At 35.3% G+C, this 72,089-nt stretch overlaps 1 long non-coding RNA gene across 1 annotated transcript; it reads right to left on the reverse strand.

Moving 5' to 3' along the window:
- Positions 1-45,041: 45,041 nt before the first annotated feature.
- On the reverse strand, positions 45,042-48,038 carry LOC130456532 (uncharacterized). The gene is made up of 2 exons (XR_008915544.1): positions 47,781-48,038; positions 45,042-47,680 (listed from the first exon to the last, which is right to left on the reverse strand). It is a non-coding gene; the product is annotated as an uncharacterized LOC130456532 (long non-coding RNA).
- Between the last annotated feature and the right edge of the window lie 24,051 nt (positions 48,039-72,089).

Below are 72,089 nucleotides of genomic sequence, written 5' to 3' on the forward strand. Positions count from 1 at the left end.
TAAAAGAAATAGAGGGATAATAGATGTATACATACATGAAATACAACAATAGTTGTGTGTGTGAGTATATCTATAAATCTACCTGTACCCATATTTATCTCTCCCCTTTCTCCCCCCCTTCTCATAATTCCACATATCCCTCCTTATCCACACTTCAGTTACCTGAGGTCATTCCAGGGAAAGAAGGGAAGAAGGAAGGGGACTGCAGGCAGAAAAGGGAACAGAGCACATGGTTCAAAGGGTTAAGGTTAGTTCTGCTTTCACTTGGGGAGTTTTTTAAAAGAGGTATTTTAAGGTAGGGATTGGAGTGGAGAGTGGAGGAGGAGACTATAGAGTGCCAACATGAGGGGCAGAAGCAGAGAAAGAGAGGGAGAGTGACAGACAGACAGACAGACAGAGACAGAGAGAGACAGAGAGAGAGAGAGGGAAAGAAAGGGAGGGAGAAAGAGAGAGAGAGAGAGAGGGAAAGAAAGGGAGGGAGAAGAGAGAGAGAGAGAGAGAGAGAGAGAGAGAGAGAGAGAGAGAGAGAGAGAGAGAGAGAGAGAGAGAGAGAGAGAGAGAGAGAGAGAGAGAGAGAGAGAGAGCTTTACTACAGTAAAGTTAATGTAGGTTTTAAAAGTTAAGTGAGAACTTTTTGAGATTTCAGCAGCCACTGGGAATATTGGAATGAATGTATTCTTTATAGATAAGGGGAACTACTGTATAGTATTATGTAATAATGTAAAGTGCATTTGATTTCTACAATATTCCATGTTGATGAAGTCTTACTGTGTGTTTAATTTATCATCTAAATTTTATTACACATATGTATGTATAAGACAATCATCTTATTTTGGGGGTCAGCAAGTATTCACTTATATCTACTGTTTCAACCATCCATAGGTCTTGGAATGTGTCTCCCACAGACATGAGGTGTTATTATAAACATGCCTACATGCATGTTTACTATATATTTATATACATGTATGCATATATGAATAGATGTTATTCTTTGTATTAACCTGCATTTTCAGTTGTATCTAGCTTAGCATTTTTCTTTGTGTCAAGATGCAAAATGTATTCTTATTTTCATTAGTGACAAGGGAACCAGTTTTAAGTGACTTTTAATTCAAGATGATGAATGACCTAAATGAATTCTTTTCTTCCATAAGATAATGGTGCTGAAAAACAGTGAATGAGAGAATGAATAAGAGTCTATATCCTAAACCAGCACTGGCAAATGTTTTTGAAATTGTGTACCCAAATTGTACTTGCAAGTTGCCTGTGAGCCCCGTGCAATACCCCAGAGAGCAGAGGGAGGAAGTGCTTGCTTTTGGCTACTGGGCAGAGGGGTGTGGGGTGTGAAAAGTGTCTTCATGTGCTGTGGGGAAGGGGAAGAAGCAGTCTCGCCCCCCCTTCTCCCTCCCCAGGCACCCCTGCCACAGCTTAGCCAACATGGTCCTAAAGGAACTGACAGTTTAGTAGGGGATAGAAGATAGGCAGAAACATACTGCTTATTTGAGAACTTCCTTATTCACTTATATACCTATATAGATACTATATATGTAACATATCAAAAAGACACTAGAATAGTTGAAATGATATAGAATTAATTTCTTCTTAGGATAATTGGAGAAGGCTTCATGAAAGTGGTAGCATTTAAGTAGGCATTAAAATAAAAGTAGGAATTCTTTTAAAGGAAAGTAGAGAAAGAGAGGGTTGGAGGGTTTTCTAGGTATAGGGGCCAGTATGAGCAAAGCATTGGTGTACTTGAAGAACAGCAAGTAGTTCAATTTGACTGGGTTGAAGGGCATGTTCTGTGGAATCAAGGAAGATAATGCTGGAAATAAATATTTTGCCTTTAATGGAAAGAGATTTGTGTGGCAATTTCAGGAGTCATAGTATTTTTGGTGAGAGATGAAAATGGACAACTTTTTAGAAGAGGACTAATATAATAATGATATATTATTTCACTGAAGCATCAGTATGGCATTTCAGGGTTTATAGAAACAATTCGTGGGAACAGTTGGATGGTTCAGTGGGTTTTTAGAGCCAGGTCTAGAGTTAGAAGGTCCAGGGTTCAAATCTTTTTTCTCAGTCACTATAGGTGCATGACTCTGGGCAAGTAACTTTATCCCTATTGGCTTACCCTTACTATTAATTTTAATTGGAACCCATACATGTTATAAATTCTAAGATGGAAGGCAAGGTTTTTTTTTTAATTTAAAGAAAACATTCCTTACAATAACCTTGTGATGTAGGTAGACAACTTTATCAGCTTTGCATGTAAATAAAGTAGTCAGGGGATTATTACAATACTAAAGGTGTGAAGCAATAATTTTAATTAGAGAAACTAAATCCAATGTAGTTGTTAATTGTAATTATTGCTAAAGAGTTATTAAAGAAACTGCTTTCCTATGCAAATTTTAAAACATACTTAAGGGCTGGCTTTGTAATATAAACTTTTAAACAGAAAAAATGGAATTCAGTCTCTGTAAAATCTCTGAGATTATCTTTCTAATTATTCTCAATATAGAGATTCCCTATGTGACTTCTCATTTCCATTTATAATGTGTGAAAAAAGGAAAGGATGCTAGAGTCTTCATGCTAGAAAAAATAAATTAAGGTCTTTTCTATTAATAATAAGATATTGTTATAGGAAGATTATTTTTCCAAAGAAGAGTAGACCTACTGGAAGCAGAGGCAAGGTGCCTGTAGAATTTTTTTAACAAGTTGTTCTAATGCCTCAGAATTATATAGATAACAGAAAATATTTGAAAGTTAAGTCTAAAAATTCTAGATATTAAGAAGGATCATTCTAATGAGTGTCTATATGTATCTACATAAAATTACTGTTAGAATATATTAATATTAGGTCCAACATTTTATCTATTAGTGTATCTTTCTTTAAAAATCCTGTAATTTTATTAAAATCAATTCAGTAATAAAAGACTAAATTAACTGTCTTCTGTGTTGTTTTAATTCAGCTGAATTAATAAAGAGTTGTAATTATAGAAATAAGGTTGAAAAATTCACCATTTGCCTTTCAGTAAAAGGCATGTACTTTGAAGCTTATACCTTGTGACCAAGGCTTTATCTCACCCTTTGGTAGCAAAATATCTTACTTGACCTGCAGATTAAGTGGGAGCATAGTTTTATTAGCATGATTATTCTCTGCTAATGAAAATTTCAATAATTCTATATATTTTAGATCATTATTTCTTCCTCCCTTCACTTTCTACCACCCTTATTTTGTTGTGGATTTTTATTTCTCTCAGTACATTTAACTAGGAGAATTGTACTTTATTATTTCAACTGTGCCTGAAAAAAAATCAACCCTTTAGTGATTAACCTCCATTCACTTATGCTGATCCTTGCATGATAGAGACTTAATTCACTGAAGAACCTATAATGTGAGGTTTTTTTATAGGTAAAACATACCAAGACTCTGAGAACCCAATTGTTGTTTACATATAGAAGCTAAGATGGTAGAGTAGAGAAAGCACTCATCCAACTTCTACCAACATTACCCTCCAAAAATCTTGAAAATAACACCTCAAATTGGATTTAAGAGTGGCAGAGTCAACAAAAAATTAGGGTGAAACATTCTTCTAGACAAAGATAATTTAGGAGTTTTGATGAAGACATCTGTTTAATGGAGGGTAGAAGCTGTCCCATACCCTATGTAGATAAAACACTAGTGATGGGACCAGGTGTTGGCAAGAGAAACAGCAGCAGCTTTGAAAGGTCTTAAGTTAGAGGTGGTAAGGAAACCTGGAAATTGTCAGAAAGAGATTAAAAGGGACCCTATATATGTGCTGGGCATAGAACTAGAAACTGTTTTACATATCCATTTTCTATACCCATTTCTGCATCACAGTTTAAGAATGTAGAGGAGCACTTTTGATAAAGAAGTAGCTTGAAGAGCAGTATCACTTCTACTGCCAAGCAGAAAATGCCCTGAAAAGCAATATTGATTGAAGTACCAAGGGGTCAGGGGATCCTATTCAATAAAGACCAGTCTAGACCAAAAGAGTTGTGATTACAGATTATGCCACATTGGAAACACCCAAAACTTCCAGATCCTTAGAACTAGCCTTGAAAAAGAGCCTGAAGCTTGGAGGAGTTACTCTTACCTCTCACCCCTAATGCCCCCCCCACATACTCCCACATGTGGAGCACAATCTGACTTTAACATAAATTCAAGTCAAGAAATAGTGAGGAAAAAAAAAGAGTGAACAACAAAAACAAACCTGACCATAAAATACTACCATGGTGACAGAAAAAATCAAGACATAAAATTAGAGGACAAAGAAATCAAAACATCTATAAGCAAAGTTTCCAGGGGAAAAGCATAATAAGAATAATTGGAAGAGCTAAAATGATTTTCAAAACCAATTAGGAATGTGTTATAGGGAAATTAGCAGGAACAAGAGCAATGCTGAAAGGTAGAAGCAGGAGGTTTCAAGAACTCTGGAGAAGTGACAGGGGCTATTGTTTCTTCTGAGAGAGGCAGTTGAGCAGCCAGGAGTTGAATTGCAGTCTAGTCTCTTGGGGTGGACCTAGAGAATTAGATATTTTCTCTCCTGTGGCTTTCCTTGTGATCTAGTCTGTTCCTGTGTGTTCCTGCTGCTGTTGTGATATCTAGTAGGACTCCTAACAGACTCCACAGGACAACTGTCAAGTGAGACCTTTCATTTGAACCCTGTTCTTGCTAACTTCAATCCCTTATCACTTTATATATTAACTAAGGGGGGCTAATTTCGCTAGTTGTAGAAATCAGAATAGGTAAAAAAGTGTTAAATAGTGTAAGTTATCAACTTAATTGGGGGGAGGTTATTTATAGTTTTAAGATAGATCATCCCAATCCCCTTCTCTTCCATATCTAAATAAATGATTATTTCAGTTATGTTATATATATATATATATGTATATATATATATGCATATGTATATTTCAGGTTACTTATTTCAATTGTCAGAAAACAAATTAAATAAAGAAATGAGAACAAGACGCGAAAATTGTGCTAAGACAACTAACGATTTGGTAAAGAAGACACAAAAATACCGTAGAATAGAAATATAATAAAAACAGAGTTGGCCAAATGGGAAAAAAAGCATATAAAAACTCACTGATGAAAATAACTTCTTAAAAATAAGAATTGGGCAAGGGGAAGCTACTACTCTATGAGACATCAAGAAATTATGGAACAAGCTCAAAGGAATAAAAAATACAATGTATATTTTTGAATTGAGTAGTAATAGCTCATTAGAAAAACAAATGACCTTGAAAATAGACCAAAGAGAAATAATTTAAAATTATTGGACCATCTGAAAGTCGTGATCAGAGAAAGAGGCCAGATATTGCATTTCAAGATACCCTTAGGGAAAATTACTATAGTATCCTAGAAGTAAATTAGAAATTAAAAGAATCTATTGATCATTACCTGAAAGAGATTCCAAAATGGAAATTCCCTGAAATTTTAGAGTCAAATTCCACTTTCAGGTCAAAGAGAAAATATTTTAAACATCAAAAAAAATCATTTAAATTGTATGGAGACACAATCAGGATCACCAAGATTTACAAACTACCATGTTAAAGGAACAGAGGGCTTGGAATATGATATTCTGGAAGACAAAAGCACTAGGATCATATCCAAGAATAACCCCCATGACAAAACTCAGACTAATCCTTCAAATTATAAAAAAATGACTATTGAACAAAATGGAAGATTTTCAAGCAATCTTGATGAAAAGAGCAGAAGTGAATAAAACGTTTGACATTCAAGTACAAGACTCGAGAGAAGCATATTAAGATAAACATGAAAGAGAAATCAAAATAGTCTCAATAAGGTTAAACTGTTTATATTTCTGTATGGCAAAAATGAACATTGTAACTCATGAGAACATTATCATTATCAGGGTATTTAGAAGAATTCTACATATAGGATGCAATAGTACGTTATAGTGAGATGAAGTAAAAATAATGGATAGGTAAGTGTTTTCTAGGGTAGTGTTGGTAAACCTATGGCACAGATTCCAAAGATGGCACACAGAGACCTCTCTGTAGGCATGTGGCCTTCTTCCCCCCTGATCCCTCCAGAGTTCATTACTAGAAAGGCAGAGACACTTTGATGGAACTCCTCCTCTCCCCTTCTCCACTGTGCCTGATGACATTTTTTCGCATAACCCTTTGCTCTTTCCAGCATTCTAATGGGGGATCTTATTCTCTCTTCTGTGTGGAATAAGGGGGATGGGGTTCACATGGCACTTGTTGAGGGGAGGGGTATGGCACTCCATCTCTAAAAAGTTCACCATCACTGCCCTAGGGGAAAGGGGAAGGAAGCAGAAGAATAGGGAAAAATCATTTTATATATGAGTCATGCAAGGAAAAACATTTATAAAGAAAGGTAAAATGGTTAGAGGGACAGACATTACATGAAATTAATCTAAATTTGTTGAAAGAGAAAAATATATGTGTACACTCAATTGGATATAGAACACTATCTTAATTAGTGATAAAATAGGAAGGAAAGAGGAAGAGAAAGAAATTTTATCACTCCAGTGAAAGAGAGGGAAGATAAAGGAATGCAGTGGCCAGAAGCAAAACAGACTTTAGAGAAGAGACAAGGTAAAGACAGAGAGAAGGATAAACAGAAGAAAAATAAGATGGAGAGAGATGCAGTTAGCCATCATAAATGTGAATATGAATGGAATGAAGTTACCCTTAAGATGGAAGCAGACAGTAAAATGAAGTAGAAATCAGAATCCAATAATATATGTCTACAAGAAACATATTTAAAAGAGAATCACACACAACATATAATTAGGGTGCTAGAGCAAAATCTGTTGTTTCAACTAGATGAAAAAAGACATGAGAAGCAGCCATGATCTCAGATAAAGCAAAAGCAAAAATAAATCTAAAGAAAGAAAGTAATCAAGGAAATTATATCTTGCTAAAAGGTAACATAAACAATAAAGTAATATCAGCACTAAACATATGTGCATAAAATGGAATGCCATCCATATCCTTAAAGGAAAAGTTATATGAATCGCAGGAGAAAATTGTAGCAATTGGGGGACCTTAATTTTCACTTCTCAGAGCTAGACAAATCTTAACAAAAATAAGAAAGAAGTTAAAGAGATGAATAGAACCTTAGACAAGTTAGATTTTATAGACTTCTGAAGAAAACTGAATGAGAATAGAAATCAGCATATCTTTTCCTTTTTGATACATGGCACCTTCATAAAAATTTACCAAATATTAGGGCATAAAAACCTCATGATGAATGAAGAAAAGCAAAAATATTAAATGTACCCTTTTGAGATTATGAGGCAATAAAAATTACAATTACTAAAAGTCAATATAAACATTGATTAACATTAATTGGAAACCAAATAATATAATCCTAAAGAATGAGTGGGTCAAAGACCAATCATAGAAGTGACTAATAATTTCATTAAAAAGAATTACAATAAGAAAACATTACAAAATTTATAGGATGCAGGTAAAGCAATATTTAGGGGAAAATTTCTATCTTTAAACATGTACATCAATAAAGGTGAGAAAGAGCAGGCCATTGAACCAGGTATACAACTAAAAAACTAGAAAAACACAAATTTAAAATAACCAATTAAACAGTAAATTGGAAATATTTAAAATCAAAGGAGAGATTAATAAATTTGAAAGTAAATAAATTGAGCTAATAAATAAAACTAATGAGCTTGTTTTATTGAAAAAAAGAACTTAATTAAAAATGGCTAATTTGGTAAAAAAAAAAGAAAACCAAATGACTAGTATGAAAAAAGAAAAGGGTAAATTCGCCACCAATAAAAATGAAAGTAAAGCAATTTTAGGAGTTATTTTGCCTAATTGTGTCAGTAAAATGGATAATCTAATAAAATGATGAGTATTTATAAAATGTCAAAATTGATAAATGCTTTAGACATAAGGAGTGATATAAGTATTTTAGGGATGCATGTGAAAATGTATGTCAGATATATAGATTAGGGATAATTTAGACCAAATAAGAGAAAAGATCTTGGGTGATAAATCGATAATTTTTATTACATGAAAGTAAAAAAGCCTTTGCCCAAACAAAACAAATGTAGCCAAAATTAGAAGAAAAATAGGAAATGGGAAAATTTTACAGCAGATTTCTGTGATAAATTCCTCATATCTCAAAAATATAGGGAAATGGCCAAATTTATAAAAATTGAAGCCATTCTCCAACTTCTAAACGGCCAAAGGATATGAATGGTTTTGTCCTTTGTACTTGAAAAGAACCTACATGACATAACTGTGTCAAGGTCAATGTTCAGTTTATCCAACTGTGGCTGATACGATTAACATAAAATCAGGAAGCACTAACAAAGGATTGGTAAAAATAGCCCATATGAACATTTGGGATAGAGATTTCTCTAATTGTGCAAATCTTGTGTTTCTTTTGAGCTACTGAAATTCTGCTGTCCTCTATGAGCATAGCATCTTCTTTGATATGGGTGCACAGTTCTGGATAGACTTGTATCAATGTCTCCCATGTCTCACAATTGACACTAAAGTTCTTTAGAGGGGCAGGTAAATGGCAGAATTGATATAGAATTAGATCTGGAAATGGGAGGGCATGGATTAAAATTTGACTTGGTCACTTTCTAGCTATGCGGCCTTGAGTAAATCACTTAACCCCATTTACCTTGCCTTCCTTACAAAGACAGAAAGTAAGGATCTTGAAAAAAGAAATTCTTCTGAGAGACATTGAAAGTATCCTTGTGTCATTTTTCTGGCCTCTGTGTGAGCACTTTGCTTGTGTGAGTTCTCTACAAAATAGTCTTTTATGTAAATGTGTTTGGCCTCTGAACAACTTGGCCAGCCTATTGGAGTACTGTTCTTTGCAGTAGAATTTGGATGCTTGTCAGTTTAGCTTCTCAGAGTTTGGTACCTTATCTTGTCAGATGATCTTCAAAATCTTCTTAAGACATTTCAAGTCCAAGTGCTTTAGTTTCCCGGCATGATGCTGGTATGATTTCCAGGTTTTGTTAGCATATATCCATGACATCAACACAACAGTTCTGTAGATCTTTAGCTTGATATGCTGCCTAATACTGCTTCTTTCATACACTTTCCTTCAGAGCCTCCGAAACACTGAGCTAACTCTGGCAGTGCATGCATTAATCTCATCATTCTGGAAAGAGTACTGACAAGGTAAATGAATTTATGTACAGCATTTAAAGATGGTTTCACATATGGATTGTTTGGTGTTGGTTGGTGGAAAACCTCTGCTTTATTATCAAATTTCCATATGAACAAATGAAAGTATCAATAGTTAAATGAAAAAGCTCTAAATCACTCTTGATAAGATAAATGAAAATTAAAACAACTCTGAGATATAACCACCTCTACATAAAAGATTGGCTAAAATTAAAAAAGGAAAATGGCAATTGTTAAAGGGGATTTGTAAAAATATAGACACTAATGCACAGTTCATAGAATTTTGAACTAGTCTCACCATTTTGCATCTATGTCCAAAGGACTGTAAAATTGTGCTTACTCCTTTACTTAGAAATTTACTTAGAAATGCCAGTATTAAGTCCATCAGGAAGATCAAAGTAAATGGAAAATAACATGTTTGTACAAAAATATTTATAGTAGGTTTTTGAGGTGTTGAAGAATTTAAATTGACAGGATGTCAATCAATTGGGGAATAACTGATGAAGTTGTGTATGATTTTCATGGAATATTATTGTGCTATAAAAATGTCAAGCAGAATGATTTTGGAAAAAGCCAGTGAAGATATATGAAGTGATGCAAAATGAAGCAAGCAGGACCAAGAGAATACTGTACAACATCACAATATGATGATCAACAGTGAAAGACTTTGCTACTCTGATTAAGATAATAGTATAAGACAATTCCAAAGGACTTAATGATGAAATATTCTACCTCCAAAGAGAGAACTGATGAATTCTTAGAGTAAAATGTACTTAAGTTTTCTTGTTTTTTTTCTGTGCATGTGTGTGCTTTCTTTTGCAACATAGCTAATATGGATTTATGTTGTGTACAGCTTGATCAATATAGTTCATGCCATTTTTTGCTTTCTCAGGAGGTTGAAAAGAGAATGAGGGAGAAATTAGAAATTGAAATTTAAAAAATGTTAATTTTTCACATAGAATTGGTAAATAATTAATGAAATAAATAAATATATATTTAACAGAAGATCCCATGGTTACCTTTTGCTATTATAAAGAATTGGAGGTGACATTATTTAAATATATGTACTATAATTTTAGGAATACATACACATGTGTGTATGCGTGTGTGTGTGTGTGTGTGTGTGTGTGTGTGTGTGATGAGGACATAGGGATTAGATCTTTGCTACAAAATCCTACAAAGCAGAAAGGTTCCAGAACATTGGAGAGTGACAGCTTGCTGCTTTTCCTAACAGTTGGGGAGGCAGGAGGCTGAGGGTTTTCTACTCTCCTAGGGTGGAACTAGAGGCATAGTTATACTCTCTCTTGTGACTTTCTTTTGATACAACTGGGTCCTGTGAAACCTGTGTATGCTGAGATATTCCTGCAAATCTGCTGAAGCCATCTGTCAGTGAGATCTCCCTTTTGAACCATGTTCCTGATTACCTTCCTATCCTGCTATCTCCACCACCATCCAAGGAGGGAATATGGGTTAGAGAAGTGTATGTAGTGTGTTGGATGGCCAGGGATCTTTAGGTAGAGAATAACTGACAGTGTAGATACCATATCTTTGTAGTTATCAGTTTGTTTTGGAGAAGGTTTATTTTCTTCTTAAGCTTAGATATCTCAAACCCTTCTCACCTATCCCTTAGATAGTAAATCTAATTGTACTGTTTGTATGCAGTGTCTGTGCTTATTAACTCAGGGTCTGGCCCTGCTTGCCCTGGGTTGCTATACCCTTCACCAACCAGATTACTGGCCCCACAGTACCACCCTTGAACTTATAATTATACCTAATTAAACTAGTCATATTTAGTCACCTTTTCAATACTCATATATTTATAAATGAAGACTATATTTTTAAATGCTAGCTGGTCTTAAAGTCCTAACATTTTAAAAAGTTAAAGGTAACCTAAGCAAAATTAATTTTGCAAACTCTAATATATTTGATGTACAATAGCCCAGAATTTGTAAGGGAATATGTCTATTATATTTTTCAAGCAAAGAAGACCATTGGTGGAATAAAAAGTATAAAGATATAAATCAAATTACTTTTTTCTTCAGGAAGGAACAGGGAATTTTATAGGAAGTCTTCCTTCTGTAGGGATAGACATGACCATTGATGAACACTCAATTGTAGCTAAGGATACTTCTAAAGGAAATTCATTGTTTAAATCACCTAAAAGAAAGATTGAAAAAGTCCTAAGGAAAAATATAAAAATACCTTGTTTTATTTTCAAAGCTGCTTATTTGGTGGGAACAAAAGTATGAGAACATGACCTGTGGCATTATGGTTGTTATAAATAGTAAAATATCTTCTGTGGCAAAATTTACATGTACTTACTGATTGTGACCATGAGCCATCTCTTTGCACTAATTTGTTTTTGTTCCATTTGTATCTAATATCTGGCATGCGCAGTGTGGTGCAGAGATCTACTATAATCCTACCATTGCCCAGGAATGGTGTGGTAAGTAAGATCCCCCAAATAAAGTATATTTAGTACCTTGTTGGTGTATACTGCCCCTCTTTCTTTGGTATTGTGATACCTTTCTCACAAGAGGGATGATCCCTCAGGATGAGCTGTCACTCCATACTTTATCTTTTAAAATTCTTTCTTAAGGCATGTTATCTTCTTTGGTTCTCACAACAATTACAGAAGATAGATGGAGTAGCTATTTTTGTTACTATTTTAGAAATGATATAACTGAGTCACCAAACTGTTAAATGGTTTTCCCAAGTCTATAGAGAGAATGAGCATAAAAGACAAGATTTCTGTTTTTTTCCAGTATCACATTACTAACAATTTTGGTTCTTAGGGCAAATGTAAGACATTCTACATAGGGCAAATGGTATGAATTTCAACTTTAGTTGAGCAAGAGAAGGATAGGAGGCTTGCCAGATAACCTGGGATGCTAGCAACAGGTTACTAATGGGGTGACTACTACATGTGATAAAGCAGATGGAGTTTTCCCCCATTTTAACTAATTGTTCTTACTGTGTATATCATAGTCTCTGTTGTTTTCTACATTTCTAAAGAGTTACAATTAATGGAAGCTTTCTCTGAGTTTACAACCCTCTAATTTCAATTTACTACTCTGATCACCCTGTCCTCTATATAGTTCTGAAGCAAGCTTTCTTATTATATCTGCTTTATTTACCTGAACTGTACCAAAGAAAGAAATTCTAAAAGAGGGGTATATCCTCTTTTAAACTAATTTCAGGTTAAAATGGCCCAGGCATATTTGCTTTGTCTCCTGTACACCAGTAATGTGTTATTGGCAATTTGTTTCCTATTAGGAGATTTGGGAATTTAAGATCATAGAAAAGAGAGCCAGGGTAAAGCACCTATTGACCCCAGCTCACTGAAAATTGGCCTGCCAGCCCTGACATTTAACCACAAAAGCTCTGGGTCATCGGAAAGAGATCTAAAATGATAAAAGTTTGAGAACTGATTTAATTTAATATAGCTAAAAAATGCAAATACTACTGTGTCTTGCCATGACATTTCTTCCTCCTCTATGTCTTGTGGCACTAGACTCTTCCTTCTCAGGAAAATGCTCTGTGTGTGTGTGTGTGTGTGTGTGTGTGTGTGTGTGTAAGGGGGGTCTGAGTAGAAAAAACAGCATTTCTTTGGTTCTTAAGATTTGGAGAATTTGATACAAAGCCTGCTTCTAGCTATGGCCCAGAGGAGCAGAACAAATTGGCTACTTAGAAAAGTTGGATGTTTAAAGAAAAACAAAGGACAGTCTGGGAGACAAGATGGGTTTCCTATTCCCTGTGAAATGAGAACAAATTGGAGAAGACTGCTGACTGAGAGTCTGTATCACTTGGACCCTTAGGGTCTCCAAATCTACTATCAATAAGATGGATGTCCAGGACTGAATGCTGGCTATCCTTCAATAATTGTGAGCATGCTTCCCATTTCAAACTAGGCTGCTCAGTAAAAAAAGCTATAAAAAGAAAATTATGGGAGGGGGAAGGATGTAGATGTTTGAAATAAATCTTTGATTGTTATGAATAGTCCTAAAGGAGGTCTTGATGATTTATTTGGATCTATTCCTATGGGATTACTCCCCAAATCTTTAGCATTTGAACAATAGAGCTTTGTGGTGGACTGAAACTCAAAAACAGATGCAGACACATTTCTTTGAAAGTCAGCAGTATTTAACAAGGACTAGCAAGTTCATGGATTTTCGGGGAAATTACAGCTCAATACAAATGTGTAAATCTATCAAGAATAATAACTGTTATAAATTGGAAATATAATTTTTAATAATAGCAGTAAAGATACAGATACATATGCATGCATGCAAAGAGGATAGAGTCAGAGTACAAATCTTCTAGGTCCTGTAAGCTTCTTTGAAACAACTCCACACAGTTGACAAATTCTAAGTCCAAGCCTGCTGTTATCAGAAAAATAGTCAGTCTCACCACCAATTACTGAGGCAAAGCTGCCATGTTCAGCACCTAGGGAGTGGATAGCAGTGGTGACAGGAACTGTGCTCCCTTTTGGAGAGTTTATGTGAGGAGAATTAGTGCAGATATTAAAGGAGGAAGATGTTATGGTTGAAAACCCTTGGGAAATAGAATTTCCTACTGATCCAGATGCCTAAAATCATTCATAAACCCTAGGCAGGGGTCAGGATGTTCTTGGTACAGCACATAGTGTTTATAAAGTGTAATCACAGAACATGATATCAGAATTGGAAAACACTTTAGTAGTACCATCTAGATCAACTGATAAAAAAGGAAATCTCTACCATAATAGTTCAAACAGGTGGTCATCCAGGCTTTTTTTTTTTTTTAAACCCTCAATGAAAGCGATCCATCTCTCATTTCTGTGCCTTTGCACTGGCTATCCCACATGTCCAGGATATTCTACTTTGTAGCTACTGTCTCTCAAAATCTGTAGTTTCTAAGATTCAGCTCCAGCACCATATCCTGTAGGAGGCCTTTCTGGATTCTTCCTCCTCCACACCCCCCCATTTAATAGTGCCCTCTTCTCTTTGACAAACTTCCACCAAATCTTCATTTATCTTTTATCTATTGATTTACATGCATATTCTATCCCATGTTAAAATGAAAACCCTTTTCTTCTTTTTCTTGAAGTCACCAAAACTGACACAATGCCTAACACATAATAAGCATTTAATAAGAATAATAATAGCTGGCATTTATATAGGACTAAGATTTGCATATCACTTTGCAAATATTGTCAAATTTTATCCTTACAATACTGAGAGGTAGGAGCTATTATTATCATTATTTCATAGATCTGGAAACTGAGACAAAGAAAGGTTAAGTGAATTGCCCAGTCAAACAGCATGTATCTGAGGCTGGAATTAAACTTCAGACTCTTTGACTCCATGTCTGATACTATCCATTGTTCCACTTAGTTGCCTGTTAATTAATTTGTCATTGATTAATTTATTTAACAAACATACTTAGAGAGTTTAGTGCCAAAAGTGCTTCCAGGTGTACATCCTCCTAAGGGGTTAGACAATTTTCTTTTGTGTGAGTATCTCTTGCTTTTGGTTACTTGTGTAAGAAAGGGGTTAAATAGTCCTCCCTGGTGTATGGGCTTATTATTCCCAAGTCTCTCCATTCAAGCTGATATTTCTAGAATCTTTAAAAAAGTAAGGTCAAAACCATAGGTAATAATAGCTGACATACACATATATCATACATATGCAGACAAATATTTATTTAAAAATATCTATTCAGAGCAGACATCAGTTGAGGGAATTTCACTGTAGAAATCTCATGTATACAATTTATAGACACAGAAAGTTGCTTAGACCACTGAGAAATTAATTAACAGATTAATTTTTTTATTAATTAAAATTAATAAATTTTCCTGAGGTCATACAGTCATTATGTATCAAAAATGGTCCTTGTACCCAAATCTTGACCTCCAAGATTAGCTTTCTATAGCTCTGTGGTATGGTGGAAATAGAGACAGTTTTTCTCTACATCCTCACAGACACCCATCATCATGAATATATTGATGTATTACTATGGCATGCTGTGGATAGTACCCAATCTCATTTGCTAGCATTCCTTTATTTAGATATATGCTTGCAAGCAAGTGCTTATCTCAATCCCAGCTGCTGTTATGGCCTGTTGTGAACATCATGGGCTATCGGCCATATCTATTTGGGCCTTTTTTTCTACTACTTTGTCTTTTCCTTGAGACTTTTCTCTTTGTGCATGGTGGCCCAAATACATCTTATCGAGTTTCCATTTTTCAAAGTCTCATCCTCTAAAGAATTGCTACCTGCAGTTATGATTCTGTGGAGGTCAGTCACAGAGGTAAGGACTGAAACTTGTCCTTCAATCATAATATTAGAAAAATGAATAAAAATCACATTTAACACTTATTAGAGCCTGGCCAGGGCCCAGAAATCCTATCCAGGTCATGCAGTCACTCCAATCTTTTGGGAGGCAAGCCCAAAAGAGTGGGAATAAAAATGATTCAAGTATTCAAATCCCTACTTGGTCTCCTCCTGTAAGGTGGAGGAGTGTAAAAATAACCAAATGCCCATGGCTAATCTACCTGTTCAAACCACTCACTCTACCAATGTCCAGATTCAGCAAGGAAAGAGAGTGAGACCAGGGGCTGCACCCAATTTATCCCCTATCTACATCAGCACAAAATGACAGGAAGTGAGTGGGCTCTTGGGAAATGTAGTTCCAAGGCACAAGATTTCCAGTTACATAGGAGGCATCAGTCATTCATGGAGTGCCACATGTAAATTAGGTCCTCAGAGGTGGTCTGAGTGTATCCCACCACAGTGCTTCTCTTCCTCCATGCCTCTGCTCTATTCTTTGCTCTTCTCCTGGCTATATGAGTCAGTCACTCTACTTCTAGTTTGACTCTAAAGTAATTTGCTGCTTGCTTCTGTGCCTGCCTCCTGCCCTAAGTTTGTAGCCTCACCCTTATTATCATATTTGGCTAGAGGACAGTAATCATTTTATCTAACACCTTACCAGCCTTCACTGATGTTCATCTCATCTTTTGTCCCATAATTGTATCTAGGAGTATAGTAAAGGCTCAGGTGAGAAAATGGCTATCGAATGTTTTGCAAACCCTAAAGTGCTAAATAAATGATAAATTTTGTTATTATTTATAAGTTAGCCTCTAGTCATCAGGCCTCCATTGTGGTGATGACTTCATTCTCTGAGCCTTCTATTAGTTTATTGATGTTAAGAGAATTATTTATTATTTTATCCTTTTTATATGGTTTTCAGTAAGAGAACCCTTGCTATGGAGTTTGGCAGTTAGAGACCCCCTGCTGTGCCTCTTGGCAGTTAGTGACAGTTAGAAGGGTGTGGCTGAGTGTGGGTTAGTAAGTTGCAGACTGTTAGAAAGACTTTTGGTCTCTGGTTCTCGTGGGGAGAAGGTGTATTGCTAGAACTCTCTCTGATTGAAGACAAAGAAACAGAATAAAGCCTTAATAGCCTCATTGATCATTGATAACTTGGGTAGACAGGTAGATAGATAGTGGTTATATTATCAGATAGAAAGAGTAGTGAGAGTAGGTGAGGGCTTTGGCCTAGTGGAAGATACTGCCCTCTGAGGCAGACAGATGTGGGGTTTTCTAGAAAAATTTAGTCAGGATTGGGATCTTGGGTATCATTATAATCTATTATAAGATTACTTTCATTTTCCTCATTCCTATTTCCTATTCATAGTTTCTAATAACAAATTGAGTGTTTTGCATTTAATAAACTGTGCATTGGCTTTTGTTCAAATTCTTGCCCCTCATATTTAACCCTTCACACTGATGAACTCAAGGAACTTTTATAGGATAATATATGGGTATGAAGGCAAATGTTGAACAACTGTGCTCTTTAGGGAAAACGACTTTTAAAACTTTTAAATTTATTTTGAATAGTTTATTTTGAATTGTTATCAGTATAAAGTTGAGAAAGCCCAAGAAAACAATCAATGAAGCCTTGATTTTTAGCTATTTCTGAGTTATAAATGTTCACACTAAAAATTTAACAGTGGAGTCCTAGGAGTCATTAGAGTTGGGAAGAGCACACCCTGGCTGGTGTCCCATTCCTCAGGGTGCCTTTCCGCTCAGGTGAGCTTCTTGTAGATGCTTCACTTTTTGTTCCGCACTCCAACTTATTCCTCTTTTATGTAGCCTCACAGGCTTTTGCTTAGTCATGCTTAGGCTATGTTCAGAACAAGTGATGCAGGCTAGAAAGAAGCAAATATCTCATAGAACAGAAAGAGAACCAGATTAAAGTTGGATACCCTGTGTTCAAATCCAGTTCTGCTGATTACATCTTATATGTCCTTGAGCAAAGTCACTTCAGTTCATCAGAAAACATGGGACTGGACAAAAGTACATCTGAGTTTGAATCTCAGTTCTGCCACTAATTCTCTCTGGGTCCTTAGGGGACCTGTTTAACTTCCCTAAGCCTGTTTCCTCCTCCACAAAATAGAATAATACTACTTTCTCTGAATGTCTCACTAATTTGCTCAGAGGTAGTAAGTGTATGAACTCAAAGCACTTTTTAGGATGTCCTTAAAATTTTAGTGTTGTTTGAAGTTCTTTTTTTAATGTTTACCTTCTGTCTTAGAATCTATATTGTATATTGGTTTCAAGGCAAAGGAGTGGTAAATACTAGGCAACCAGGGTTATGTGACTTGCCCAGGATCACACAGCTAAAACATCTGAGTCCAGATTTGAACCCAGGACCTGCCATCTCAATTCACTAAGTTATCCAGCTACCCCCTGTTTTAAGTTTTAATAACTTTAAATTGTACTAAGACTTTTAATACATTCTGCAGAAATGTGAGCTGTGGTAGCATTACGCCATGAAGCCTCCAGCAAGTATGCTGAGCTATAGTCTATCACAGAATATATTTTGAAAAGATGTATCACCTAATGAGAATATCTTTAGGGTAAGTGAGATCCAGGGTGGTCTTTTCCCCTCTTCCTTTCATTTTTGGCCATATTTTATCAGAGTGGAATGCATATTACTGATTTTGCTTAACCAACTGCTTTGCCAGCATTAGTGCCTCATTTTAGGAAATGTGATGCTCTATAGCTCTGAGTCCTTGATGATAGCACTGATGTGATTCCAGTGTGTGCTACCAGAGAGATAAAGATCCTTTTTAATAATCCAGTGCAAGCCAATTGTAGTTAAAGGCATAAGCTGATCCACAAGTCTTCCATCTTGATAAATTGTGATCTCCTTGAGAATCGAGACTGTTTCATTTTTATTTTTGTGTCTCCAGTGCCTAGTACAGCACCCAGAACATTATGAATGCGTCACCATTAATTGTTTATTTATTGATCCTTTGCCTGAAGCTCAGAATTAATATTAGATATCTAATAAAAGATATGAAACATAAATCTCTTTTATAAGAATTCCCCAAAAGTGGCATCCAGCCTTTCTATTTACGGGTGATTATCTTCTGAAGCAAACTGTTCTACTTTTAGGCAAATCTGATTGTTAGGAAATTTTTGTTTTAGTATATCAAATAGAAGTTTGTTTTTCCACAGTTCTCTCCTTTTGCTCGTCTTTTTTTGGGGGGTCCAAGTAAAACAATTCCAATCTTGTTACATAGTAGGCAATTAATAAGTACTTGCTGACTGACTTCTACATGACAGACTTTACATATGAGAAGACAGCTATATCTGGACACTTTCTCTGAATGTACTTGGGTTGGGGTCAGTTCCATAATCCTTTTCAGTTTTGTCTGACTCGTTGTCACCCCATTTGGAGTTTTCTTGGCAGAGATACTGGAGTGGTTTGACATTTCCTTCTCCAGTTCACTTTAGAGATGAGGAAACTGGAGAGTTAAATGACTTGTCCAGAGTCAGATAGCTACTAAGTGTCCGAGGACAAATTTGAATTCAGGAAGATGAATCTTCCTGATTCCAACCCTGAAAATCTATCCTCTGCCCCACTTCGCTATAGATTGAGGTCAGCAGAACTTATGTCTTCATGGTGGAGTAAATAAAGAACTCTCCTCAGAGTAAGGAACCTGAGTTCAACATCTCCCTGAAGATACAGTTTGTGTGACCATGGGCAAGTTACTTAACTTCTCAGCATCCTAGCCTGCTCTCTAAGATTATAAAAATGTCAATCTGAATCAAAAGAGGAACTTTCCTTATCTGAGAGTTCACCACAGGTCTTGTCATTGTATATCTCCTACCTCATATTAAGTTTCTTTCTATGATCTACACCCTTGTGAGTCTGGGCTTTCCCAAAACATATTAAACTTACTTCTCTCCTTCCTTTTCTGCTTCTATTTCCATACCAAGACTATTTCTCTTCTTCCTATAATACCTGATCAAGGAGATATCTTCATCTTCTGAAATCCTACTTTCTTCTTCTATTATCTTCCTCACTAAAATTATTTCTCTTACCAGAGGACTCATACTACCTATGTAATAAGATTAATAAAGATGAATAAATTTCATTTTGTTATTTCTGTGCAAGTATTTTATGGGAGGGAAGGACATTGGGTTTCTTCTTTGTTTCTTGCTCAGGGTTTACTTGGACACTTGAGGGCATTGACTTAATTGAGGATGTATGGTCCCTACTCAAATGTTATCCTTCTTCATATTCTTATTCTTTTATATACCTTTAAACCATTATCAGGGTTCTACTGATAAAAAAAAACTCTGTATATAGCAGAAATTAATATTTAAGATTTCCACCAGTAGTTTCATAATTTCATCCAGAAGGGCTGTCACGATTGATTACTAGGTTCTGAGTCAATTCATAAACTAAGCTTCATTGTGGGTGGTTTTGGTTTCAATGTTTTGTTATTTTTCATCCTCTATCCATCTTTGCCATCTCACAACCTGTGCTGAGCTCCCCCCTCATTAAGCTTTCACAATCATCCTATTCACTAACATTCTATACCATGATTAAATATGAATCCATAAAACTGAAATATGATTCTATCTTTAGCATCTACTTGGCTATCATGTTGTACTTGGCATGTAAAATATTATAGATTCTACTATTTTAACTGTTTTGTCCATGACCACTAGTTTTATTTTTTTAAACTTCCTGTAGCTTCTACTTCCTCATCTGTAAAGTGGAGTTAACAATTTTTGTATTACTCATCTTCAAGGTTATTTTGAGTCAGTCAATAAACATTTACCAAGTATTTACTATGTTCTTAATTTTATGATAAATATTGCATAGGAAAAAAAAGGTCAAAAAAGGGATCTATTTCCTTTAGAACTTCATAATCAATCAGGAAAGACAACATTCAAGCAACTATCTATGTATAAAATATATATAGGATAAATCAGAGCTAATTTCAGATGGGACTCAGAAAGATATCTTATCAATGTTGGGATTTGAACTGAGCCTTGAAGGAAATCATAAAAGCAGCTTATATAGCAGCTAGTTGAATCTAAGGGAACATGCATGAAGATTCTATTTCTAGTAGGATTTCAAGGCACCAAAATTATTAGACTCTTGCCCCATGGGTATATTACACGTATCTCTCACTACCATTATAATCTTAGTTTGAGCCTACCCTCTTCATGAAACTGTGTGTTTGTCAGAGAACACCTTAGAATTTTGAGAGGAATGTGTTCTTTCAACTGTTATTACTATACCATTTTAGAAAATGCCTTACTGATATTGCTTATGGGAAGCATATTGATGATGATGACTGCTTTGTTAGAAGTACAGCCCAATGGTGCTACCCTTAGATCCTGAGTTTGCAGCTGCCTCTACAGAGACACAATCATTGAAAATGACTAAAGCTTGGGAAAGGACCAGAGCAGGTCCTTTTCTAATTTATAATTTTAAGTATCCATGCTGCCTGTTGAAAAGAAAAGTTCCTTGAGGGCATAGATTGCTTCTTTTTTGTCTTTTTGTTTCCATTACCTAGTAGAGTGTCTAGCAACAAGTAATGCTTCCAAAATTCATAATTATTGATTACAAAACATTTAGGTTCTAGTTACAATTTTGGTATTTCCTATTGATGTATCTTTGGGGAAGTCATTAATCTCTATGAATTTTCTGTTTTTTCTTCTGTAATATGGGAATAATGATATCTTTTTTGCATACCTTACAAGGCTATTATGAAAGGAGAATGTTCTGTATAAACTGTAACATTCATTAGTGGTCTACACATATCTAAAATTGTTAATTTTTTCTATTTATTTAATTTTTAAGTTATAAATATATTTTATTTTTACCAATTAAGTGTAATAACAATTTCTACATAAGTGAAACTTCATACATGAAATTATATGATCCAAATTTCTCTCTCCTTCCCTTTCCTCTCCCAACCGAAAGCTGGCAAGCAACTCAATATTGGTTATACATGTATTATCGTGCAAAATATATTTATATATTGAGTATTTTCATAAGTAAATAATCATATAAAACCCAAATCCCCAAACAAAAATCCAAGTAAATTAAAATGAAAATTGCATAATTTTATCTTCATTCCAACTCAAAGAGTCCTTTCTCTGGAATTCTATAGCTTTCTTTGTCATAAGTCCCTCAGAATTATCCTGGATCATTATATTGCTGAGAGTAACTAAGAATATCACAGCAATATTCTACAATATTGCTGTTACTGTGTGCAATCTTCTCCTGGTTCTGCTTGTTTCACTCTGCATCAATTCACGTAGGACTTTCCAGCTCTTTCTGAAATTATCCTGTACATCATTCCTTACAGCACAATAATATTCCATCACCATCATATACCACAATTTGCTCAGTCATTCACCAGTTGATGGACATCCCTTCAATTTATAATTCTTTGCAACCACAAAAAGAGCAGCTATAAATATTTTGGTACAAAATCCTTTCCCCATTTTTATCTCTTTGGGATACAGATCTATTAGTGGTATTACTGGATCAAAGGGTATGCACTCTTTTATAGCCCTTTGGGAATAGTAACAAATTGACCTCTAAAATAGTTGGATCAATTCACAACTCCACCAATACATTAGTGTCCCGATTTTGCTGCATCTATCACTTTCTTTTATTGTCAATCTGATAGGTGTGAGGTGATACCTCAGAGTTGTTTTAATCATTTCTCTAACCAAGAGGGTAGAATTGTCAATTTTAAAAAGATGATTCTGCAGAATATCTGTGTCAATTTCAGGTGTTGGTATCAAGATTTGTGAGTTCAGTTACAGACAGGCAATTTTCAGAGAAAAAAATCAAAGCTATCAATAGTCACATAAAAATGTTCTAAATCATTAATAAACAAAAACAAATTAAAACAACTCTGAGGTACCACTTCTCAACCTTAGCTAGGTGGGGATGACAGAAAAAGAAAATGATGAATACTAGAGGGGATGTTGAAAAATAGGTGCATTCAGGAGAACAATTTGGTACTATGCCAATGGCCTATAAAACTGTACATAGTCTCTGATCCAGTAATAAAAGCACTATTACACTTATATCCTAAGGAGATCAAAGACAAAGAAGGTCACGTGTACAAAAACATTTATATCAGTTTTTGTAGTTGTGGCAAAGGATTGGAAACTAAGGGGATACTTATTTTCATTTGGGAAATAACTAAGTTATTATATATGAATGTAATAGAAGACTATTGTGTTATAATAAATAATGAAGAAGATTATTTCAGAAAAATCTGGGAAGATTTATATAAACTTTATAAATACAAAGTGAACTGAGAAGAACCAGGAAAGCTTTGTACATACTGACAGCAATATTAAGATAATCAACTGAGAAAGATTTAGTAATCCAGATCAATACAATAATTCACCATGGCTTCAAAAGTACTCATTATATAAAATGCATTCCACCTTCAGATGGAGATCTGATGGATTCAGAATGCTGATTTCATACAAATTCATGATGATGTCTGTTGTTTCATTTTTTATGAATAAACCATCATTGATATTGTGCTACAGAATATTTTCATTTTTCTTTGGATTGCCTGACATTATAATTCTGAGTACATGATATTCCAAGAATTGTTGCCACATAGAGTCAATTGGAAAATATTAGTGTTCAAAAGGTTAACTTGGGAGGCAGTGAGAATCTTAGGCTCTTTAAAAGGATTACACAGTTTTATCAATAGGATTTAAACTTCTGTCTCCCTATTCAATTTAGAAGTTTGTTCATCACCAGAGATTTTTGTACCAAAAGATTGAGTCAAAGGACTGCCTGCCCATGCACTTACTGCAATCTGGGTAATATTTATTTTTCACCTATTTATTTTGCATCTTCCTATATTCAATGCCACATACAGTACTTAATATACATTTTTGTATTATTATTGTATAAAATATGCCACTTGATTGATTGGTGTTTCATATGTGAAAAGTTAGACAAATCTCTTCCAACTGATTGTCTCTCCTCATTAGTAAAATAGATAACTGCATTTACCTCTGCCTGAGAAGGGCTGAGCTGTTTGGTTACTGAGTGTGTACAAATTCATATTACCTACTATACCTACCTGAGAACAAGCCATATTTCAGATCTCATCTAGCCACCCGCTCTGGTTAGCTAACATATTTCCATATAGGGGCCCTTGATAACCTCACAACAATCAATCTTTTAACTCTGATTTGGGGCACAAGGATCAAATAACTACTATCATTGCTCATTACTTCTAGGTTCCCTGATTGCTCTATTCATTAATCCTGTGACTCTTCAGACCCAAACTTCCTTTTCTAGAATCTACTCCATTATATATTTGTGTTGTCTTCTATTAGAATGCAATTTTTTTGAGAATCTCACTATTTTAATCATACCCCTATTGCTTAGCACAGTGCATGGCACATAATAAACACTTAATAAATACTTCTCTTCCTTCTCCATTCTTTTCCATTCAGTTCTTCAAACATCTTAAGGATCTAATTATACAATATATGTGTTAGTTTTTTGTAATCATAAGGGGCTGGGTAAATGCATGCCATGATTATTAGTTTAAATGCATGGCAAACACCACTAAGATTTGGCCAGGAATTTTTGAAGGGGCATAGTTCCCTTGGATTCTGTAATTCCTCCACAGGCACTTTTGGAGAAAAACTTATGGCACAGTAAGGAAAACAGCAGAGGGGTGCCCTAGGGTGCTTCTATCCATTCCAGGGCAGAAGCAGAGAAATTAAGTAGAACGAGTATTGCTAGCAGTGTTGGTGGATTTAAAACTGGCCAGGATCTGGTTGTTTTTGCAGAAAGAGATGGCTGAAGAGATAGCAAAAGGAATTAATAAGTGAATGGATCTTGTTTGAATAATGTAATGACACGGTTGCATACAATATTCTGGGGCTCCTGGATCTTTCTAAGTTCTGGCTCTTTTGCTGTATGGGCAGTTTCATAGTTTTTGTATTGGAAGGGGTCACTGAAGACACTTCCCTTCCCCATCATTTTACAGATGAGGAAACTGAGGTCCAGAGGCATCAAATGAAATTTCTTAGATCCCAAAGACAGACATTTGCAGAGTTGAAATTTGAATGCCATTCTTTTGGCTTCAATGTCAATACTCTTAAGAAGCAATTGTGGAATTTAACTGATTCCAAATCTATTGTTCTTTCTACTGCTCCCAGGCTGTCTCACTGATGTTTAGTCACTAATTCCATGGAAGAGTAGGTAGGAGTAAAAATGTGTGTGTGTGTGTGTGTGTGTGTGTGTGTACATTTGTGCCTCAAATGGATGCTCATGAGTCTGTGGCTGAAGTGTTGAACTGCTTCAAAATTGGGACACAGATCTCACACTTGTAGACATCTAGTGATGATACCTTGAATCCCATATTCAGCCAAGAGCTACATTTCTGTGCTGATTGCACTTACCATCCCTGAGAGGGATTCCCTGCTAGGGGCACTGAGATGGAACAGAAGCTGGCTGTGGCCCCTTGAGAAAATCATGACTGCTTCACAGTCAGTGAATAGATTTCTGATATGATGCTTCCTAATGTTTTCTGTAATTGTATTTTATTGTCCCGATGTTAATATGGGTTTAAGTGTTTCAAGTGGGAGCAGAAGCTCTCATGCAGTCACAGTGAACTAATTTTCAACCATTAATAGCATGTCCATTTCCATTTTCCTTCTGGCATCTAGAAGACTACATTACAGGCTCGCTGACCTGCTACATTTAATTTGAAACAAACAAACAAACAAAGCTGCTTCATGCAGTCACAGAGTGCTAACAAATATTACTAGAAAAAAGCTGATTTATTGTCACCCCAATACTAAAAATAATAGGCTGTTCTTTTAACTATATTAAAATGTTTTATAAAATGAAAACATGTAAAAATTGACTGGCTAGGTTTTTAATTTTGGTAAACTCAAAATAGTTTTAAAAATGCATATTTATAAGGCTAATGAAAGTGCTTTATTTTTTGCTAAAGGTTTTACAATCACCATAGTTGATGGCTCCCTGAATTCAGCCAAGCTTAGATATTGGCAAGAGGGACGTGGTCTTTATGGAGCTTATATTGCATTTGAATTTTCCTCTGCCTACTGTAGGGAGGGACAATGTGCTGTTATTAATATTTCCAGATGAGGAATTGTGTGTTAAACTCTATGCCCAAAAGGAAGCACAAATGTGCCCTTGAATCCAATCCTGTGGCTATTCCCTTCTTGCCTCTTGTTCAATCTGGGTATGAGCCTATGTAGATGAATCCAAGTTAAGTCCCTCTATTAGAACAACATAGAAGGCAATGTAGATGAGTTGTGGGGACTAGAACAAGGGAGACCACAGCCTTGGGAGAAGCCTTTGGTATTTCTTCTTTGCTCTAAACTATGATTAAGTAGCATATTCAAACAGCAGGATGCAACAGGTTTTCTTTGGCATATCTGGTATCAGTGTAGTAGTGCTGATGATTTGGGGGTGATCCAGGAAAGAAAGAATGTAAACAAACAATAATAGTATCTACATAATGCTTTAAGGTTTGAAAATGTTTTACAAATGTTATTTCATTTTATTCTCAAAATATCCTTGGGATTTGGATGTTATCTTCATTTTATAGATGAAGAAACTGAGGCAGATGGAAGCGAACTAACTTGCCAGGATGCCTTGCAGCTGGTAACAATCTAAGCCAGGTCTAAACACAGGCTTCCCAATTACCTTTCTGTTTCCCAGGTCAGGCAGATCCTTTCTAGCAGTCAGGAAGTGCAAAGCGACAGTGGTCTGCTGTTGTGAGGTCCCTGCCATGAGTAGTATTTATGCAGGATAGGTAGCAGCCCCCTTCTCAGGCTTTTGGAGAGAGGATTCATGCATCAAGTAATACAATCAATCAGGTAATCTATGAGAATTTCTTAGGCATTTTCTTTGTGCCAGGCACAGCGATAGTTTTGGGGAATATAAAGACGAAAAATTAAATATTATCTGTCCTCAAGGAGTTTCCATTCTAGTGGGAGAGAGAATATATGTGTATAGGATTGCAATGAATAATTTAACAATAAAGGTTTTGGTTTTAGGGATAGGACTTGAAGCAGGGAGGATTAGGAAAGATTTCATTTATAAAGTGACTCTTCAACAAGGATTTGAAGGAAATTAATGATAATTTGAACACCTCAGTGGTGCTGTGGATGGAGTGCTGGGTCTGAAGTCAGGAAGACATCTTCCTGAGTTCAAATACTCAGAAACTTACTAGCCGTGTGGCCCCAGTCAATTCACTTAGCTATACTTGCCTCAGTTTCCCCATTTGTCAAATGATCTGGAGAAAGAAATGGCAAACCATTCTAGTATCCCTGCCAAAAAAACTCCAAAATGGGATTACTCAGAGTCAGATACAGGGGACAGTTGGGTAGTTCAGTGCAGTGGATTGAATACCATGACTAGAGATGGGAGGTCCTAGGTTAAAATTTAGCCTCATTCACTTCCTAGTTATGTGACCCTGGGCAAGTCACTTTACCCACATTGCCTAGTCCTTACCACTCTGACTTGGAACCAAAACCTTGTATTGATCCTAAGGTGGAAGGCAAGGGTTATAAAAAATCAAAAAGTGAGATACAAAAGCACAATAACAAAGGAATTCTAAAAGAGGAGAATGATATGAGAATGCATTCTGTGCCTACACAACAGTTTGTAAAAAACACAGAGATGCGGGCTCAAATGTCATGTGTGAAGAACAGGAGGAAAGCAAATTTGACTGCATTGTAGAGTGCATGAAGAGGAATAATGCATATTGAGATTGGAAAATCAGGTTTGAGACAGATTGTGACTGTCTTTAAGTGCCAAAGAGTAGTTTTTATTTGACCTCAGAAGTAATTGGGAGCTACTGAACTTTTCTTTTTTTTTGAACAAGGGAATCATATACTAATACCAGTGCATTGGAATAGATGAAATCTGAGAGTTTTTTTCCCAACTCTAGATTTCTATTATTACAATAAAATAAAATAATGTAAATAACAATAGCAATAAAGACAAAAGAACATTATTATTGAGTTTAAAAAGCAGGAGTGAATTGGTAAATGTTTAACAAACAGCTCTTAAGAAAAAAAAAACATATGTTTATACAACACTTTAAAATTTATATTTCTTCACAAAATGGTCTTCAAAATTTTCTTTGGTCTAGAAAATCAACACAATAATAAATTAAGCTCAGATTTTCTGATTCCAAGGTATAAATGCTAATACAGAAAGTTTAACAATCAGCTCTTGTGAACCAATTCAAGCCATTCCTGACTGAAGGTGCTTTAGTAATAGTATATTATAATATATTTATTTTGTAGAGAAAGGAACTGAGCTTTGAAATAGAACTTATTCAGCATCATACGGGAAGTAAGTAGCAGTACCATAACTCAAAGACAGATTCACGGACTTTAAAATTAATTTTCATGTACAAGAGTGGAACAATTCAGTCCATTTTACCTTATTCCTCCTGTACCTCTCTCTCCTTGGATGTCTGTTTCCCTGTGAGTTGGTTTATATATGAATTAATGTTTTTTTATTATATTAAATGCCAAGATCCTGCTGGCTCCTCTCTGTGTCAAGAGATCTTCTGCATATATTATTAGTAGAGCCTAATTCTAGCTATTTGAACTGAATATAACATACTAGTGACATTATCAGTCTTTTGTAGCTAACTAAGGGGGAACACAAAAAATAACATTAATCTGATGGGCTAAGATTAGGGGCTCTACTCTCATTGATAGACTGGACTTGGAAGTAAAATCTGATACAGATCAAAAGGGTATGCCTCTTTAAGCAAAAAGCTGTGGAATAAATCTTCTTGCTGTTTCCCTGTAGTTTATATAGTTTTTTTACATGAACAAACATTTTCTGCCCTGCTGGAAGCTACTGTGTGGCCATCTGTCCTGGAGCAACAGGCTGTTTCAGGTGGCATGTCATTTTCAACTAAAGCTGCTCCCACGACAAGATAAGTTGAGATGATAAAATGTCTAGTACACTTTTCCCTATTCTCCCATCCATCTCTACCAAATTAAACTCCAAGTTACAAAAATAAAAAGACCTTCTCTCTGAAAGGAATCAATATGTGACTTTTTTATAGGTGGAGGGAAGTCCTGGGTTTCTGAAAATAGTCTAAAAACAGTTCCCTAGCTGATGAACTTTCACTCATTTGAAAGCAGCATGCCTACATTTTCCTAATTTGGTAAAGATCAATCTCCCCTGTGATGGAGTAAGTGGGAAGAGTGGAGACATTTAAGTCCACCTCCTCTTTTGAAATATCCACCAATGGGGACTGCTAGGTGGAAGTACAATGGATAAATTATAAGGCTGATCAGAAAGAGGACAAACTTCCCTATGGAAGCAATAGCCAAGAGTCCCTGAGAGCCTTTTGCATGAGAGACAGACACAAAGAACAATCCTTTGTTAATGGATCATGTGCCCTATTAATAAATAGAATTATTTCTTGGGGAAATGACCTCATATTATTTTTTATTAAAAATTCCAGGTACTATACGAAGAAAATCCTAAAATAGAGTCGCAGAGTTAGATAAAAACGGAAAAATGACTGAAAAACAACAAAACTGTGTCTGTTTATGACATATCTCACCTCCAGATGTGATTAAAAATCGATAAAATTTTCTTCATTCAGGTAAATGTAGGAAAGACTTAAAACTGGAAAAATATTTATTTCTTAGTATTTCTAATGCAGGGTATGGAGTACTTTAATATGTTTCCAGAATGCGGAATAAATTCAAAGCAACTTAAACAAGGAAAAATGCTAATAAAGGTGGGAATAAGAATTATAAAACCCTTTTGTTTGAGTTAGCAATTAAATTGTACTTTGAATCAATCAACAAGCACTTATTAAATACTTAACTATGTGTGAGGCACTGTTAAGGCTGGTGATAGAGAAAAGTGAAGCGGGAATCAAAGAAAGATGGAAGTCAGGAGGGAGTATATGGCTCATTTGGGGGATGATTTATACAAAGGTAGATGGGATGTGGAGTACTGTGCATGGGAATAGCTAGCCAACCACTTTGAACAGAATAAAAAGTGCAGTAAAGGAAGAAATAAAAAGAAAAAAAATAGGACCATTAGATGGTAGTTAGATTATAGAAAGCTTTAAATGCCAGACTGAGGATTGTATTTGATGCTAGAAGCCATGCAGAGTCATTGACAGGTTTTGAGCATAAGAATGGAATGATCATATTTATGTTTTAGGAACATCTATTCTGTAACTGTGTGAGAAAGATGGATTGAAAAAGACATAACCTGGAGGTAGGAAGACCAATTAGGAGGTTATTGTATCTGTCTGGGGTGAAATGATGAAGGAACAAACTATGGTACAGGCTGTTTTAGTGAAAGGACAGGAGAGATGTGAGGCATATTATGGAGGCAGGATGGACAAGGGCTGGCAACTGAGTATAGGAGATGAGGGAGAGATCATGGTTTGGCACTAAGATTACAAACTTTGGTGACTGGAAGGATGATGGTGCCCCTAGCAAAAATATTGACTAAGGATAGGCCTTGACTGTTAAGCAAAACTCTAACACTCAATCAACAATCAATAATCTAGTAATTGTGCAAATTCAGACAGACTATCCTTTACTGACAGGCACTAATGAAGGCAGAAGAATTTAGCTGAAAGAATCACATAATTAGAGCTCACAGTAGAAGGCTCATAATTAATGGATTTGTTAAATGTCCTTCAGTGCTATGCAAATTTCTTAGATTTGGTTCTTTAGTTACAGTATATTTTTTCATTGACATCATTAAAGAGCCTTTGTAGTATGGAAAGGGCACCAAATTTAAAGTCAAGAGATCTTATTTAAAAAACCAGTTCAGATGTTTACGAACTATGTGACATGGGCCAATTTCCTTTGTGTGTGTGTGTGTGTGCCATGGGCTCTGGATCTGTAAATCAGGGACAATAACACTTGTACAAGAGGCAGATAGTCATATAGTGATTAGAGGATTGGCCTCAGAGTTGGGAATGCCTAAATTCATGTGCTGTTCCTGACTTGTTACTAGCTGTAGGACTATAGGAGATTCCTTTTATCCTCTCTTCTCTCCCCGCCTTCTCAAAACAATTTCCTAAGACTCAAGTTCCAGATGGGTTGCCAATCTGAAATGACAGAATGAGTTTCCATATAAAGGAGTCTGGACTGCCATTGAAAATATAGGGCTGAATAAAGGAAAAAGCAAACCAAAACAAACAGCAACAGCAACAAATAATACTTATACTACTCCAGAGATTTGCTGTTAGAAATGTTGTTTTCTTACCTTAAAATGGTATATAAATTCTTCATGAGATATTCTTTCTTCTGCGTCTAAAGAGTTAACAAAGGTCACTGTTTTTGCCAAGAAAACTCTAAATGGGGGCACAAAGAGTGGAGCAGAACTGAAACAACTTTACAATAACAACAACCATCAGAGATGAATGTGGATTTTTTATTTTTATAGTAATATTGTTAGGGTTCTTCCACTCTGACACAAACATCTCCCAGAGAATAAGAAAGGGCTCAGAATTTGTTGTCAAGGCCACAATGGTCACTGGCTTTGTTACATAACATGAACATTACCCAATCTCTCCATATTCTTTGTGCCTAAGATTGAGCAGGTTATAGTCCAGTTGAGTACACAAAAATTTTCCTTAGGACACACACAATACACAGGAGAACATGGATCTAGACCTATAGAGTAAGTCCTCCCATTATCCACACTCCTCAGAGACATATGGTTCTGCCATGAAAAAGTTTCAAATGAATTTTATATTTTCTTTCCTTCTAAAACACACAGCTCATCTATGATAGCATATTTCTAGCAAATTAACCTTTGCTACTTTAATCTAATGTCTACTGTCATGCATGCCTCAGGATGGGGGGAAAACTAGTTTTCTCCTTGGACCATTGGCAGTAGTTGCCACCTTTCTGCCTCAAAGTCAACTGACCTGCTTTTCAACCTGTGCTAATAGCAATGAGCTTCGGTTGTTGAGGAAACTAGAAAAACTCAAAGATAGGAGGGGAGCAAAATGAAATATGCTAAATGTGCCTTCTCCCATTCTCAGCCTCCAGTTGTCTATTCAGCCCCAATACAATTTGAAAATATATGGCATGACAAATAGAAAGATGCAATAAGTTGATAATATTTATTTGAGAGGTTATTTTATTAAGGGTTGTACTGGATGGTGCTGAGGAAAGGGAAATTACATAGAGGTGCAATTGGTGAGCTGTTTTTGACTGTACACCCTGTGGACGTTATGTTTATTAAGTTCAATTTTACTTTCAAGGAGAGAATCATGCTTGGTAATTATGTGTCTCTTACTTGTAGGTTCCTGAGAGATTCTTTGACAGATAAGGTGCCAATTATATTGACAGATCCTGTTCCTTGAATTCCACAGTGGCCTGGTTTCTCCTTGCCCTTTCTTACCTGCTGAGGAGATCATTAAAGAAGGGTGGAGGGACACTATCAGGAGAGGTACCAAGCCAACAAGATGGAAGGGTGAAATTTTCTTTTAATCATCACCCTCTTCCCATCTCAGACAATTTCAAGCCTCAAGTTCTCTTAAAAACTGGCCCCCCCTACACACAAAAGTGTGAGAGTATAAAAGAATTGAGAGAGGAAGAAAGAGTTGATTTTCCTAAAATGAGATTGGCTGCCAGATAGGGCTTATCATTCAGAGTATTTTTTTTTAAACAGGTCTTTATTTTCAAAGTTAATTAAAGTCTGAATGTCAGTATATTTCAAAGTTCCATCTGGAGGCAGGTAATACCACAGAAGCCCTCATGCTTCCAGGAAGGATCTGTTCTTCATTTAAAAGAAAATCTGGCTGAAGATATTGCCAGTTACCTAAAAAAGCTTTAGTAGTCATTTAGGGATTCACAAGTCATAGCATCCTGTTCACATTTTTAAATAAAAGTGAAAATAAAATTAGGTAATCTATCTAAAGAAAGTATACATAATTTTTTTAAAAAGAGTGCTAATATGCACAAATGGATGATGTAGATAACTTGGATAGGTATATAATAGTCATATCGATTGTTCTTTCTCATGTCTTTTTACTTTTTTACTTTTTACTTTGCTTGAAGTCATAGTTCTACAAAATATTATCAGTTGATGTGCTTTTAATCTTTCTGATAACATTTTTGTTTTTAACGTTACCTTTTGTGAATATGAAGACATTATCTTTATTTTTTTATTCACATTGCTTTTTGATTTCCATTTTGGGAAGACTGTTTTCATGATCATAATCAATAGTCTTATCTATACAAGTTGTATTGAGGTAATTCTAGGGTTCTTGAAGGCCATGTATTCAGTTCTGAAAGTGATATTAGGCTCTAACAAGCTTGTCAGGCTTTGAGTTTGATGGTGGACTTGGATCTGTAATGTCAGTACCAGTCTAACTATGTTTGGGGAGTCCCATGACCAGATGGTGATAGAGTGATAAATATTTTTGCCACATCAACTCCTAAAGACCATTGGTTAACTATCCATGAAGTTCTATCTATGCTGATAGAAGTAATGCCCACACCAATAAAATTGTGGATCCTTGAAGACTTGAAATGTCTTTCAACCCTGTTCAAGAATTTAATATGTACTTTAATAAGATGCCATGCTGGGCACTGGGCATACAAAGACAAAATTTAAAAAAATTCCTGCCCATGAAGAACTTATGCTTCATTGGGGAAATAATATCTAAATAGGTAAATGTATATAATAATAAATCATTAGTTAATTAATTTTAATGTATTAAGTACCTTTTATATTCCTGATACTAATAATATATACTTTTCATCAAATGAGGTAATATATGTGAGATGATTTGCAAAATTTGATACTATATAAATCAATTAATTGAGGATTGAGTATATAAATTCTTTTAAAATTGTGATGATAATTTTAAGTTCTGTGCATTAACAAGGATGTATGTGAGGTACTACTGCTGCTTCTGTTCTTCTTCTTATTAAAGTGCTTTTGTTTGAATCCCATTAGTGTGAGGTTGAGATAATGACTTCATATCATAGTATCATGTCATAGCTGTGAGAAAAAAATTAGCATCTGTTAGAGATGTAGAAATATAGATGGCTAGGTTTAACCATCAGAAGTTCACTTTTCTTTTAAAGCAACAAGCAAGAAATTCTTATACTACAAATCAAAAACCCCAAATATCCTTGAAAATCCAGGTAATAAACTGAACTGCAGCCAGAGCATCATTACAGATAGAACTATTTTCTACAACTGCTCTATCGATCTGTAAAAGATTTAAGAAAAGGAATTAGATAGAAGCCACCATAGTGTATACTCATAATCTTCAAACCATGTGGAATGGAAAAAAAATTCAACATGAAGAGATTCAGTAGAAGAAATTAAAACCAAGTAAGAAGAGGGTGAAGTGTATTCCATCCCTGCCATCCTATCTGCTATGAAAATATTTTCAATGAGTTCATAGAAGATAAGTTTATATTCCAATACATGTTCATTCATTTAATATTTATTGTGTTAACTACTCAATCACAAAATCATTCATTTATCCACCTGTGAAATTGTCTATAGACCATTAAATATGAAGAAGTAATAGCAGGATATAGACTTATACTCAGGCCATTTCTGTGTCAACTCTATCAAAAAAGGGAAATGGATATCATTGATGAGTATGATAAGAATAATAACACATTTATGTACAGACATAAGATTAACAAAACTCATTCTTACCCCATTGCACCCAGGACAGTTGTTTATTTTCAATTTTAATTGAGGTTAGTGGTGTTTGGGCACACAAATAAATATTTCCATATATCAATTAATTCATCAGATATGTATTGATCACTTATTAAGTAGAGAGCTGGTGCTAATATTGTAGGTAATCTGCTTTTAGATGGCAATTAACAATAACTGAAACATGTTTATTACCTTGTACGGGAAATGAGTGCTTAAGTAAAATGCAAGGCAGAATGTGTTAAAAACCAAGAAAAATAAAGTGCTATGGAATTCAGAGGAAGAAAAGAACACTTTTGGTGGGGTTGGGGCAGAGAAGTCTTCAAGGGAAATATCACTGGATTTATATAGACTACATTTGGTAGTGTTAAGGTAGGATTTGGAGTAGGGGAGAAACAAGAGAAAAACATAAATAAATCTGCTTTATTGTTTGGGAAGGGAAAGGAATAAGGGTTTAGGGATATACTTATTTTAATAACTAACTAAACTATATTAACTATGTAACAAAACTAAAACCTTAACTTCCCAAATATCCTAATCTTACTTACAACAGGAGTCCAAATCAAAAAGAGCCAGGATCTTTTGCTGTTAGATGTTCAAGTAAATCCAGACATGCTGCCAGCATCCAGAATCCAAAAAAACTCCTTACTCCATTGGTCACAGGCAAACTCCTCCTTTGGTCTTCTAGGAGAGCAGACACACTGAGAAGACAAACTGTTGGTCCATAGAATCTTCCCAGATCCTCAGGCTCAGGCTCCCATGTGACCCTTGGTCACATGCCACTATCACTCATTCCTAAGTTTGCATTTCTCAGTTTTTTGCAACAGTTGAGCAAATTGCAAACCTTTTCATCCTTTTTATCACAGTAGACAACGGGTAATGGTGGTGGTGATGGGTCATTGGAGATTTTTGATTATAAGAACAGCATGAGGAGCTATATTTACAGAAAGCTAATCTAGTCATGATGTGTAGGCTAAATTAGTGGATAGAGAGAAGTCATAGTTTCAGAGAAATTATGTTTTGGGAAGGGCATTAGATGATCTTCAGTTTAATCTCCTGACCAATTTAGGAATCTCCTTATGACAACCCTCATAAATTTATTTCTTGATCACTTTCATCATGAGGAAGCTCACACCATTGTGATATGACTAATCGCTAGAAAGATGATCTCTGTAGATGACTATATACTACCTCCTTGTACCTTCTATCTATTGGTCCCAGTTAGGTAAACGGGTAAATCTGTTAACCCTCTAAATCCTTGAAGATTATAGCTGTGTTTCTCATAAGTGAGTCTTTTGTTCCCCACGATAATCCATTCTTAGTTCTTTCAACCCTTTGACATATGATATGGTAAAATCCCTTCACTATACTGGTATTTCTCCACTTGAAATGCTGTTGCTTGTCAGTGTCTTTTTAAAAAAAAATGATAACCTGAAATGAACACAAACTCTAGATGGAGTCTTGTGTACTTCATCAACAATTTCATCTTTTAATACACTGAGGATTGTTTTTTTGGAATCTACATCACATTTTTAACATATATTCAAATTATGGTCAACTAAAAATGCCTTATTTTATTTTCATAGGAGTTTCTGATGGGTTATATTTGTGTTTTTGATTTTTTAAAACAAAAAATTTGCATATATCTATGATTTTGCATTGCTAGTTTATACCTATTAAAATTTTTTCTTTACATCATACCTACTCCATCATTTTTTTCAAATAGCCCATTCAGATTAACCCTCCCTCTTTTTTTCTTCAAATAAACTTTTTGTTTGTTTGTTTTGGAAGTATCAGTCCTGAGTCAGAAGAGTGGTAAGGGCTAGACAAATTTGGGTAGAAGTGACTTGCCAGAGTCATATAGCTAGGAAGTATTTGAGGACAAATTTGAATTCTGGACTTCCTGTCTCTGGGCCTGGCACTCTATTAATTGAGCAACCTACCTCCTCTGTTTCCTCTTGACAAATAAAAACAATTGTGCAAAAAAATTAACATGAGATTATTTCTAATAATGTATATGGTCTTCTGGTAATCTCCTGATTCTTTGCAATGCCTGAGGAAGTGGGGAAGAGATATATTTTCACTATATGTTCTCCTTTTAGGGACATTTCCATTATATTATGGCAGCTATTGGCACAATGACTAGAGGACTGAATTTAGGAATATCTGAGTTCAAATGCAACCTTAGATTTGAAGAAACTTATCTGCAGTGTGGTCCTGAGCCAGTCATAACTATTGGTCTCAATTTCTTCAACTGGAAATAAGGATAATAATAGCACCTATCATGGATAGTTGTTGCAAGTATCACATGAGATGATATTTGTAAAAGACTGCTTAGTTTAGTGACTGGTGCATACAAAGCACTATGTAAATACTTATTCCTTTCTCCCTCCTTCTCCCTGGACACTGCTATAGTCATTGCCAACATTGGTTTACTTGTTCTAAATATTTTGCTTTGCACTATCTTCTACATATCTTCTCATATCTCTCCTCATTTCATTTCCGTCATTTCTTAGTTCACAATAACAATAAATTAGATTTATATATCACTGTTTTTTTCCAGCCACTTCCCAAACAGTGGATATCCATTATTTCTAGTTATTTTCAACCACAAAGAATGCTACTATGGATGTTTTGATATATTTAGGCCTTTTTCTTTCTTTTATTTCTTAGGACATATGCCTAAATATTTTGAGACCACTGGGTCAAAAAAATGAGTGGTTTTCATTATTCAAAAATCCTCATCCTGGACAGTTCACAACTCTACCAACAGTGTTTTTCTTTCCACAGCCCCTTCATCATTTATTGTTCCCATCTTTGTTGATTTATAATTTTATTTTTCACATTATTAGAAATTTATGGACTATTTTCATATGGCTGCCTGCATTTTGAAATTCTGCTTTTGAAAGTGCTTCATATCCTTTGACCCGTTTTCAATTGGGGGAGGGTTTTGGATCCTAGTCAGTAAAATTCTCTTTGGACCCTCCTAATATTCAAATAAATTGTTTTCTCTCCTGTTTAACATTTGCAAATTTAATAAACATTTCTACTGTGTCTCCAATAAAATCATTGCTAAAAAAAAAAAGTTGAACAGAACAAGTCCAAGGACAGACTCCTGTCACATAACACTAGAGCTCACCCTGAAGGTTGACAGTGATACATGACTCTGGGTTTCAGGTAGATGTTTAACCACTTACAAATATACCTAACTGTACTATCATCCAGCCCACATTTTTCAGCTAGTCAAGATTTTTTTAAAATAAGTTTTTTTTTTTTTTTGTACAGGAAAATGCACTCTTCCCATCCATCTGATTAACCCTAGGAACTACTACCGTTGATCAGTCCAAATTCACACTTGCATATGACAAAAATGATAGATTTTTATGGAGTAAAGGAAAACAGTAAGCATATAACTTACAGGCATTTTGGTTTCATTTTTACTTCTTTTTTCAATTAACAAGAGTGTATTTTCTCCCTCTCCTACCCCCTCCCATAACCCCTAGGGGGAAAACAAAAAAGTAAAGATCTCTTTATAAATAATAAAAATCTTTACCCTCTAAGAAAAGTTATGAGAGCTAAACAATGGAGATTAAGTGACTTACCCAGGGATACACAGCTAGGAAGAATTTGAGGTAATATTTGAATCTAGGATGCTCCCATCTCTAGGCCTGACTCTCAAATCACTGAGTCACCTAGCTGTCCCCAACAAGACCCTTTTAAAATATAGATTGAAAATATAGATTTTTATAAAACTTTTGAATTTTTTCCCTATGAAGTTTTTCATTTTCTAGTAATACCTGGGAATCAGATTTCTAGCCTGTCATTCCAAATCCTCACTAATCTGACACCAACTCTTCCCAAAATACTTTTAATCTAGAGAAGTTCCTCTCCTGTATGTTCCCTACACAGGTAGAGTTCTTTTTGTGCCTTACTTTCTACCTCTCCTCAAGTTCTTAATGCCCATAATTCTTTTCTCCCCAGTGGAATTGCTGCTTTTGCTACCTAGCAAAATAGGAATTGCTATCTATAAAGCTCATTTAAAATATCACTTCTTCTATGGAGTCTCCACCTTGATCCTCTAGGTGGGCAATGACATTTTCCTCTTCTGATTTTGATTTCAGTTGTTTAGTTGTTTTATTCATTTAGGTACTATTTTGTTTTCTAGTTAACTGATTTGGTGTCCTATAGCTTTATGAGACTATTAACTTTAAGGAGTGCAGAATGGTATAATATATATAACTATTATATGTCTCCCAGTCACTTGCATGGAGTTCTATAGCCAGTCAAAAGAGCATTTATTAAGCAACTATTACTTGCCAGGTATTGCACTAAGCATAGGGTGCTGGGAGCCATCAGACCATGATGCCTTGATAGTCACACATGGTAGCTGGGGAGACCACAGAATGGTCCTTGGTGAGATGTGATTGCCCACCCAATCCCCCTTTACATGGCCTCTTTCATCAATGCCCATTGCCTATGAATTGACATGATTATTATTCTCCCTAGTCTCAAAAGAAATGTACCCCAATTCTCTAAAACATCACCAAAAGATAAGACCCTTAAACCCAATCCCAAAAAGACTATCATGAGTTAACTTTTATTTAGGTACATGATTCCCAGCAAAACAGCAGCTACAGGCCAAGCCCAAAAACCTTTCCCACTCACAGAGACTTATTCTCATGAAGCCAGCACATAAATCAAGCATAATGGCTCATATGATAAGTACAAGTACATCAAGCTTCAGTATTCCTCAGTGACTCGATTATACAAATCAGTAACTTAGAAACTCCCTAGAAGCCACTAGTCTAGATTTGAAATATGTTCCCAGTGCCCCTCCATCCCAATGATATGATTGTTGAATTGTCTTTTAAGAATTGCTGATTAATTATTCCATTTTATTAAAAGCAATAAGTAATTTTCCTTGATTGTAAGCTCAAAACTTCTCAAAGGGTAATGAGAAAATCAAGCCACTTGTGGCAAAAATCATTTATCTTGTGTGCAACCTTTATTCTGTCTTTAATCACAATACAAAATCATAGAATGTTAATCAAGTGATTTGTTAAAAGTTAATGTATCACTCTACCAATTATCTCTCTTTGAGCTTGTGTATCTGAATGCCAAGAAAATGGGTATAAAAATACAGACCAGTCATCAGGATGGTGGAGCAGCTGTCAGATGCGAAGCAATCCTATGGCTGTAGTGATTAAGTTGTCTTCCCTTTGTTATTATTGTTGACTGATCTTTCCTCACCTGTTGGGAAACCCTGGAGTCCTGAGCAAGGGTGGACTTTGCCCTCAGCAATAGGGGATATAAAGAAAAGTGCAAAGCAGTCTTTGTTTCCAAGGATTTCACAGTCTAATGAGGGGACTAATATGCAAAAATACTATGCAGAAACAGGATATAATCAGGATAAATTGGACATAATCTCAGGAGGAAGACACTAAGTTTAAGGAGGACTTAGAAAAGTTTCTTGCCCAAGACGGTACTTGAGCTGCACACAGCAGGTGCTTATTAAATATTTGTTGAAATAAAAGGATTAGAAATATATTTGTAGCAAATATGAATAATAGGGTAACAGGTTTTGAACAATGATGCATGAATAACCCAGTGGAACTACTTTTCGGCTTCAGGAACTGGGAGAAAATAAGAGGAGGAGGAGAGGGATCATGAATCATGTAACCATGAAAAAATATTCTAAATAAAAAAAGGGGAAAAATAAAATAAAAAGAAATATATTCATACGGCTTGAATAGGAGACTTGATGCTGCTATTTTGAATGTCTGTTTCTTCACCTATATTATAGTTCATGAAACTGTAGGACAATCTCATTGCTAATAACTTACTAGTCCTTTTTAGTCCATAATCACATACATGATTGAATCTATCTTTTAATTTGGAGTGAGTCAGTATGACTTAATAGAGTCCTTTTCTTTATTTTTATTTTCTTTCTTCATTGCTTGAGTCCTTCTCTTTAAATGAAGAAAACTTGGAGTCAAGCCCTACTTCTGACACTTACTTGCTGTGTACCCCCAAAAAACTCTCTTTACCTTTCTGAGCCTAAATCAATGAAAGAAGACTTTTATTAGTTTTATATGAGATATAATCTGCACAAGCAAAGGGAGTTAACCACATAAGAAGAAAATAGAAAATGCTTTATCCAAATTCAATCATTGTATACCTTTTTTGTAATCCTTGTAATCCTTTTTTAATAGGAATTCTTGGCATATGATACTAAAGGTCAATCCTTTTACATCCCATCAAATAGTAAAACTGTAGAAGCAATAGGCACATTATTCCCATAATTGACAAATTTGTCTAAGGAATAATAAAGGAAATGTATTCCCTACTGAAGGGTTTAAATAATAAGGAACTGGGTCAAAATTTTCATGGCTTTAGGAAAGTGGTTTGTGAAAAGATGGGAATGTTATGGGAAGCATTTTGGGATATTCACTAGTCTAGATGGTTGTCTCTGCAGATCCAGCCATGTTTTGTCCTCAGGTGGTGAAGCTTTTAAGATCTTCCAGATGATCTGAGAGCAGCTGATTATTTCCTGGGAGATATATAATTTAGCTCTTCCATGGGGTTACTTATGGGCTGTTTTCCTAAAGGCCTCAGTATGGTACAATTGGGCTTCCAGTTGCTGACTGAAGGTTCATAGGCATTTGGTGAAAGCTCTTGGGACTTCAGCATGAGTTGGGCTCTCTGTGAAACTTAGTGAATAAATGGTCATTAAAGTCCAATGAAAGTCTTTTTCTGTATTCACAAAACCAAAGTACCAAACCACATCAAGATATAGGGCATTTTCAATGATCTAGAAGCACTAGAGCTCTCCCAAGAAGCTCATTACACCTCAATTTTGCTAAGCTAAAAGAATTGGAATCTATTATTGATATAATAATGATAATAATAACTGTCATTTATATAGCACTTTTAGGTTTGTGAAACATTTTTTGCAAATAACACATTTCATACTAAATAATCATAGGATATAAGTGTTATTATTATCCTTATTTTCAAATGTAAAAACTATGGTAGACAGAGTATAAGTGAATTTCCTCAAGTGACACAGCTAATAAGGGGTCTCACTCAGGCCTATGATCCCATCAGATTTCTTTGTCACAGTAAGTCCCTCTGAAAATACTCTAGAAAAAATGTGGAGATATTGTTTCTTCTTTTAATATTTCATTCTTTTTCCGAGTTTCCTGTCATTCTGAAAAGCAAAGAGAAAAACAACGATCTATGTACAATAGCAACAGATAGGGCTCAATTCTTATCCATTTCTTCTTTGTTATGAGTGGAATCTTTGGAGATATTAATTCACTATTCACAAGCCAGGATAAATAGAGTGTTATGGCAGACACATGCATTTAATTATCTATTTTCCATCTGGAGGATAGAGAAGTGTCTGTCAGCATTGTTGTAGATTTCACCCCTTGCATTTCTCAGGAATTTGCAGAGGACAGAAGACAGGGTGACCAGGGGTTGGTTATCTTTCTCTCTGTGAAAGGGGAAGCAGTCTAGATGAGTCTAGAGATTCAGGAAGCCTGCCCTCTTGATTTCAAAGGAACTTTGATGAGTTTCACAAACTCCCTCTGACACTGCTTTGGAAATTCCATTTTGTATTCTGTCTATAAGACTGGTGAGAATGGAGGGAGACTGACTAGCTATCAAAAAGAGACAAGGTAGAGGAATTCTCCTCTAGCAAAATGCTAAAGTCTGTGTTAATGCAGGAAAAGAAAATCTTTAAAGAATGGACTTGATGAGAGAGAAAGAAGTGGTAGAAAGTCTCTTTAGCACCTACTTGGAATTAACAATCTAATAAGCAAATTCTTCATAGCAGGAATTAAAAAAAAAAGTAAAATCCTTTGTTAAATTGTTATGTAGGGTAAAAACACTGCCTTTTATATGTTTGCAACCTTTGTTACTGTCTCCTGTAACTCTTCGGTAATTTGATGAAGCCCCGTGAGTCCCTTTTAAAATAATGTTTTTTTTTTATGTAATTGAAGGAAATGTTAAATTTCAATTAGAGATTATTGAAAACAAAGCTGTAATTTTTTCTATCTACATTTATAAATAATCTTATATTAATCTGTGGACCCCAACATTAAGAACCCTTGCTCTAAACTAAGACAACAACATGGAACAACAAGCATTCCTGCCCCTACTAGCTATGTTTAATTTGGTCAGGCTTTCCAAGAAAGTAATGGAAGAAGGAATTGGAAATAGGTAAATACTCTTTGTCCCTGTTTGGAGGCATAGGGATCAAAGATTTTTCATCCTTAAATAAAATTATATTGAAAGCTATGAAATTATGCAATGATAATGACTTCAAGGATTCCTTATTTCAATGTTTTGAAAATTCTCCCTGTGGACACAGAAATTAGGCAGAATTATGAGGCCCCCAATTCCCACTATAACCTTCTATACCTTTCCCTGGTTAGACTACTGTGTTGAGCAACATCTATCCAGAATACAAAAAGAGGAAAGTCTCTATCACATATTTTAAAAAAAAAACAAACAAACACAAACAGGCAATTTATACCATAAGGATAACATTTTAAAAGTGAATAATTTGGGGGCGGCTACATGGTTCAGTGGATTGAGAGCTAGGACCAGAGGCAGGAGGTCCTGGATTCAAATCTGGCCTTAGACATGCCCTAGCTGTGGGACCCTGGGCAAGTCACTTAACCCCCATCACGTAGCCCTTACCACTCTTCTGCTTTGGAACCAATACGGAGTCTTGATTCTAAGATGGAAGGTAAGTTTTTTTTTTTTTTTGTGAAGAGTTTTAAAATATTTAAGAACTCTTAACAATACAAGAGTCAACCTCATTCCAGATGTCTGATGATGAAGAATGATACTTCTCCCTCAACAGTTCATTGATTAACCAATTATACAGAATTCGACACTTACTTTTGGATATGACCAATATGGGGAATTATTTTGGTTGATTATTCGTATTTGTTACAATATTTTCTTTTCCTATTTTACAATGGGAAGGATGGAATGGGTGGTAAATAAATTATTTTTAACTGGAAAAAGTAAAATTTGTTAATGAAATTATTCTCCAGACTTTGTTCAAGATGCTTAAGGTTCACACTGTACTGTTTGAACTTCCTGGTATCCTAAAACATACAAGATTAGCCCAGCAGTGGTTAGTTTGGCAGATCACAGGATTATCAATTTAGGGAAAGAAGGAACCTCAGAAGTAATGTAATCTAATTCTGGAAGTAATTTACCAGTAAGTAAACTGAGACTCAGATAGGTTAAGTGATTTTCCAAAAGCCCTAAACCCATTTGTTGTTTCCAAATTTTGTTCTCCTTTCCTTTTCCTTTCCTCAGCACTTGACTGCTTTTTTTTCCTTCTCCAATCTTCCTGAGAATAAATAATTATTAAAATAATAATATTAAAATTAGTCCATAGAAGAACAAGAACTCTATTTTAATGTCTATAGCCATACTAAATATTCATGATCTTCAAGCACTAAGAAACATAAAAATTACCAAACAAAGGAGATCAAAATTAGGTGGGAAGAGGATGACATACTCATCATTTTTGTTCTTTGGTTTGCTTACTACTAGAGTTGTACAAGAATGCTTTTGGAGAATCTGTAGAAAAAGATGAGTTTTTATTATACTAATTTTTATTTAATTACAAAAGTTCTTTTTTTCTACTTGTGTAACTAGAAAACTAAATACAAAGCATAATGCTAAATACAAAAGAATAGCAAAAGGATAGTCACTTTATTTCTTGGTAACTGGTTGATAAAGTGAATAGAATAATAGATTTTGGAATTTGGGACTTCTATAGGTCTAAATTAAAATCTCATCTTAGAGCAGTAGTAGTATGGTCCTGAGCAAATAACTTAATCTATTTACCACAATTTCCCTCTCTGCAAAATGAAGATAATAGCACTTATCTCACAGAGTTGTTATGGGAATAAATGAAATACTGTTTGCATAATATTAGGGTATGATTTATTATATCACCCCTTTCTTTTAAAATTCTATTAGAAGACAAGGAGATAATAATAACTGTAATAATAACCATCACTGATAGTATTTTAAAGGGTAAAAAACATTTTGCATACATTAATTTATTCAAGGCTTATTACAACCCTATTCAGTATATACTATGATAGTATTGTATTCATTAGCAATACTCTCTACTTCTTTGTGCAATAAGTACTCTTGAATGACTAGACTCTTATGGGTCACATCTTGACTTTTCACTTGAGTCTATTCCTTTTGTTCTTTAACAAAGAAGACAGACCCAGCAGGAGTATAGAACTTATACCTATTGGATTTCTATGAAAGATTTAGTGATATTTTTCCCTGAATCCAAACTGATCACCATTATAAAACTCTCTATGATGATGCATTCCCTGGGGAGCTTGGCATTCAGTTGAATGGAAAAAGAGGAAAAGGTTCATTGTTCTCAATTAATTCGCAAAGTCTTCTACCAGGTTGATTTGAAGTTGATCTTAGAAGTTACCCTACAGGAACCAGCTTGTGGAAAAGGAAGTCACATTCTAGTAGTGATTATTGGAACCTGGGGCAGATAGAAAATGTATCCTATACCCATAGACACTTCATCAAGTTCCCATCCACATGGGAGGCCTATTACAAATTTATAACATTTTCACATATAATCCACCCAGTAAGTAACACTTTTTACAAAAACTGGACTATGTAGAAAAGTCCTCAAACACTTGTCTTCTCTGTTGCAAACAATGTTTCCTATCAATATGCAGTGACTGTCAAGTTGTAAAATATGATTTGACACCCTTTGATCAATAAAACAAGAGAAGACATCAGCAGGTGAATAAAAGCTATTTTATTTTTGGCTCAAATACCTTTTATTATGCAGTGTTTCACACACACATTTTGTAATAGCATTAACTGAAGCAAGTTTCTCTCTGATTATTACTACTAATTTAATACTGGGTTTAATATTTTCCTGAATAAGGTCTGTTTTTCAAGGGTATATTGAAAGTTTAATGTTTTAAAATATTTTAAGTCCAAATTAGTTATATTACCAAGTGTCTCACCACAGTGCTTACTTATGTTTGTAGGGAAAATGCTTAGAATTAAGTAAAATACAGTGAAATGAGTTGGAAATTCATTTTCAAGATCAGAAATACTGCTGTAAGCTGTAATTTTGCAAGGATATCCACCTGTCCACCTGGAATTCTGGGTAAAAGACTGCTGATTTATCAGAGGCCACAGAAGGATCCAGTGTTCTCTCCTACATATCAGGAGGATTCTACCTTTCTCTCCCCCAGTATAGCCCACTTGGCTCCATTAGCCAAAGGTATAGGCAAAGCTTTCTTGGCTTTCTTTTGATGTCTATTCATCTATAACTCTGGAATAAGCACTAGCTTGGGGCTTAGCTCCTGTTCCCATTCCATCTCCGAGATTTTGCTATGTGCTGCTTGCTCAGCCTCCGGCTCCAATCAGCATAAACACTTCATCACAGCTGACATGTTGATACGGTAAATGAATGTGTGATACTCAAGGAGGTCACTGAGAAGTTAATTAAAGGGATTATAAGGGATACTTCAACAAGAAAATCTTTGACAGGTATGGAGTACATGGCAAATGAGGCCCAAGTAGGCTGTGGTTCTTCAGTAGTGAACTCCATTAATGATATGACAGTTGAGTTCTAAACAGTTAAAAGGGAAACCATATTTTCAAGTTATCCCATCTTTTAAGCAGGCACACAACCATAGCAAATGTTGAGGAAAAGGGAATTGAGCCGAAATGAATCAGTGCCGCCATATTTCTTTTCTATACTCTCGTTAAGAAAACATCTGTTGTTAAATGATTTATGGTTTGGGAGTGTCTCATTTTGTTCTAATCCCAAGACTGAGCCACTGGACCAATATGAATCATCTGGTCAAGAAGAACATCTGAAGAATTGTGCTCTGTGGTAGATGCTACATTTTTAAGAATAATCTGAATAATCTGGAAAATATTCAGAGCATCCCAAATAAAATAGTGGAGTTAGTAGAGGTTATATTGCATAAGGCCTAGTTGACAGAACTGATATTTAGTCCAGAGAAGAAAAGAGTTCAGGAAAATAATCTTAATAATAAAGATGCCTAAAACATATATACCAGGTTTCCTGTGTTATCTTTTTTGCTTTCTTTTGTATTCCCAGGACTCAGTTTGATGCTTGGCACCTAGTAGCTACATGATAAATAGTTACTAACTGGTCTTCAAGCCTTTAAAGAGCTGTCATGCAGAAAGGGATTAGATGCTTGTCTTGAGAAGACAGGACTGGGGATAATGGATAGAAGTAGCAAAGAAAGAAATTTTGTCTTGCTATAAACAAAAAAGTCCTACTAGCTACAGATTTACAACTACTATTTTAAAGTTAGAGCTAACTACTACTATTTTTTTCCTTTTCTTTTTGAAAGAAAACTGAGGTCTCTTTCAACTAAAATTCTTTGTTCATGATGATCCTCTTGCCTATATGATCTTTCATTATCAATCTTCTTTGCTCACATGTACTGTTCCTAAAACTTGGGCTTCCCTAAAGTTGTATCCTTCTTTTTCTATCCTCTCTCCCTTATTGATCTCTTTAACTCCCATGGATTTAATTATCATCTCTTCACAACTAACTGCCAAATTTATATATCTAACTCTGCTTTCTCTCCTCATCACAAAATCTACATCACAGCTGGTTTCCTTAACATTTTCACCTGGATACTTCCATGAAATAAAATAATGCAACTTTTCTAAAATGGAATGCTTAGTTTCTCTCCTGAAACCCACTTCCTCCTAAACTTTTCTATTTCTTTTGAACACAGAATAATTTCCCCAGTTACCTATATTGATAATATTGGACTCATGGTTAACTTTTCTTTCTCTATTCAGCTCCTACAAACCATGGGTCAAGTTATTAACTGCTTCTTAACATTCCTACCTAAGCCTCTGGTCTTTGCTGAGCCCTTATTGGTCAGTTAGTGACTACAAATGCCTCCTAATTGGTTTCTCGGATTCTAGTCTCTCCTTTCTCACTTTGGGGTATATGGGGTGTGAAGTGAGGATTAGCACCTTTGGTGTGAGGACTTGCTGAGCCTTTTTCCAGGGCTGTTTATCTACCTTTCACAACTACCCAACTCCCAACTCTCACTTATGGCCCCAAGAAATGATAGTATGCATAGCAGTCATATGCTGGTAAAATCATCTTTACAGACTGGCTAAACCAGATTGAGGGTAACTTACAGGTCTTGAACCTATTAGTGACTTAGTGGAATGTCACATACCCCAAGTATATGTAGACTTCCCCCAGTGGAATTGGTGGATGAGAACAATTTGTTCCAACAGTCACAAAAGTGACTGAAGCAGCAACACCTAGAGGCTGGGAAGATATTGAAGACAGCATGATCATCTACTCCATACTGGGTGATCCCCAGTTGTTCTGGTGTCTTATCACTGGACTTGGATGACTCTGGAAAAAAAAATGAGGCTGGTGACTTTGTATATCTGGTGATATTGTATACCTATGATGTCATTGATCCTCCTCAAAACAAAGTACAGACAATAATTACCTCTCATGTATCCACTACAATAACTTCCTTATTGGTCTCAGCTTTTAGTCTCTCTTTTCTCCAATTCATCTGCTGCCAAAATAATCTTCTAATGTTCAGGACAAATTATGTCACTTCTCTCTCAAAAGCATTCTCCAAAACCATTTATGGCTCTCTACTGACTCTAGGACAAAACACATACTCTTAAAACTGATGTACAAAGCACTCCATAATTTGACTTTAATATACATTTGCACACTAATTTCTTGTCATTCTTATTCACATATCTTATGTTCTAGTTCAGCTATTCTATTATTCTCTAAATTCAACTTTTTGTTTGCTGCCTCTGAACTTTAACACAAACCAATCCCATGATTTGAATAGCCTCCTTCCCTAGCTCTGCCTCCCAAAATCCAAATTTTCCTTCTTCATATATATCTTTTTTGTTATATTTTTATTTTTATATAAACAATATATAACATATCAAAAATATAAATATATACTACATTATAATAAAAATGCTTATCCAAGAGAAACAAATTCCCCCATTACCTATATCCAATTTCCTTTTCCTTTTTCCCTTCCATGCCCCTCCAAGAAGATATATAATATAATATAGGTTGTAGATATATTATCGTATAATATATTATTCCTTTTGTCATGTTGTAAAACAGGATACTTCTTGATTATATGAAATTTTATTTATTTATTTTTAATTTTTAATTTAATAATTTATTTTTAATTATATATATTTAACATATATTTATTAATTAAATATATTTATTTAAATTGTATTAAATTAAAAATTAAATTGAAATTCACAGAAGAAATTAAGTGGAGAATGGTGTGTTTCAATCTGCATTTGAACTCTGTTCCTTCTATGGTAGCAGATAGGCTTTTCACATACATTTTCTTCCAGGAAATTTTCTCTGACCCAACTTTCTTTAAACTGCATTTTATCTAGTTGTATACAAGTCATGTGATTCAAGTGGAAAGTAAGTGCCTTGAAGGCAAGCATAATTTCATTCTTGTCTTTGTATGTTCAGTGCTTAACTGAATGCCTTGCCATACCCATAACAGGTTTTTAATAAATGCTTTTTAATAAAATTGAATTTTTAGATCTTTTCAAAAATAGAGCAGATTGCTGCTTCAGTATGTAGGTGCTTATCTCTCACTTGAAGGAGGATGGGATATTGAGTTGAGAACAACTAAGAGTCCTGTTTAGTTGAAACAAGGCAAAGGTTAGATGCCCATTTGTTGAAGATGGTGCAGATTGGATTCTCATTCAGATACAGGTTGATCTAAGGGGTACCTTAGGTTTCTTCCTACACTATTAGTATATTATTTTTAATGTTAGTTCTCCTCCATGTCTTAAATGCAAATATTTTCAGGAATTGGATTGATCAAAAAATTATGTGAATTATTATATAGCTAACATTCTCACAATAATTTCTATAGATTTAAGTAGATAGCTTTCTCAGATAATTCCTTCTATTACTAAGCATAATTTTGATATATTTCCCATTCAAAGGACCACAATAATATCTGCATACATGGTGTCTGTGGATACCAGATTACTTCCATGCCAACTTGAGGTATTAGAGGATGAATTTCAATGGTAGCTTCATATTAATACATAATTATTTTGATATCTTAAGTATGACTTTCAATTTTATACATTTGTCCATAATTCAAATATATTTCCCTTGTGTTTTACTTTGATGTATAACTTTATAATCAATTTTGTCTTTATACTTCTATTGCCAGCATTTACAAACTCATAAATCATGTGGACAAATGACTATTTCATGTTGGCTATATTTGGTATGCCACATGATATATGACTAGTTCTGAGGACAACAGTTATAATAATGACAATTACTATTATTATTGCTTTGGGAAAAGAAAAACTGAGGCATTGCGATATAAATACCAGACATACAATATATATGTAAATATGTATGTATACCACATATATGTGTGTTTATATATACACAGAATGGAAGATCACTGCCCTAAGGCAGCAACATACATCCCCTATTTTCCAGAATATGACCGCTATTTTTTAATAATACATTTTCATCACCTTTTGATGTGAGAACATAAGCTTTTTATTTTATCGTTACTGTAAATGCTTACCACCATAATAGTTTTCCAAATGAGCCCAGAATAAACCAGCTCCCGATGGAATTTGTATTCAAATACTGGGAATAAACATTTCCTATTGAGCATAGATCAGTTAAGAAACAGGTGAAGGTAACAGCAGCAAGATGTAAATTATAGGCAAGGCACTGATCTCCAAAATTATCCCTTGATTTTTGCATACTTATCATGCATAGAATATATTAGGAAATGAATCACCACCACATGATTTAAAAAAAATAAACTGTGATTCATAAAATCTTGGCTTTGTCATCTACAATTTCAATAGGAATGGAACCAAAGCTCCTCTGTATATAGAAAAAAGGTTGGAGGAAGGATGTGAACAGTCTATAACAATAGAAGAAATGAAGATGGTTTCAGGAAGTCTCAGAGAAGGACTAGTACTAATATACTCTACCTTCACACATATCTTCAAACTCTCTCTTCCTGCACACAATTCTTAATTTTTTCCCCCTTTTTACTCCCAAGATTACTATCCTGATTTGGTCTCTAGGCTTTAAAAACATTTTGACTTATTTCAAAAGTATTCTCATAGATCTCCTTGTAAAGCCTCCCCCTTTTATGATATACCCTCCACCTAGATTCTAAATTGATATTCCTAAAAGTATATATATATATATACTTAACATTTTTCTGCTCAAGAATATTTAGTGGCTCTCTATTGCTTCTTGAATAAAATATAGATTCTTCTGTTTAGTATTGAAATCTCTTCACAATCTGGATCGTCTTTAACCTTCCAGGATTGTTACACAGTATTCCCCTTGACATTCTATATACTTCAGCCAAACTGAGCTACCTTCTGTTTTTTATTCATGCTTTTCCATATCTTACCTCCATGCCTTCCTATAAACTGCACCCCACATCACCACTGCATCTTTGATTCTCTAGCTTCTTTCAAAGCTCAATTCAAGTGCTATTTCCCATGCCTTTCCTAAATCTCCAAGTTGTTATTATACATCCCCTTATGAAATTACTTTGTGGATAAATTTATTGATATATACATATTACTTATACAGTATTCGTTGATATATAAAATCATTTAAGTGCTTATAAGCCAGATACTAAACTAGATGATAATACGCACAATTTCTCTTCTCTAGGATTTTTTAGCCCATTGAAGGAGATGACATATAGCTCCCCATCTCAGTTCTGTATAACCTTCCATCAGTTTCCATATGTTTAACTATTCTATCTATGAAAATGACTCTCAGATGTATATATTCAGTCTTAGTTTCCTTGCCAAACTTGTCTCAGATCACTAGTTGCCTGTATGTGTTGAACATTTCAAATGAGATGTCCTAGAGATTTATTAAACTCAACATGTCTAAAACATTGTTTTTTTCCATAATCTACATTCCTTCGATGTCTATCAAAAATATATCTGCCCTTTAAAAATCTTAGCATTTTTCTCAACTGTTCATTTCACTCCATATATAAAATTAGTTGTCAAATATTACCATTAATATTTCCACATCTCCAACACATAACTTCTTTCCACTATCAACATAATTTAAACCGTCATCAGTTCTCACATAGATTATTACAATACCATTCTAATTGCTCTCCTTCCTTCAAATTTCTTCTTTCTGAAGTTCATTCTATACATTGTGACAGAGTAAATTTCCTTAATGGAGATCTAAATGTCAGTCCCCTAATTAACCAATTCCAGGGACTTCTTGTTACCTTCTAGAATAAAATATAACTTTATATGTTTAACTTTTACAACCTTTCACAACTTGGCTGGATTGCTTTTCATTTCCCATCTGGCTACTTTCCTGGACTGTGTGATCTCTAGAAACTCAACATTCCTCAAGATGAAATGAACTCTGAAACTCCAACTTTCTCAACACTCAATGCCCCTGGTCCTCCTCCCTTCCTTAGGTTGGAAAGGGTGCTGTGGACATCTAGGAACACCTTCTAGATCCTTAGTTTCATTAGGACACTTTGGGAAATAATTTCATCACTTCTCACTTGGCTGCTTTCTTGGACATTATTATTCCACAAAATGGAATTTCCTTATTCTCTTTTGGTATTAGTGACCTCCCTCCCATACTAATTAATTTTAAAGACTATTTAAGTAGACTTTTATTACTCTATCTATCTATTCATCCATCTAGCTATCTTTCTATCCACCTATCTTCTTATCTGTCTATCTATAACCAGTGTGTGCTATATATATTTTTATTTCGTTTTGTCTTCTTCATTAGAGTTAGAGTAGACATTATTTAGGTTTTTTTTAATACTTGTATCTCTAATAACTGGAACAGGGTCTGAAAAATAGTAGAAGTTTAATAAATAATTGTTGATTGATTGACCTTAATGTTACTTTACTCCAAGTTTTCTATTTTTTAAATACAAAAGTAAGGGTCACATAGAGGAAGGTCCCACAAGTAATAACTGGCATAAATGGGACTTGAATTTTGCTCATGTATAACTCCAAGACTAGCACTTTTTCCTTTGCATTGAGAAGAATAAGTAAATATAATTCTTTGAATTTAGGTAGAATATTGATTATATATTATTGCATATTAGAAGTGGATAATAGGCTATATGATGATATAGCTGAAAGGAACCTTGAGTAGCATCTAATCTAACTCACATAATGGGTAGAAATTCCCAAAAAGCTTGTTTCAGGTTGATATAAAGAGGGAAAAACTGTTTACTAACAAATACTATGAAGATGTTCAAATGTGGAATGAATTGATTTAAGAACTGGTAATTTTCACTTCACTAAAGTTCTTTAAGAAAAGGCTGGATGGCCACATTTTGAGTATGTTCTAGAGAATATTTATATTTAGATGCAGACAGCTCCCTTTGCTAACAATTCACTAATGCTTTTGGTGTTAGGAAACATTAGAACAAGAGAGGCTTTAACACATGAGATCCCCTGTGATAACAGGGTCAGAACTCAGAACCCTTTTCCTCAGGATTAAATGAATATTTTTGCTGGGCACCTGAGTCACTAAAGCAATTCCATTCATTTTGTGGAGATTGGGAAGGAAGAAGAAGAATAGAAGAGGCTAGAAAAAGTTGAGAAACAGAAGGAGAAAAGAAGAGAGAGAAGAGGAAGAGGGAGACAGAGAGACACAGAGAGACCTAGCAGTGAACTCTGGCCAGTGTCAGTCACTTCGTTTTAAGGAAAGAAGGAGAACCTTCTTATAGAGTGTCTTTATAATATGGGCTTATATGATCTGACAGTCACACATTCCCAAATTGAATTAATAAATCATTCACAGCCCTGGCTGGAGTAGTTAATATACTTTTTTGTGCCCCAGCAGAGAGGAAAATGGTCCTGATTTCCTTAGCTTTATGACATATTAAGCCTAAGTAAAATTAATGATTGGGCTTTTGAACCATATTTACTGTGGTGAGCTCCTCCTGAAGGCAGGATGAGCTTTAGAAATACACAGGAGATTTTCTTGTCTTATAAAACATATGGCCTTTTAACGGTTTGTAAATTTTTTCCTCACTGTTAAGTCGTGGTTGTATTATTTGTTGACACAATCTATATGTGTGTGAAAGAAAGGTTAAGGAATGGAAAAGAGAAGAAGCCAGAGGTTTTGCATGACAAGTCAGCTATTAAAGAAAAGGTGTATGCATTTTATTACCTGTGTTGAAGTTATATACTCTAATAATAATTGACATCACTTTAATGCCTCTAACCTCAGAGGATTTTGTAAAACCTACAAAATGTTTTGATTTGCTCCCTCCTGAAGTGACTAGCTAGGGGTTATTAGGCAGTGGCCATTTGAATAGTGTTTGAATCAGTCACCAGGTGGAAGCCTGGATTAAATATCTTTAGCTAACTTGGCATTTCATGGGATATTTACCCATTTACTTTTATTTTTTTTAATTACATAATTGAGGACTTTTTACTTTTCCCCTTGCAATCATATTGTGATATACTCCCTCCCATGAATGCACACAGACACAGACACAGACACACACACACACACACACTATAGAATCCTTCTTCAAGATGAAAAGAAGTTAAAAACAGGCAGGTAGGCTGCATTTCATTTCTGAATGGGAGCAGGGAACTCCAAATCATAGTTTGGAGGAGAATCAAATATGGCACCTGGGTTGTCTCCAAAATGGAGGACCCCAAGAGAACTCATCTGTGAGAGAAGGTTCCAGCACGATGGAGGGGGTATTGTAAGGTGAGAAGACTGTAGGTGCTGAAGGAAGATTATTGAATGAAATAAGAAGCATGATTTCATGGGACACTTGGTCATCTATCTTTGTTGTGCTCACACTTTATAGACACACCCAGAGCACTGTGAAGATAATTGTAACTAATATGAAATTCTCTCAAGTATTTGATAAGATTCTCTAAACCAAGTCTGTAAATCCCTGGCTTTGTTATACCTTTAATTCAGAGGTGGGTGTAGGAAAGGACAAAGAAAATGCTTTTAGAAAATAAGATTCGTGATACAGAAAATAGTAGACTACTCTAGGGCCTCGCCCATCCATATAATGAAAATCTTCAAGGAGAGGCTCAAAAATATTTAATACGGCAAACACCTATTATGTAAAAAATGAAACTGATGTTCTTAAGAGATAGCCAGGAAGGAAACAATCACTTTATACAGTCCTTACTATATGGCAGGCATTGTACTAAGGGTTAGAGATACAAAGAAAGACAAAAATAGTTCCTGCTGTCAAGGAGTTCTTCATATTCCAGTGCATAAAACAACCACAAATAAATAGGTGTAGACAAGACACAAACAGACTAGATAGAAAGCAACTTTAGAGGAGGTGAGTCTAGCAGCTGGGAGGACTAGGGCAGGTTTTTTTTTAAACTTTCACCTTCCATCTTAGAATATACTGTGTATTGATTCCAAGCCTGAAGAGCAATAAGGGCTAAATTATTGGGTTCAAGTGACTTGCCCAGGGTCACACAGCTAAGAAGTGTCTGAGGCCAGATTTGAACTGAGGACCTCCCATCTCTAGGACTGGCTCTCAATCCACTGAACCATGTAGTTGCTCCCAGGACAGGCCTATTATATAAGAAAGGATTTGAACTGAGACTTGAAGAAAGCTAGGGATTTTAAAAACCACAGGTGTGGAGGGAGAATGTGTTAGGCATGGGGGACAACTAGTACAAAAGAGTGGGGATGGGAATCATGTCATGTGTGAGGAACAAAAGATGGGTTAGGGTTATTTGATCATAGAGTCTGAAGCAGAAAGAAAAGTATAAGAAGACTGCTGGTGTTACCAGCATAGAAAACATTTCACAATCAGTTATGCAGTCAAACCATTAGCTGGTTAGAAGAAAAATAGAAATAATTATCAAATTAGGAAAAAAAGATAATTATTAGAAAGATAAAGAAGAAAAATACTACATTGAATACGACTTGTTGATATAAGTTGTCAGTTATGAAACAGATGAAGGAACAGAACTAAAGAATTGACTCATCTTTATTTATTAAAGAAATTTAGCTGTGACCCTAAGCAAGACAAGTAGCCTGTTTTAGCTTCAGTTTCCCTATGTGTAAAATGGGGTAATAATAGCACCAATGCTGGAGGTGGTTTTTTTCTGAGGATTAAATGAAACAATAATGTAAATATTACTATTTACTGAATATATAAAAAGTTTATCACCATGAGGAAACCAAAAGACCCTGGAAACCAAATGCTTTTAATCACTTTGATTAGGGGATAAATGTGGTTGTCATGGCTTAGAATAAAAGTGAATTTGCGAAAAGGACATTGGAGAAGGAGCTCTTAGCAACATTATTTCAATATTCCAACATATCTGTGATCTGATCAATATGGGAATTTCCCCTCATAATGCAAACCTAAACCAACCAATGCCTTCCCATCCCATGTGATTCTTATTTATATGCTTTCAGAAGTTTGCCATCAGGCAAAGCACCACCAGATATACTAGAAATCTTTGGCACATCCTCTGGGTATCACATGGATTTCTATGTGTCATGTAAATTGTACATGTTGTTCCACGTTTTCACCACATATTGTATGTTTGAGATTTATGCAGTAGATGTACAATGAACTGAACATCAAAAGAATAAATGCATTACAGGTGCATAGATGTAGAACCTTAAGGGATCTTAGATGCCAGTTAAGTCCACTTTCTTCATCTTAAAGGTGACAAAATTGTGGTCAAGAAGGTTAAGTGACTTTCCTGAGGTGTAAAAGTACTATCAGAGTCAGCATCTTTGACTTGAAGCCCTGAGCTCTTTCTACTGTGCCATATTTCCTTTAAAAATCAATTGATTACATTTGAGGAATTTTTTTGTACTTACAAAGACCTAAGTGGCATGGTAGTGGGAAAAATTCCATCTCTTTAATAGCAATATTTTCTAGGTGATGTTGCACAGATGGGAATTCATGTAACACTACAGTCTTAGTAGAAGCCACACTGTTAGTGACTTAAGGCATGATGCAGAGGCATCATTTACCCCCAGTAACTTGTTTGCAAGGAATATCATCAAGCATGAAGGAAGGTCTCTAGATCTTTAGATGTACTCTATATGGAGGATTTACAGCAGTCTACTGACAAAAATTGAATGGGATAAGAAGGTATGGAGGGTTACCATCAGCATTGGTGCAGGGAACTCACATACTAAAGAGATCATTGACCTATATAAGTAGTTAAACATCGTAGACACAAGCTCAACTCATGTATATTCTAATTTCATTAAATTCTTTCTGTGATTTATATATTTTTGTTTTATTGCTAATTATTATCACCATATTTAACATTTTAAACTCCCTTCAGGATTCTAGAGACCTTTATGGAAAATAGTAAAAGGCATAATCTATACTTGCCCTCAAAGGACTTTGTATAAGAAAGAAACAATGGCCTCTGTCTTGGGACCTCATTCTTAAATAATTCCTGATGTTTTCTAATCACTGAAGCATTATGAGGTAGAGGATAGCAAGAGCAATTAGACACTTTTAAAGGAGGAAATAAACAGATAAATCAGGTTTTCTTCCTTATTGCTAAAGCAGTTAATTATTGAAATGTTAAGTGTATTATACTTAATGAATAATTAAATCACAATTTAAATGAAATATCCTTTAGGATTCTAAAGTCAGAAAATAACATGCTAATTCCACTGTCATGACACCAGGCCATATCATCCCCCAAAGCCCCACCTCCATCCTCTTAAGATAAGTATTCTCCTCAGGAAAATGGCATTTTTGTGATCAGAATATATATTTAGCCTAGTCATGAAAGCTCGGAATCATAGGCCCAGAAGGAGTTAGAAAGGTGATTTCATCCATTCCCCTGCCTTTAGGCAGAACTACATTTATTTTTAATGACTTCTTGAGAAAGAGAGTAACTGGTGCTGATCTATTTTTTAAATGTTTTCCTTTTAAAGAAATACACATTAGTTTCAACAAAGAAAAGGAGAGATGGTTCCTCTTGTACCTTGGATGCCAGGGCTGGTTACTGATCTTAAAGAAGATGAATTAGAATGTCTTAAACATTAGTTGGGATGAACTGCAGGCCTGAAAAACAAAATTTCCTCCCAGCTTAATTCTTTTCTTCTCCTTGCATCTTTATCTTTACCACAATCACTTTCAGACATTTTTGGAAGTGGGGGTATGTGTGTGTGTGATGAGGAATATTACTAAAGTTCCCAAGTCAAGTTACTTGAACAAATAGATGACCTTACTCTTTCCTGACTCCATGGATGTATATGGCTAAGAACATTTCATAGCTTTTCTTTGATCAGCATCCTAGAATCAAAAGTATATATACTTAGTAGTGTAAGGAATGAGCAGTTGTTCCTGGGGAAGATCTCTGACTCTCAGTGCAAAACACTGGTTTAAAGTGGTCTACTTTGAATAATTGAATCCTTAGCATATTTTACTTTCCAGGCGGGGGAAGAAGGAGGAATTTATAATTTTGGGAGTGGGAATAAAAGGATAATTTAAATATGTGCTTGTGCGTGTGCATGCACATGCATTATTATTTTTCTCCTTGCTATGTAGCAATACACAGTTATTTAATATACTAGATTAATTGCATTTTGTAGCCAGTGGCGCCCAGAGAATGAACTCAGTCTTCGGTAGCTCATCCAACCTTTAACCAGTGCTATGAATGTCTTTGCTCAGTTAATTAATCCCTCAGAGATTTCACTCCAAAGCATTTTTTTTGTTGTTGTTACCGAAAAGCCAAATGGCTGAAATAAACTAGTGACCTGCACAGCTCTTTTGATTCTTTACATATCACTTGAGAGCAATGGTAGAGGCTAAATTAATCTTTGTCCCCTCATCATGAACCAGAAGGTAGAGAAAAACTGCTCTTAAAATTCCTAATCAACAGCTGTGATTTAGTCAAATTTCTCTCCCACCTGGATCTTAAATCTATAATTGAGATTCTTTTATGACTCAGGAAGGCTGGGATCCATGGACCAATAACCCCTGTCAGAGAGAGGTGGAAGGATAGGGAAATTAGGGGCTGAAGTAAAATTGGGGTGGTGTCAAGGGCTCCGAACCTCTCACTTAGAGCTTTTGTGCTGCCTGAGAAAAAGGAGAAAATCTCAATCAGGATGTGTCATGTAAGGAGAGGGTACATCTGTATTTCTGAGAATGCTTTTCTTCCCTGGCAGGTGACCTTAGTGAAATCACTGGTTAGATTGCCTTTGGGAAATTGCCCAGTTCTCTTAATGGCCCAATGCTTCTCCCTGAAACAAAGGCTTATCTTTTTAAATTCAAAATTTAATTGATATCTTTCATTTTAAACATCACCCATATCTCTCAAAGAAGTCCCAATCATTTTTTCTCCCATAAAACCATCCCCAATAACAAATTAAAATAGAGAAACCCAGGAAAAAGCCAATATATTGAAAAAACCTGACATTGCCTGTAGTGTTGTTCCACATTCACAGACGTCCACCTCTGTAAAGAAAGTGGAGGAAGGGACTGAGTTCATTTTCACACCTCTTCTTTTCCGCCAAACTCAATCATTATAATTTCACAGCATTCAACAATGATTGATTTGTTGTCCTTTCCTATATTGTCTACTTTGTCGTAGTCATTGTTCATAAATATATTTTCATTTCTTCTAGCTCCATTCTATAAGTTTGTTATTGTACATATCCTTGTTTATCATCATTCATCTTTTGATCAGCATAGCAATATCACCACTTGCCTGTTTAGCTATCATCTGACATATGTACCATGTTTAGATCATGCACCACACTGTTCAGCTAATCTCCAATTAGTGTGTAAGGATTTATGTCCTTTGCTATTCTGAAAAGTTGACTTCTTTTCAACAATACACTTTCCACAATGCTGTATGCCTCTGTTATAAATTATATAATACTTTAATATTCAAAGAATTAGAGTCAAGGAGTATCCAGAGAGCAACAGAGTCACAAATGGTGAGTGTGAAGAGACTGCAGTACTCTAGCAATCTAGAATTGCATGATGAAAGTGGCATTATGTTGCCAGAGAGGTGTTTGACATAAAATAACAGGGTTACATTATGTGATGAGCGTAATTTCCATAGCATATCAAGAGAACTCAGGGGAACTTAAGCAGCTCAATGAATAGAGAGTCAGGCCAGGGAAGGGAAGTCCTATATTCAAATTTGGACTCAGACACCTCCAAGCTGTGTGACTCTGGACAAGTTGACCCCAACCGCCTAGCCCTTCTGGCTCTTCTACCTTGGAACCTATAGGATAAGATAGAAAGTAAAGGATAAAAAAATGGAGGAATCGTTCTGATATTTCTGGTTCATCTCCTTTGGAAAATTGTGAGAAGACATAAAAAATTACATGGGTTGAGAGATCATGAATTAGTTTTCAACCAACAACACGGAAGAGGAGACCTCTAGATTCCTCACTCCTACTACCTTTCTATTAGTAATTTGTTGCTACAGAAGAACAGAGGGTCAGCTTCCAATTATAAAGGTATTATAAGTAAATATTGATCTGGAGGCTTGTTATTAGATTTATAGGCATTTATTAGAAAAGAGAGTTTGGGAGAGGGAGATGGAGGTAGGAGAGAGAGAGAGAGACATCTAGAGAGAGGTAGAGAGAGAGATGTAGAGAGAGGTAGAGAGAGAGGGAGAGAGAGGAAGAGGAGAGAGAGAGAGAGAGAGAGAGAGAGAGAGAGAGAGAGAGAGAGAGAGAGAGATAGAGAGAGAGAAAGAAAGAGAGAGAGAGAGTTCAGCCTTTTTAATTTAAGGTAAGATCAGGTCCAAGTTTCCAGCCTGGAGTGGTCTCCTCCATGCTGCAGTTTGCCAGCAATGGCCAAATCAGATAAGCTAGTACCTGGATGGCTCAGAGAGAGATGGGTAAGAAAGTCAAGAGCTGAAGTAAAAAGGCCACTTTTCTTCCCAAGCTTGCTTTTTAAATCGAACACAGTCCTCCCTCCATGGCCATGTTGAGCTGGTTCTGCCACTGCCACTCAGGATGCTCATGCTGAATACACAAGGAAATAAATAGTAGTGAATGGGCTCTTGAGATGGTAGTGATTTAAGACCTCACTTAAACAAGAGAGAGGTACTGATCTCATCCAAAGAGAATTTCCCTGAAAATTCTAGGGAGGGATGCTGGTGATTCAGGTCATATTGAAATGCTGGCTTATTGAAATGCCTGCTCTTTCGCAGAATTTTTTTTTCTCTTTGTATTGATCTCTTCTTAGAGTATGGAACCACATCTCTCAGTCTTTCCATTTCTCCTTCCAATTCCCCCCCCCCCTTCTCTCTCTCCCTCCAACCCTGTCCATGTTTCTTTCTTTGTCTGTTTTTCTCTTTCAGCAGGAATCCAAAAGAATATTTCTCTTTCCCAAAGCTCTTGCAGCAACTTCATCCCTTAAACAGGCACATCACATTGAGTCATCATTTTCTTCATAAATTAGGAGAATCTTCTGGAAAAGCTCCGGGCTGGAAACCTGGATTACATCTGTTTAACATATCTCCGTATGCCATTTGCTTAATTAGGGTGGGGAGCTTTGTCCCCTGAAGGGCAAGATTGGCACAAAATATCAAATAACTAAAAGTTAATATATGAAGTGGGTATGTTTCTGAAAATATTGACCAGAATCATATTCCATTATTCTCATATATTTGCTTTTCATATAGTTACTTTATAACTCTGCCACAGTAGCATGTTATAATAAAAGGAACCATGACCTAGTGGAAAGAGAAATGAATTTTATTATTAAATTTACATTGAGAGACCTGGGAAAAGGGGTGGAGTTAACCAAACTTTTACTCCATTTAAACTTCATAGTGTTTTATTTCTTTAGCATTTCCATTTCTATATACTGCCGTATAGTGGGAAAAGATAGTTTACACTTCTTGCTTCCACTTCTTTTCTGTTCTTTAACCCCTTAACTTCCTTTATTTCTACCTTATCCCTAAGGGCAATCATGATCTCCCTTATATGCCAAATTTGGTGACCTCTTCTACATAGGTGATCCTCATCTACATAGACATTTTTGTAGCATTTGATACTTTTTACCATCTTCGAAATTGTCTCTTTTTCTTTCCTTCGGTGACTCTGCTGTTAGTTTCCTCATTTTTTTTCACTTCTTTTGGCCTTTTACTTGTTCAAGTGCCTTCTTATACCAGCAAAATCTTAGTGGCTCTTAGGTTCTGTAATGTGCTCTCTTTTGATCTACTTGAATAGTTTCACTTTATGTCTCCATGTGGATGACTTGTGTTAGGGACAGAATTATAAAATTTAGGTTTCAATCACGACTCCAACAATCACTACCTGTGTCACCATTGGCAAGTCATCTTTCCTCTCTAAACCCCAGTTTCCTCATCTGTAAAATGGGTATAATTGTATTATTTTCATGTGAATTGCTACTATTAAAAACAAATTCCTTAACAACAAGGACTGTGGTTTTCTTTAAACCTCAAATCTCTTGCAATATCAATTGCAGTGCTTTCTATATAGCAGTATGCATTTAATATTTTTGTTGAATCATAGTCCTGAATCTCCAGCTGCCCACTGGATATGGTCACTCAAATGCTGCCTATATCTAACATGTCTCAAACAGAAATTATCTTTTCCATTAAAATTATCTCCTCATTTTGAAGAGAAACTTTCATATTACTTTAGATACTACCACTTACCCCCCCTCCCCAGTTTCTAAGGTTAGATACTGTCATCCCCAATTCTGCCTTTTTGGTGAGTACCCACTTCCATTCTGTTACCAAATCATGTTAATCTTATTTCCTCCTCTTCATTCTCATTGCTATCACCATAGCTCATGCATCAGTCAACCCTCACCTTCTTGTCTTCAGTTACCCCCACTTTGAATCCAATTTTCATAGTTGCTAAGATAATCACAGTATCTGAGTTTTTAGATTGCAAAGCAGCCTTAGACATCATCTAATCTAATCCTGTTATTGTTATTGTTCATCCTTCATTTTGAAGACTACCCATGAGATCATGTGATGATGTCTTGACTTGCACATGATTTGAATTTAAGGGAGAAAGACTGGTACAAAATCATCAGCCTCACTTTATTCCAGAGCCACTGAAGTCCAGTAGCAAGATGTAAATCAAGATGACTGGCAATGGCCTTGGATGCAGTGGATGACTTTGGCATCTTTGATGTCCTACCAACCTCTAAGCACTCCACAACAACTGCTGTTTGAACAAATTGATTTTATTCACCCATTCCTCCATGGTCTGGGGAAGGGGGTTTCTTCACATACTTAGGGCAGACATCCCCTAAGTCACTGATAGGTTTGAGGCTAGGGTCAGGTCCCCTTAACCTGATTTAGCTGTCTACCAATATGGTTTTGCTGAGGTGCATTCAATATGCTTGCTAAAGCTTGTTAAAACCTCTAGTGAGAGTTGGACCAAAGTAAAATGCCTAAAAAGAATTCCTTAAGCCCATTATAATATGAATGAGGACACTGAAACCGAGAAGTCACTGGTGTGTCCAGTTTCATACAGGGATTAATTAGGGAGTATTAGAGCAAACATTTAAACTCAGATCCTCTGATTCTAAATCTACTGGTCTTTCTACTCCAATACTGACCTCTTAATATACAAGTCATCATGTCACTCAATTGTTTAAAACATTCTAATTCTTCCATCACCCTAGTGTAAATATCAATAATATGGAAATATTCTAAATTAATTAATTAAATAAAAATTTCCAAATTAAAAAAATGTAATGCTTCCTTTGACCCAAAGGATAAAATATAAGCTTTTTTAACCTCATCTAGAAATCCTTCACTTCTTTGTTTCAACTTTTCCTGTCTGGTATGTTCACACTTTATAACCTATCATGTACTCTACATTTTAGCCAAACTGCTTGATCAGCTATTCACTAATCTTTCATTCTTCTTATCCACATGATTGCATAGGCTCTCCTGTATGCCTGGAACACCTTTCCTCAGCTCCACTTATTCATATCATTTTCTTTTAAGGCCTGGCATTCATGCACCTCCTCCTTGATCATCCCCAGTGACTGGAAAATAACCTTTACTTCCTCAAACTTTGCTGGAGCACTTTGTCACTATCTCTTCTATGCCTTTATCAGCTTTCATCATATACAATAGGTTTTTTCTTTTCTTTTTTTTCTCTCCCCATCGACAAAGGCTCTCAGCCTTTGCATTATGGACAGCATCTAGATTAAAAGTAGTTCTTTTACTTTCAATCATATTCAGTGAAGCTGTGCTTTTAGGCATATTGAGTGAGAAGGGACAGTGACATTTTATATCTTTCAATCTCAAGAACTGAACACATTAACTTATAGATTAGGCCTTTAACAAAATCTTGAATTGGATCAGATTATAAGGATTTAGTTTTTTTTTTAAACATTTACTTTTTATGCTGAGTTTTGTAAACACAAATAAAAAGAGAGGCTATTTCTATATACAAAATAGAGAAGACAAAAAAGAGGATTATATGTGAAAGCTACATAAGTAAGAAAATGTTTTCAGAAACAACCACTCTTAAAGGCCTTTGACTAAGTTGTAGAGGGGTTAGTATCTGGATCCATTTAGGGGGGACACATTCTCTAAAAAAATTCTAGATCATTTAAATATTTAGGGATTAGATTTAGTAAGCCCACTTACCTTCTGTGACCCCAGTTTTCTTAGCCATAAAAGGAAGTATTTAGACTAGATTATACCGAAGGTTGCTTCCAACTTTTTTTTTATTATAATTGTAGTAACTCATTAAAATTACCAAAATTTTTATATGACCTTTATTTTCAAGTGGATATCTTTATATTTCTCATCATTTATGGAGAAAGTCTACTATTGTTAACAATGAATAACAAAGACAGAGAAAAAAATCATTACAGTGAAAAACCAATGCATAACTAAGTTTCTTCAAAGAAGAGAGAGATTATAAATTTTCTCATTTCTCTTTCTGGGCCAAGTTGACCATTAAAATTATACAATATTCAGTTCAAATTTTTCCTGTTCTATTTATATTTTCTTTTTAGTAATTACATAGCATACAGGTATTTTTTCTGTTTTTATTTACTGCACTTTCTTTCAATTCAAGCCTTTCTTTTTGTCTTTGGATTCTTTATAATATTTGTTTCTTTTGACCTAGTAATATTATCTTCTGTGTTCATATGCTATAGTAGTTTTAACCATTCCTTATGTGAAAGGTATTTATTAATGCAAGTTCTTTGCTACTTCAAACAGTTTTGCTCTAAATATTTTGTTGTAAATGGAGGCTTTATTTGTATTTTTGATAGACCTTCAGTATATGCCTGGTAGTTGAACAACTAAATGAAAGCATATTATATTTTAGGATTTTTTGTGGTTTAATTACAAACTACTTTTTTAGATTGGGTAGACCTCTTCAGAGCTCTGTCCATAAATTAACATCTCTGACTTTCCACAACCCCTTTGATGCTTTATTTCCATTTTTTGCCATTTTTCACCAATTTACTGATTATAAAGAGAAAGCTCAACTCTTTTTAATTTGCATTTCTCATATTATTGGTGCTACAAACTGTTTGTTAATGATACTACTTACTTGAGACACCCAAAGAATTCTTTATCATCAAGTGGAATTCAAATATAGATGATAATGGTCTAGAAGTTCCATTGCCCCGGGGATTTTCCAGTGTTTTGTGAAAACACTCTGGGGGATGAAAGTAAATGCATTCAATTCTGGATCTTTTTATTATATGAAAGGACCATTCTGTACCAGAACCTTCTATAGTTCTCAATCTTGTTTTTACTATTTATGCTGATAGTTTTGATGTTGGACGTCCTCCCTTTTCATGTCATGGGAGGATGGTCTGTTTTTTTTTTCCTTTTTTTTAAATCTCTAGTCCCTGCCACATAAAAAGTAAATGTGTGTGGGTTAATTGACTGATCAATTGATAGAATATTATATTAAACACCAGGGATCTTAGACTAGTTATTCTCTTGACCCAGGTATTGAAAAAAAATACTGGTAGTTTAGTGACTTGAGGAATTTAAGCTAATAAAAGACTGTCTGCATGAGTTCTCTGCTCATAATGAATGCACTTTGAGGGGACATTTCATTGCAATGTCAGAAGGTAATCATTGCAATATCAAACTTATTACAGAAGAAGGGATGGTAGGAAGGACATAAAAAAAGAAACTAGTAGGCCTACTATGTAGAGAAAAAAATGATGGGAAGGGGCAGAGACAGTTTCCAAGGCTACTCCCTTTCATATGACATGGGAGGTATTCACAAAAGATTTGTGTAGAATTGGCTGGCATAATATTTACTTAGAGATTATGGCCCTGGGAGAGCTCTGTTATCCATAATATCAAAGAATTCATTTTCCTGCACAGTTCTTTTGTATGATTTTTCTGTGCATCCCTGGTGTCCTGCGCCAGTGTTGTCATCCTCAGGGTACATTGCCTCATATAGATATAAGAAGGGAAGATGAAATTCTCCTACTTGGGGGAATATTAGTCTTTTTTTGTGGATAATTGGAGAGCCCTGGTCCTAGTTAGAGTTGTTTATCTTTCTCTGGAGCAGAAGTAATAATAAAAATGGGTCATGAACTCTACCAGTAAAAAGGTGCTTGATAATGTATTTTTGAAATTTCCCCCTCTTCTCTCACAACTTCTCCATTCTATAGAGAAGGCCATTTTGAAGGAAGCAAATATTACATTGCCATTATTACTTTATCTTGGCTACATGACAGTAGTTTCTCCAGAAACTGTGTAAGTGCTTTCTTGAAACTCAGTCTTATAGCATGGGCTTGATTAAAAAACAAACAAACAAACGAACAAACAAACAAACAAAAAACCCTGCCTTCTATCTGGGAATCGACATTAAGCATTGGTTCCAAGGCAGCAGAGAGGTAAAGGCTAGGTAATAGGAGATAAGTGACTTGCCCAGGGTCACACAGCTAAGAAGTGTCCAAGGCAAAATTTGAACCCAAGACCTCTCCTCACCAGGCCTGGTTTTAGTCACTGAACTACTTAGCTACTCCTATGTGTTTGATTTTGATATACAAGGAAAAAAAATACTAGAATGGAGTACAGTACAATCTAAGTTAATTGGTAAAATCCACTAAAAAATTCCCCCATCCTCACTTATACATGTACTTCTGCAGAAAATGACTAGGAAGTCTTGGTTGAGAACCTTTTATGATTTTTCAGGATGATTCTAGAGGAAACACATCCCCATTGTGGCAAACCAGCTTGCAGTATTTCTAGATTCATTAGTGAGTTTGATAATACAAATACAATGCCCATTTCATGGATTATAACTCTTTTATAGCAGAAATCAGTGTTGCACAATTATTTCAAATAAATGAATTGCCAATACCATTGTTCTTTCTTTTGACTTTTATGATTGAATTTATTTTCCATTTTAATTTCATTCATTTGTTTTGCATTCATTTGTTTACATGGGATACTGCTAACCACAAAAGATTTTTTATAGTCACCATACATTCCCTCAAATTTCCACAGCTACTTGGAAAACTGTTAAAAATCCATGTGGCTAGTTCTCATATGTATGTATGCTCTCAGTGATAATCAGTTGCCATTGAAAATCATGCTCATTAAAAAAAAAAAAAAAGAACTATAAGCCCTTCCACAAAATTAGCTGTAATTCTCTTTTCTAAAAACACTTCTCAGATGATGATCCTTCTTTGACAAAATATATTTTACAATAGTGCATGGTAAGTAAACATTAGTTTTTATCCTCAGCACCCAGAAGATAAATTAATGAATGGAAACACATTTATTTATAAAGCACTTGCTATGTACCAAGGTCCATGAAAAATGTTCGGGGCTATAGACAGAAAAAGAAGACAGTTGCTGTTCTTAAGGAGTTTAGAACTTAAATGAAAAAAAAAATAACATATGTAAAAGAGTTCAGTTCAAAATTGGATTAAAAGTTCCAGAGACAGTAATGATGTAGCTACAGAGCAGATAATGAGGCTCAAGATCTACTACATGCCAGGTACTATACTAAATGCTGAGGTTACAAAAAGAGGTGAAAGGCAGTCCTTATTCTCAAGGAGCTTACAATCTAATGAAGAAGAACCACTGCTAACAAATATATACAAAATAAGCTATATACAAAAATAGGAAATAATTAACTGGGGGAAGGTACTGTAATTAAGATTTCCTTTAGAAGGAGGAATTTTAGTTGGAAATTAAAGGAAACCAGGGAGGTCAATAGTCAGAGTAGAGGAGAGAGAGATTTCCAGTCAAGGGGGACAGCCAGAGAAATTGCCCAGAGTTGAGATGAAATGCCTTGTTCATGGAATAACCAATAGGCCAGGGTTATTGGATTGAAGAGAACATGCTGAAGAGTAATGGGTGAGAAGACTGGGAAGATAGGATGGGGCCAAGTTATGAAGGGCTTTGAATGTCAAACAGAGCATATTGTATTTGATGCTGGAGGCAATAATAAGACAATGGAGTTTATTGAGTAGATGGGTGATAAGATTGGATGCATGCTTTAGGAAAATCACTTAGATGTTTGAATGGAGGATGGATTGGAGTGGGGAGAGACTTGAGGCAGAAATACACAGCATTAGGTTATTGTAACAATTTAGGTCTTCCTTATTAAGTTGAAGAGAGTCTTCATTAGATGGCAGTGTCAGAAGAGAACAGGGGAGGTATAGGAAAGATACTGTAGAGAGAAGGGAAGAAGATTCAGTTGCTCTGCTTCCTATGGTTAGAAGACATGATTCAGAAGAGATATACTAAAGGAGACAGAGAAGGAGAGGTCAGATAGGTAAAAGGAAAATAAGGAGAGAGCAGTGACCCAAGAATCTAGAGAGAAGAGTACTCTCAAGGAAGAGAGAAGGGTCAACAGTGTCAAAGGCTGCAGAGAAGTCAAGGAGAATAAGGTATAAGGAAAAGATATTGGATTTGGTAACTAAGAGACCATTAGTGACCTTAGAGAAAGTAATTTGGGGAAAATCTTAAGGTCAGGACCCAGATTACAAGAGTTTACAAAGAGAGTTGGAGGTGAAAATCTTGAAGAATCTATTGTAGTTGTGTTTTTCAAGGAATTTGGCTATGTAGAGCAGAAAAGATATAGACCATGGTTAGCAGAGATGGAATATCAAGTGAGGGATTTTTCAGGTTAAAGGAGATAGGAGTGTGTTTGTAGACAGTAGAAATGAGCCAGTAGACAAAGAGAGATTGAAAATAAATGAAAGAGTAGGGATGACAGAGTGGACAGTCTGTTGGAGGAGATGAGATAAAATTGGATCGCTTGAACAAGAAGAAAGATTAGCATTTGTAAGGAGCAAAGCCATTTCATCATGTGAGACAGGGATGAAGCAAGACAAAATGGCAGGAGACCTAAGAGTGATGATGACCTCATTTGAGGAGACAAGAAAGAGGAAAGAAGAGGCAATTTTTAGAAAACGGTCTTGTTTCTGTAAAATATGAGGGAAGATTCTCAACTGAAAGAAAGGTGGGGGAAAGAACCAGAGAAGGCTTAAGGAGATATGAAAAAGTATGGAAGAGCCACTGTGGAGAATGGCATACTAAGTTAATAAGGAGGCATAGTAGGATTTGTGGAAGAGAGAAATCTGTTTCTTCCTTCCCTGATACAAGGCAACCAGCCCTTCCAATATCTCTCTTCCACAGATTTTCTAGTAGCTATGAGGATCCATTTGAGGTTATGTTAAATAAATTTTTATTGGACCCAGGGATAATCATTCTATGATGATTTTCACTTTTGATAATTAGCTTGTGTGTGGGAGTGAAGGTGATGAATAGTAGGAATTATCCAAGGCTGAGGCTTGACTGCCATAATTGGTTATATAATAAGAAGGTTAGGGATGTAACAGTATAGTAATGCATAGAGTTGAATTCGTTCATGAAGATGTAGAGATGGGGAGATGAAAGAGTGACTAGAGCAGGAGAGATTGGTTGGGAGGGAATTAAGGTGTCAGGGGGTTGAAGGTCATGTACAGATGAAAAATAGTTTGTTTTTTTTTTTATAAGAGAAGGCAAAGGGAATGGTAAAAAGCCAATAGAATATGGATAGAAGAGTGAATTCTAGAATTCTTGAACATAGAATTGATACATTTATGGGTGATGGAAAGATTAAGTATATGACCATCTCTGTAGTTGGCTGAGGTAGTAGTATGATTCCCATTGTATCTATGCACTGTCACTGTCTGTGCTGCCTTAAAGACTAGGTTTGAAGAGCTCTAAGCTTGCTTGCCTATGAGGAATAAACTGCCTGATTCTTGATCCTTGGAACTTGTGGTCATTCTTGGTCCTTCATTCAAGATCTCCTCACAGAGTTGAATTATAGAGCTTAAAGTGTCAAACAGGTCAGTTTATATTTTATTCTTGAGGAATCAAAATATCTTAAGTAAGGTAGTGATAATATAGCTTTTTGCTTTAAGAATATCAATTTGTCCATTGTGTGAAAAATGACTTGGAAAGAGAAGGAACTGGTGACCATAACCCCAAATAGGACATTATTATTTTTTTTAAACCTTTACCTTTCATCTTGGAATCAATATTGTGTATTGGTTCCAAGGCAGAAGAATGGTAATGGCTAGGCAATAGGGGTTAAGTGACTTGCCTAGGGTCACACAGGAAGTATCTGAGTTCAGATTTGAACCAAGGATCTCCCATCTCAAGGCCTGGCTCTCAATCCACTGAGCCATCAAACTGCTCCCAGGACATTTTTTCAGAGGTGCTGGTGAGGGTGATGAGAGCCTCTACTAGGGTGGTGACCATGTATATGAACAAATGAGAGACATTACAGAGGTAGGATCAACCATTTGGTAAATTGGTCACTGAATGGATATGCAGGGTTGGGAGGAGAGTTGTGGATGACTACAGCATTATAACTAAAGTTCCTGATGAAAGAATTGAACCACGAACCCTTGCTAGACTGGTTTCTACTCATCATGCTATTCCACATTGAATAACATGAGTCACTCTTACTGATTACCAATGGGATGAAATCACAATTATTTCCATCTAGTCAGAGATGAGGAATATTATGGAAAGCAAGAATGTGTTTTGAATGTTTTTTTTCTTCTGTCTCTACACTTTACTAATTACTGCCATAAATGTTGGTATATATAAGGAAACATTGCTGAAGCAAGGCAGATTCCTAACATTTTAATAGAGGTCACAGGTCCTCTATCATACAAGAATCAGAAGTCAAATGATATCAACACCTCAGGTTTGTTATAGCTGTCAATAGGGAAGTATTTTGAGGCTTCATGGCAGGAAATAGTCCTGGAACCTTGTGGCTAATATTTGTAGGACACAGTGCTTTCCTCACAATAGTTCTGTAAGATAGGTTGTGCAAATATTATTTCCCTCATTTTACAAATACAGAGACTAGTTCTCAATCTGTCTGAGAGAGAAGATATTGACAGTTGATTGGGGGAACATATATAACTAGAAAGTCATATGTTTCATCTGTAGTCTCTAAAGTTTTTCAAGAAAGACTACATACAGACTGATGGTATCCTTGATGAAAGTATGAGAAAAGTATGAGCAGATTTCCACAAATTATCTTTTACAGCAGACCATTCCTTCACAGTTAAGGAATTGAATAAAAGGTACAAGGAATAAGAGCTCATAGTGTTTATTGTTTTACATAATAATCCACCCTGAAAAAAAGAATTCACTTAATAAAGCAATGTGTATCCTTAAAGTATTTGTCGAGTAAACCCTCTCTCATGCTTATGCTAAAACAGGATTCCTTAAATAATGCAAAATAGTATCAATTTAACTCATTATTATTAATAAATATTAATTGCAAAATTAATGTAATTATTAATTATTGATCTGATGATCAATATATGGAAGAAAGACAGAGAACATGGAGAAATTCTGTAACTTGCCTAAAGAAAAGCATGAGTACATGTCAGATCCAGGATTAAATACCTGGTGTCCTAATTTTTGGTGTAGATCTTTTCTTGCTCATACTATGCTGCTTAAAAGACTGAGAGCTAGAAATGGGTAAAAGTATACATCAAGGGAGGAAAAACATGTTGGGGAGGGCCAAACTAGAATCATCTACTGATGAAATGCCATCTCAGTTATAGGAATGGAAGCATATGCTAGAAGCAACACAGGACAAAAGGATATACTGGACTTGATATCACTAAAACCAGGATTTGATTCTTGCTATTGATGCTTTCTCCTAGTATTGCCCTAGATTAGCTACAATCTTCTGGGGTTTCAATCTCTTTCTATCTCTCTCGAATGGTTAACAAAAATGTGTTCCTTCCTTTGGGATTGTAGTACCATTCAAATATGATTATGTATTTAAAAATGTTATGAAAACCTTGGATTTCAAAGAAATGACAATATTATGGATATATACTGCTTGTTATCTGACTGGCTACCCTTTGCAGTACTCTGACAAGAGTACAATTACAGAGAGGTTATTATTGTGAGTGGGAATTCTGTATGATTGCATAATTGTTATGATATTATCTGGCTTTCTCCCAGATTTATTAAAAGATAGCAAACTTCTTAGAACCAGTATGCAAATGAAAATAATATTAGATATGTATTAAAGAGACCTAGGTTCAAATATCATCTCTGATACTTAGTGTGCCTGACCTTGGCCAAGTCACTTCATCTCTTTGGGGCTTAATTTCCTTATCTACAAAATGAGGGAGTTAGATTAGATGAGCTCTACTATTCTTTTTAGTTTTAAATTCTGATTATCTGGTTTAATTTGGGTTCAGATGAAAATGTAATGAGAAAAGATATCAAACTGAAATTTTAAACAGACATATCTA

Source organism: Monodelphis domestica, chromosome 1 (genome assembly GCF_027887165.1).
Source record: "Monodelphis domestica isolate mMonDom1 chromosome 1, mMonDom1.pri, whole genome shotgun sequence".
Taxonomy (NCBI): Eukaryota; Metazoa; Chordata; class Mammalia; order Didelphimorphia; family Didelphidae; genus Monodelphis; species Monodelphis domestica.